Source organism: Protomyctophum bolini (genome assembly GCF_963924005.1).
Source record: "Protomyctophum bolini genome assembly, chromosome: 13".
Classification (NCBI taxonomy): domain Eukaryota; kingdom Metazoa; phylum Chordata; class Actinopteri; order Myctophiformes; family Myctophidae; genus Protomyctophum; species Protomyctophum bolini.
In genome coordinates this window covers 35,089,596-35,161,684 of record NC_137874.1, presented here as the reverse complement: position 1 = coordinate 35,161,684, position 72,089 = coordinate 35,089,596, and the positions used below count along the sequence as shown (strand labels likewise).

The window sequence follows — 72,089 nt, the reverse complement described above, 5'->3', positions numbered from 1 at the left end:
ACCGTGGGCTATAGCCCATATCGTACGGCATACTATAGCGCGCAGTTTTTCATCATTTTTGAGGATTTGAAAAAAATGAAAAATGAAAAAAACGGTGGGTTATAGCCCATGTTTTTTTAAATTTTGAAAAAAAAAGTTAGCCTCGTTTCTCATCATTTTGAACCGTGGGCTATAGCCCATATCGTACGGCATACTATAGCGCGCAGTTTTTCATCATTTTTGAGGATTTGAAAAAAATAAAAAATGAAAAAAACGGTGGGTTATAGCCCATGTTTTTTGAAAATTTGAAAAAAAAAGTTAGCCTCGTTTCTCATCATTTTGAACCGTGGGCTATAGCCCATATCGTTCGGCATACTATGGCACGCCGTTTTTCATCATTTTTGAGGATTTGAAAAAAGTGAAAAAAAGAAAAAAACGGTGGGTTATAGCCCATGTTTTTTGAAATTTTGAAAAAAAAAGTTAGCCTCGTTTCTCATCATTTTGGACCGTGGGCTATAGCCCATATCGTACGGCATACTATGACACGCCGTTTTTCATCATTTTTGAGGATTTGAAAAAAATGAAAAATGAAAAAAACGGTGGGTTATAGCCCATGTTTTTTGAAATTTTGAAAAAAAAAGTTAGCCTCGTTTCTCATCATTTTGGACCGTGGGCTATAGCCCATATCGTACAGCATACTATAGCGCGCAGTTTTTCATCATTTTTGAGGATTTGAAAAAAATGAAAAATGAAAAAAACGGTGGGTTATAGCCCATGTTTTTTGAAATTTTGAAAAAAAAAGTTAGCCTCGTTTCTCATCATTTTGAACCGTGGGCTATAGCCCATATCGTACGGCATACTATGGCACGCCGTTTTTCATCATTTTTGAGGATTTGAAAAAAATGAAAAATGAAAAAAACGGTGGGTTATAGCCCATGTTTTTTGAAATTTTGAAAAAAAAAGTTTGCCTCGTTTCTCATCATTTTGGACCGTGGGCTATAGCCCATATCGTACGGCATACTATAGCGCGCAGTTTTTCATCATTTTTGAGGATTTGAAAAAAATTAAAAATTAAAAAAACGGTGGGTTATAGCCCATGTTTTTTGAAATTTTGAAAAAAAAAGTTAGCCTCGTTTCTCATCATTTTGGACCGTGGGCTATAGCCCATATCGTACGGCATACTATAGCGCGCAGTTTTTCATCATTTTTGAGGATTTGAAAAAAATGAAAAATGAAAAAAACGGTGGGTTATAGCCCATGTTTTTTTAAATTTTGAAAAAAAAAGTTAGCCTCGTTTCTCATCATTTTGGACCGTGGGCTATAGCCCATATCGTACGGCATACTATAGCGCGCAGTTTTTCATCATTTTTGAAGATTTGAAAAAAATGAAAAATGAAAAAAACGGTGGGTTCTAGCCCATGTTTTTTGAAATTTTGAAAAAAAAAGTTAGCCTCGTTTCTCATCATTTTGGACCGTGGGCTATAGCCCATATCGTACAGCATACTATGGCACGCCGTTTTTCATCATTTTTGAGGATTTGAAAAAAATGAAAAATGAAAAAAACGGTGGGTTACAGCCCATGTTTTTTGAAATTTTGAAAAAAAAAGTTAGCCTCGTTTCTCATCATTTTGGACCGTGGGCTATAGCCCATATCGTACGGCATACTATAGCGCGCAGTTTTTCATCATTTTTGAGGATTTGAAAAAAATGAAAAAAACGGTGGGTTATAGCCCATGTTTTTTGAAATTTTGAAAAAAAAAGTTAGCCTCGTTTCTCATCATTTTGAACCGTGGGCTATAGCCCATATCGTACGGCATACTATGGCACGCCGTTTTTCATCATTTTTGAGGATTTGAAAAAAATGAAAAATGAAAAAAACGGTGGGTTATAGCCCATGTTTTTTGAAATTTTGAAAAAAAAAGTTAGCCTCGTTTCTCATCATTTTGGACCGTGGGCTATAGCCCATATCGTACGGCATACTATGGCACGCCGTTTTTCATCATTTTTGAGGATTTGAAAAAAATGAAAAATGAAAAAAACGGTGGGTTATAGCCCATGTTTTTTGAAATTTTGAAAAAAAAAGTTAGCCTCGTTTCTCATCATTTTGGACCGTGGGCTATAGCCCATATCGTACGGCATACTATAGCGCGCAGTTTTTCATCATTTTTGAGGATTTGAAAAAAATGAAAAATGAAAAAAACGGTGGGTTATAGCCCATGTTTTTTGAAATTTTGAAAAAAAAAGTTAGCCTCGTTTCTCATCATTTTGGACCGTGGGCTATAGCCCATATCGTACGGCATACTATAGCGCGCAGTTTTTCATCATTTTTGAGGATTTGAAAAAAATAAAAAATGAAAAAAACGGTGGGTTATAGCCCATGTTTTTTGAAAATTTGAAAAAAAAAGTTAGCCTCGTTTCTCATCATTTTGAACCGTGGGCTATAGCCCATATCGTACGGCATACTATGGCACGCCGTTTTTCATCATTTTTGAGGATTTGAAAAAAATGAAAAATGAAAAAAACGGTGGGTTATAGCCCATGTTTTTTGAAATTTTGAAAAAAAAAGTTTGCCTCGTTTCTCATCATTTTGGACCGTGGGCTATAGCCCATATCGTACGGCATACTATAGCGCGCAGTTTTTCATCATTTTTGAGGATTTGAAAAAAATTAAAAATTAAAAAAACGGTGGGTTATAGCCCATGTTTTTTGAAATTTTGAAAAAAAAAGTTATTCTCGTTTCTCATCATTTTGAACCGTGGGCTATAGCCCATATCGTACGGCATACTATGGCACGCCGTTTTTCATCATTTTTGAGGATTTAAAAAAAATGAAAAATGAAAAAAAAACGGTGGGTTATAGCCCATGTTTTTTGAAATTTTGAAAAAAAAAGTTAGCCTCGTTTCTCATCATTTTGGACCGTGGGCTATAGCCCATATCGTACGGCATACTATAGCGCGCCGTTTTTCATCATTTTTGAGGATTTGAAAAAAATGAAAAATGAAAAAAACGGTGGGTTATAGCCCATGTTTTTTGAAATTTTGAAAAAAAAAGTTAGCCTCGTTTCTCATCATTTTGAACCGTGGGCTATAGCCCATATCGTACGGCATACTATGGCACGCCGTTTTTCATCATTTTTGAGGATTTGAAAAAAGTGAAAAAAAGAAAAAAACGGTGGGTTATAGCCCATGTTTTTTGAAATTTTGAAAAAAAAAGTTAGCCTCGTTTCTCATCATTTTGAACCGTGGGCTATAGCCCATATCGTACGGCATACTATAGCGCGCAGTTTTTCATCATTTTTGAGGATTTGAAAAAAATAAAAAATGAAAAAAACGGTGGGTTATAGCCCATGTTTTTTGAAAATTTGAAAAAAAAAGTTAGCCTCGTTTCTCATCATTTTGAACCGTGGGCTATAGCCCATATCGTACGGCATACTATGGCACGCCGTTTTTCATCATTTTTGAGGATTTGAAAAAAGTGAAAAAAAGAAAAAAACGGTGGGTTATAGCCCATGTTTTTTGAAATTTTGAAAAAAAAAGTTAGCCTCGTTTCTCATCATTTTGGACCGTGGGCTATAGCCCATATCGTACGGCATACTATGACACGCCGTTTTTCATCATTTTTGAGGATTTGAAAAAAATGAAAAATGAAAAAAACGGTGGGTTATAGCCCATGTTTTTTGAAATTTTGAAAAAAAAAGTTAGCCTCGTTTCTCATCATTTTGGACCGTGGGCTATAGCCCATATCGTACAGCATACTATAGCGCGCAGTTTTTCATCATTTTTGAGGATTTGAAAAAAATGAAAAATGAAAAAAACGGTGGGTTATAGCCCATGTTTTTTGAAATTTTGAAAAAAAAAGTTAGCCTCGTTTCTCATCATTTTGAACCGTGGGCTATAGCCCATATCGTACGGCATACTATGGCACGCCGTTTTTCATCATTTTTGAGGATTTGAAAAAAATGAAAAATGAAAAAAACGGTGGGTTATAGCCCATGTTTTTTGAAATTTTGAAAAAAAAAGTTTGCCTCGTTTCTCATCATTTTGGACCGTGGGCTATAGCCCATATCGTACGGCATACTATAGCGCGCAGTTTTTCATCATTTTTGAGGATTTGAAAAAAATTAAAAATTAAAAAAACGGTGGGTTATAGCCCATGTTTTTTGAAATTTTGAAAAAAAAAGTTATTCTCGTTTCTCATCATTTTGAACCGTGGGCTATAGCCCATATCGTACGGCATACTATGGCACGCCGTTTTTCATCATTTTTGAGGATTTAAAAAAAATGAAAAATGAAAAAAAAACGGTGGGTTATAGCCCATGTTTTTTGAAATTTTGAAAAAAAAAGTTAGCCTCGTTTCTCATCATTTTGGACCGTGGGCTATAGCCCATATCGTACGGCATACTATAGCGCGCCGTTTTTCATCATTTTTGAGGATTTGAAAAAAATGAAAAATGAAAGAAACGGTGGGTTATAGCCCATGTTTTTTGAAATTTTGAAAAAAAAGGTTAGCCTCGTTTCTCATCATTTTGGACCGTGGGCTATAGCCCATATCGTACGGCATACTATGGCACGCCGTTTTTCATCATTTTTGAGGATTTGAAAAAAATGAAAAATGAAAAAAACGGTGGGTTATAGCCCATGTTTTTTGAAATTTTGAAAAAAAAAGTTAGCCTCGTTTCTCATCATTTTGGACCGTGGGCTATAGCCCATATCGTACGGCATACTATAGCGCGCAGTTTTTCATCATTTTTGAGGATTTGAAAAAAATGAAAAATGAAAAAAACGGTGGGTTATAGCCCATGTTTTTTGAAATTTTGAAAAAAAAAGTTAGCCTCGTTTCTCATCATTTTGGACCGTGGGCTATAGCCCATATCGTACGGCATACTATAGCGCGCAGTTTTTCATCATTTTTGAGGATTTGAAAAAAATGAAAAATGAAAAAAACGGTGGGTTATAGCCCATGTTTTTTGAAATTTTGAAAAAAAAAGTTAGCCTCGTTTCTCATCATTTTGGACCGTGGGCTATAGCCCATATCGTACGGCATACTATGGCACGCCGTTTTTCATCATTTTTGAGGATTTGAAAAAAATGAAAAATGAAAAAAACGGTGGGTTATAGCCCATGTTTTTTGAAATTTTGAAAAAAAAAGTTAGCCTCGTTTCTCATCATTTTGGACCGTGGGCTATAGCCCATATCGTACGGCATACTATAGCGCGCAGTTTTTCATCATTTTTGAGGATTTGAAAAAAATGAAAAATGAAAAAAACGGTGGGTTATAGCCCATGTTTTTTGAAATTTTGAAAAAAAAAGTTAGCCTCGTTTCTCATCATTTTGGACCGTGGGCTATAGCCCATATCGTACGGCATACTATAGCGCGCAGTTTTTCATCATTTTTGAGGATTTGAAAAAAATAAAAAATGAAAAAAACGGTGGGTTATAGCCCATGTTTTTTGAAAATTTGAAAAAAAAAGTTAGCCTCGTTTCTCATCATTTTGAACCGTGGGCTATAGCCCATATCGTACGGCATACTATGGCACGCCGTTTTTCATCATTTTTGAGGATTTGAAAAAAGTGAAAAAAAGAAAAAAACGGTGGGTTATAGCCCATGTTTTTTGAAATTTTGAAAAAAAAAGTTAGCCTCGTTTCTCATCATTTTGGACCGTGGGCTATAGCCCATATCGTACGGCATACTATGACACGCCGTTTTTCATCATTTTTGAGGATTTGAAAAAAATGAAAAATGAAAAGAACGGTGGGTTATAGCCCATGTTTTTTGAAATTTTGAAAAAAAAAGTTAGCCTCGTTTCTCATCATTTTGGACCGTGGGCTATAGCCCATATCGTACAGCATACTATAGCGCGCAGTTTTTCATCATTTTTGAGGATTTGAAAAAAATGAAAAATGAAAAAAACGGTGGGTTATAGCCCATGTTTTTTGAAATTTTGCAAAAAAAAGTTAGCCTCGTTTCTCATCATTTTGAACCGTGGGCTATAGCCCATATCGTACGGCATACTATAGCGCGCAGTTTTTCATCATTTTTGAGGATTTGAAAAAAATAAAAAATGAAAAAAACGGTGGGTTATAGCCCATGTTTTTTGAAAATTTGAAAAAAAAAGTTAGCCTCGTTTCTCATCATTTTGAACCGTGGGCTATAGCCCATATCGTACGGCATACTATGGCACGCCGTTTTTCATCATTTTTGAGGATTTGAAAAAAGTGAAAAAAAGAAAAAAACGGTGGGTTATAGCCCATGTTTTTTGAAATTTTGAAAAAAAAAGTTAGCCTCGTTTCTCATCATTTTGGACCGTGGGCTATAGCCCATATCGTACGGCATACTATGACACGCCGTTTTTCATCATTTTTGAGGATTTGAAAAAAATGAAAAATGAAAAAAACGGTGGGTTATAGCCCATGTTTTTTGAAATTTTGAAAAAAAAAGTTAGCCTCGTTTCTCATCATTTTGGACCGTGGGCTATAGCCCATATCGTACAGCATACTATAGCGCGCAGTTTTTCATCATTTTTGAGGATTTGAAAAAAATGAAAAATGAAAAAAACGGTGGGTTATAGCCCATGTTTTTTGAAATTTTGAAAAAAAAAGTTAGCCTCGTTTCTCATCATTTTGAACCGTGGGCTATAGCCCATATCGTACGGCATACTATGGCACGCCGTTTTTCATCATTTTTGAGGATTTGAAAAAAATGAAAAATGAAAAAAACGGTGGGTTATAGCCCATGTTTTTTGAAATTTTGAAAAAAAAAGTTTGCCTCGTTTCTCATCATTTTGGACCGTGGGCTATAGCCCATATCGTACGGCATACTATAGCGCGCAGTTTTTCATCATTTTTGAGGATTTAAAAAAAATGAAAAATGAAAAAAACGGTGGGTTATAGCCCATGTTTTTTGAAATTTTGAAAAAAAAAGTTAGCCTCGTTTCTCATCATTTTGGACCGTGGGCTATAGCCCATATCGTACGGCATACTATAGCGCGCAGTTTTTCATCATTTTTGAGGATTTGAAAAAAATGAAAAATGAAAAAAACGGTGGGTTATATCCCATGTTTTTTGAAATTTTGGAAAAAAAAGTTAGCCTCGTTTCTCATCATTTTGGACCGTGGGCTATAGCCCATATCGTACGGCATACTATAGCGCGCAGTTTTTCATCATTTTTGAGGATTTGAAAAAAATAAAAAATGAAAAAAACGGTGGGTTATAGCCCATGTTTTTTGAAATTTTGAAAAAAAAAGTTAGCCTCGTTTCTCATCATTTTGAACCGTGGGCTATAGCCCATATCGTACGGCATACTATGGCACGCCGTTTTTCATCATTTTTGAGGATTTGAAAAAAGTGAAAAAAAGAAAAAAACGGTGGGTTATAGCCCATGTTTTTTGAAATTTTGAAAAAAACAGTTAGCCTCGTTTCTCATCATTTTGGACCGTGGGCTATAGCCCATATCGTACGGCATACTATGACACGCCGTTTTTCATCATTTTTGAGGATTTGAAAAAAATGAAAAATGAAAAAAACGGTGGGTTATAGCCCATGTTTTTTGAAATTTTGAAAAAAAAAGTTAGCCTCGTTTCTCATCATTTTGGACCGTGGGCTATAGCCCATATCGTACAGCATACTATAGCGCGCAGTTTTTCATCATTTTTGAGGATTTGAAAAAAATGAAAAATGAAAAAAACGGTGGGTTATAGCCCATGTTTTTTGAAATTTTGAAAAAAAAAGTTAGCCTCGTTTCTCATCATTTTGAACCGTGGGCTATAGCCCATATCGTACGGCATACTATAGCGCGCAGTTTTTCATCATTTTTGAGGATTTGAAAAAAATAAAAAATGAAAAAAACGGTGGGTTATAGCCCATGTTTTTTGAAAATTTGAAAAAAAAAGTTAGCCTCGTTTCTCATCATTTTGAACCGTGGGCTATAGCCCATATCGTACGGCATACTATGGCACGCCGTTTTTCATCATTTTTGAGGATTTGAAAAAAGTGAAAAAAAGAAAAAAACGGTGGGTTATAGCCCATGTTTTTTGAAATTTTGAAAAAAAAAGTTAGCCTCGTTTCTCATCATTTTGGACCGTGGGCTATAGCCCATATCGTACGGCATACTATGACACGCCGTTTTTCATCATTTTTGAGGATTTGAAAAAAATGAAAAATGAAAAAAACGGTGGGTTATAGCCCATGTTTTTTGAAATTTTGAAAAAAAAAGTTAGCCTCGTTTCTCATCATTTTGGACCGTGGGCTATAGCCCATATCGTACAGCATACTATAGCGCGCAGTTTTTCATCATTTTTGAGGATTTGAAAAAAATGAAAAATGAAAAAAACGGTGGGTTATAGCCCATGTTTTTTGAAATTTTGAAAAAAAAAGTTTGCCTCGTTTCTCATCATTTTGGACCGTGGGCTATAGCCCATATCGTACGGCATACTATAGCGCGCAGTTTTTCATCATTTTTGAGGATTTGAAAAAAATTAAAAATTAAAAAAACGGTGGGTTATAGCCCATGTTTTTTGAAATTTTGAAAAAAAAAGTTAGCCTCGTTTCTCATCATTTTGGACCGTGGGCTATAGCCCATATCGTACGGCATACTATAGCGCGCAGTTTTTCATCATTTTTGAGGATTTGAAAAAAATGAAAAATGAAAAAAACGGTGGGTTATAGCCCATGTTTTTTTAAATTTTGAAAAAAAAAGTTAGCCTCGTTTCTCATCATTTTGGACCGTGGGCTATAGCCCATATCGTACGGCATACTATAGCGCGCAGTTTTTCATCATTTTTGAAGATTTGAAAAAAATGAAAAATGAAAAAAACGGTGGGTTCTAGCCCATGTTTTTTGAAATTTTGAAAAAAAAAGTTAGCCTCGTTTCTCATCATTTTGGACCGTGGGCTATAGCCCATATCGTACAGCATACTATGGCACGCCGTTTTTCATCATTTTTGAGGATTTGAAAAAAATGAAAAATGAAAAAAACGGTGGGTTACAGCCCATGTTTTTTGAAATTTTGAAAAAAAAAGTTAGCCTCGTTTCTCATCATTTTGGACCGTGGGCTATAGCCCATATCGTACGGCATACTATAGCGCGCAGTTTTTCATCATTTTTGAGGATTTGAAAAAAATGAAAAAAACGGTGGGTTATAGCCCATGTTTTTTGAAATTTTGAAAAAAAAAGTTAGCCTCGTTTCTCATCATTTTGAACCGTGGGCTATAGCCCATATCGTACGGCATACTATGGCACGCCGTTTTTCATCATTTTTGAGGATTTGAAAAAAATGAAAAAAACGGTGGGTTATAGCCCATGTTTTTTGAAATTTTGAAAAAAAAAGTTAGCCTCGTTTCTCATCATTTTGGACCGTGGGCTATAGCCCATATCGTACGGCATACTATAGCGCGCAGTTTTTCATCATTTTTGAGGATTTGAAAAAAATGAAAAAAACGGTGGGTTATAGCCCATGTTTTTTGAAATTTTGAAAAAAAAAGTTAGCCTCGTTTCTCATCATTTTGAACCGTGGGCTATAGCCCATATCGTACGGCATACTATGGCACGCCGTTTTTCATCATTTTTGAGGATTTGAAAAAAATGAAAAATGAAAAAAACGGTGGGTTATAGCCCATGTTTTTTGAAATTTTGAAAAAAAAAGTTAGCCTCGTTTCTCATCATTTTGGACCGTGGGCTATAGCCCATATCGTACGGCATACTATGGCACGCCGTTTTTCATCATTTTTGAGGATTTGAAAAAAATGAAAAATGAAAAAAACGGTGGGTTATAGCCCATGTTTTTTGAAATTTTGAAAAAAAAAGTTAGCCTCGTTTCTCATCATTTTGGACCGTGGGCTATAGCCCATATCGTACGGCATACTATAGCGCGCAGTTTTTCATCATTTTTGAGGATTTGAAAAAAATGAAAAATGAAAAAAACGGTGGGTTATAGCCCATGTTTTTTGAAATTTTGAAAAAAAAAGTTAGCCTCGTTTCTCATCATTTTGGACCGTGGGCTATAGCCCATATCGTACGGCATACTATAGCGCGCAGTTTTTCATCATTTTTGAGGATTTGAAAAAAATAAAAAATGAAAAAAACGGTGGGTTATAGCCCATGTTTTTTGAAAATTTGAAAAAAAAAGTTAGCCTCGTTTCTCATCATTTTGAACCGTGGGCTATAGCCCATATCGTACGGCATACTATGGCACGCCATTTTTCATCATTTTTGAGGATTTGAAAAAAGTGAAAAAAAGAAAAAAACGGTGGGTTATAGCCCATGTTTTTTGAAATTTTGAAAAAAAAAGTTAGCCTCGTTTCTCATCATTTTGGACCGTGGGCTATAGCCCATATCGTACGGCATACTATGACACGCCGTTTTTCATCATTTTTGAGGATTTGAAAAAAATGAAAAATGAAAAAAACGGTGGGTTATAGCCCATGTTTTTTGAAATTTTGAAAAAAAAAGTTAGCCTCGTTTCTCATCATTTTGGACCGTGGGCTATAGCCCATATCGTACAGCATACTATAGCGCGCAGTTTTTCATCATTTTTGAGGATTTGAAAAAAATGAAAAATGAAAAAAACGGTGGGTTATAGCCCATGTTTTTTGAAATTTTGAAAAAAAAAGTTAGCCTCGTTTCTCATCATTTTGAACCGTGGGCTATAGCCCATATCGTACGGCATACTATAGCGCGCAGTTTTTCATCATTTTTGAGGATTTGAAAAAAATAAAAAATGAAAAAAACGGTGGGTTATAGCCCATGTTTTTTGAAAATTTGAAAAAAAAAGTTAGCCTCGTTTCTCATCATTTTGAACCGTGGGCTATAGCCCATATCGTACGGCATACTATGGCACGCCGTTTTTCATCATTTTTGAGGATTTGAAAAAAGTGAAAAAAAGAAAAAAACGGTGGGTTATAGCCCATGTTTTTTGAAATTTTGAAAAAAAAAGTTAGCCTCGTTTCTCATCATTTTGGACCGTGGGCTATAGCCCATATCGTACGGCATACTATGACACGCCGTTTTTCATCATTTTTGAGGATTTGAAAAAAATGAAAAATGAAAAAAACGGTGGGTTATAGCCCATGTTTTTTGAAATTTTGAAAAAAAAAGTTAGCCTCGTTTCTCATCATTTTGGACCGTGGGCTATAGCCCATATCGTACAGCATACTATAGCGCGCAGTTTTTCATCATTTTTGAGGATTTGAAAAAAATGAAAAATGAAAAAAACGGTGGGTTATAGCCCATGTTTTTTGAAATTTTGAAAAAAAAAGTTAGCCTCGTTTCTCATCATTTTGAACCGTGGGCTATAGCCCATATCGTACGGCATACTATGGCACGCCGTTTTTCATCATTTTTGAGGATTTGAAAAAAATGAAAAATGAAAAAAACGGTGGGTTATAGCCCATGTTTTTTGAAATTTTGAAAAAAAAAGTTTGCCTCGTTTCTCATCATTTTGGACCGTGGGCTATAGCCCATATCGTACGGCATACTATAGCGCGCAGTTTTTCATCATTTTTGAGGATTTGAAAAAAATGAAAAATGAAAAAAACGGTGGGTTATAGCCCATGTTTTTTGAAATTTTGAAAAAAAAAGTTAGCCTCGTTTCTCATCATTTTGGACCGTGGGCTATAGCCCATATCGTACGGCATACTATAGCGCGCAGTTTTTCATCATTTTTGAGGATTTGAAAAAAATGAAAAATGAAAAAAACGGTGGGTTATAGCCCATGTTTTTTGAAATTTTGAAAAAAAAAGTTAGCCTCGTTTCTCATCATTTTGGACCGTGGGCTATAGCCCATATCGTACGGCATACTATAGCGCGCAGTTTTTCATCATTTTTGAGGATTTGAAAAAAATAAAAAATGAAAAAAACGGTGGGTTATAGCCCATGTTTTTTGAAAATTTGAAAAAAAAAGTTAGCCTCGTTTCTCATCATTTTGAACCGTGGGCTATAGCCCATATCGTACGGCATACTATGGCACGCCATTTTTCATCATTTTTGAGGATTTGAAAAAAGTGAAAAAAAGAAAAAAACGGTGGGTTATAGCCCATGTTTTTTGAAATTTTGAAAAAAAAAGTTAGCCTCGTTTCTCATCATTTTGGACCGTGGGCTATAGCCCATATCGTACGGCATACTATGACACGCCGTTTTTCATCATTTTTGAGGATTTGAAAAAAATGAAAAATGAAAAAAACGGTGGGTTATAGCCCATGTTTTTTGAAATTTTGAAAAAAAAAGTTAGCCTCGTTTCTCATCATTTTGGACCGTGGGCTATAGCCCATATCGTACAGCATACTATAGCGCGCAGTTTTTCATCATTTTTGAGGATTTGAAAAAAATGAAAAATGAAAAAAACGGTGGGTTATAGCCCATGTTTTTTGAAATTTTGAAAAAAAAAGTTAGCCTCGTTTCTCATCATTTTGAACCGTGGGCTATAGCCCATATCGTACGGCATACTATAGTTCGCAGTTTTTCATCATTTTTGAGGATTTGAAAAAAATAAAAAATGAAAAAAACGGTGGGTTATAGCCCATGTTTTTTGAAAATTTGAAAAAAAAAGTTAGCCTCGTTTCTCATCATTTTGAACCGTGGGCTATAGCCCATATCGTACGGCATACTATGGCACGCCGTTTTTCATCATTTTTGAGGATTTGAAAAAAGTGAAAAAAAGAAAAAAACGGTGGGTTATAGCCCATGTTTTTTGAAATTTTGAAAAAAAAAGTTAGCCTCGTTTCTCATCATTTTGGACCGTGGGCTATAGCCCATATCGTACGGCATACTATGACACGCCGTTTTTCATCATTTTTGAGGATTTGAAAAAAATGAAAAATGAAAAAAACGGTGGGTTATAGCCCATGTTTTTTGAAATTTTGAAAAAAAAAGTTAGCCTCGTTTCTCATCATTTTGGACCGTGGGCTATAGCCCATATCGTACAGCATACTATAGCGCGCAGTTTTTCATCATTTTTGAGGATTTGAAAAAAATGAAAAATGAAAAAAACGGTGGGTTATAGCCCATGTTTTTTGAAATTTTGAAAAAAAAAGTTAGCCTCGTTTCTCATCATTTTGAACCGTGGGCTATAGCCCATATCGTACGGCATACTATGGCACGCCGTTTTTCATCATTTTTGAGGATTTGAAAAAAATGAAAAATGAAAAAAACGGTGGGTTATAGCCCATGTTTTTTGAAATTTTGAAAAAAAAAGTTTGCCTCGTTTCTCATCATTTTGGACCGTGGGCTATAGCCCATATCGTACGGCATACTATAGCGCGCAGTTTTTCATCATTTTTGAGGATTTGAAAAAAATGAAAAATGAAAAAAACGGTGGGTTATAGCCCATGTTTTTTGAAATTTTGAAAAAAAAAGTTAGCCTCGTTTCTCATCATTTTGGACCGTGGGCTATAGCCCATATCGTACGGCATACTATAGCGCGCAGTTTTTCATCATTTTTGAGGATTTGAAAAAAATGAAAAATGAAAAAAACGGTGGGTTATAGCCCATGTTTTTTGAAATTTTGAAAAAAAAAGTTAGCCTCGTTTCTCATCATTTTGGACCGTGGGCTATAGCCCATATCGTACGGCATACTATAGCGCGCAGTTTTTCATCATTTTTGAGGATTTGAAAAAAATAAAAAATGAAAAAAACGGTGGGTTATAGCCCATGTTTTTTGAAAATTTGAAAAAAAAAGTTAGCCTCGTTTCTCATCATTTTGAACCGTGGGCTATAGCCCATATCGTACGGCATACTATGGCACGCCGTTTTTCATCATTTTTGAGGATTTGAAAAAAGTGAAAAAAAGAAAAAAACGGTGGGTTATAGCCCATGTTTTTTGAAATTTTGAAAAAAAAAGTTAGCCTCGTTTCTCATCATTTTGGACCGTGGGCTATAGCCCATATCGTACGGCATACTATGACACGCCGTTTTTCATCATTTTTGAGGATTTGAAAAAAATGAAAAATGAAAAAAACGGTGGGTTATAGCCCATGTTTTTTGAAATTTTGAAAAAAAAAGTTAGCCTCGTTTCTCATCATTTTGGACCGTGGGCTATAGCCCATATCGTACAGCATACTATAGCGCGCAGTTTTTCATCATTTTTGAGGATTTGAAAAAAATGAAAAATGAAAAAAACGGTGGGTTATAGCCCATGTTTTTTGAAATTTTGAAAAAAAAAGTTAGCCTCGTTTCTCATCATTTTGAACCGTGGGCTATAGCCCATATCGTACGGCATACTATAGCGCGCAGTTTTTCATCATTTTTGAGGATTTGAAAAAAATAAAAAATGAAAAAAACGGTGGGTTATAGCCCATGTTTTTTGAAAATTTGAAAAAAAAAGTTAGCCTCGTTTCTCATCATTTTGAACCGTGGGCTATAGCCCATATCGTACGGCATACTATGGCACGCCGTTTTTCATCATTTTTGAGGATTTGAAAAAAGTGAAAAAAAGAAAAAAACGGTGGGTTATAGCCCATGTTTTTTGAAATTTTGAAAAAAAAAGTTAGCCTCGTTTCTCATCATTTTGGACCGTGGGCTATAGCCCATATCGTACGGCATACTATGACACGCCGTTTTTCATCATTTTTGAGGATTTGAAAAAAATGAAAAATGAAAAAAACGGTGGGTTATAGCCCATGTTTTTTGAAATTTTGAAAAAAAAAGTTAGCCTCGTTTCTCATCATTTTGGACCGTGGGCTATAGCCCATATCGTACGGCATACTATAGCGCGCAGTTTTTCATCATTTTTGAGGATTTGAAAAAAATGAAAAATGAAAAAAACGGTGGGTTATAGCCCATGTTTTTTTAAATTTTGAAAAAAAAAGTTAGCCTCGTTTCTCATCATTTTGGACCGTGGGCTATAGCCCATATCGTACGGCATACTATAGCGCGCAGTTTTTCATCATTTTTGAAGATTTGAAAAAAATGAAAAATGAAAAAAACGGTGGGTTCTAGCCCATGTTTTTTGAAATTTTGAAAAAAAAAGTTAGCCTCGTTTCTCATCATTTTGGACCGTGGGCTATAGCCCATATCGTACAGCATACTATGGCACGCCGTTTTTCATCATTTTTGAGGATTTGAAAAAAATGAAAAATGAAAAAAACGGTGGGTTACAGCCCATGTTTTTTGAAATTTTGAAAAAAAAAGTTAGCCTCGTTTCTCATCATTTTGGACCGTGGGCTATAGCCCATATCGTACGGCATACTATAGCGCGCAGTTTTTCATCATTTTTGAGGATTTGAAAAAAATGAAAAAAACGGTGGGTTATAGCCCATGTTTTTTGAAATTTTGAAAAAAAAAGTTAGCCTCGTTTCTCATCATTTTGAACCGTGGGCTATAGCCCATATCGTACGGCATACTATGGCACGCCGTTTTTCATCATTTTTGAGGATTTGAAAAAAATGAAAAATGAAAAAAACGGTGGGTTACAGCCCATGTTTTTTGAAATTTTGAAAAAAAAAGTTAGCCTCGTTTCTCATCATTTTGGACCGTGGGCTATAGCCCATATCGTACGGCATACTATAGCGCGCAGTTTTTCATCATTTTTGAGGATTTGAAAAAAATGAAAAAAACGGTGGGTTATAGCCCATGTTTTTTGAAATTTTGAAAAAAAAAGTTAGCCTCGTTTCTCATCATTTTGAACCGTGGGCTATAGCCCATATCGTACGGCATACTATGGCACGCCGTTTTTCATCATTTTTGAGGATTTGAAAAAAATGAAAAATAAAAAAAACGGTGGGTTATAGCCCATGTTTTTTGAAATTTAAAAAAAAAAAGTTAGCCTCGTTTCTCATCATTTTGGACCGTGGGCTATAGCCCATATCGTACGGCATACTATGGCACGCCGTTTTTCATCATTTTTGAGGATTTGAAAAAAATGAAAAATGAAAAAAACGGTGGGTTATAGCCCATGTTTTTTGAAATTTTGAAAAAAAAAGTTAGCCTCGTTTCTCATCATTTTGGACCGTGGGCTATAGCCCATATCGTACGGCATACTATAGCGCGCAGTTTTTCATCATTTTTGAGGATTTGAAAAAAATGAAAAATGAAAAAAACGGTGGGTTATAGCCCATGTTTTTTGAAATTTTGAAAAAAAAAGTTAGCCTCGTTTCTCATCATTTTGGACCGTGGGCTATAGCCCATATCGTACGGCATACTATAGCGCGCAGTTTTTCATCATTTTTGAGGATTTGAAAAAAATAAAAAATGAAAAAAACGGTGGGTTATAGCCCATGTTTTTTGAAAATTTGAAAAAAAAAGTTAGCCTCGTTTCTCATCATTTTGAACCGTGGGCTATAGCCCATATCGTACGGCATACTATGGCACGCCATTTTTCATCATTTTTGAGGATTTGAAAAAAGTGAAAAAAAGAAAAAAACGGTGGGTTATAGCCCATGTTTTTTGAAATTTTGAAAAAAAAAGTTAGCCTCGTTTCTCATCATTTTGGACCGTGGGCTATAGCCCATATCGTACGGCATACTATGACACGCCGTTTTTCATCATTTTTGAGGATTTGAAAAAAATGAAAAAAACGGTGGGTTATAGCCCATGTTTTTTGAAATTTTGAAAAAAAAAGTTAGCCTCGTTTCTCATCATTTTGGACCGTGGGCTATAGCCCATATCGTACGGCATACTATAGCGCGCAGTTTTTCATCATTTTTGAGGATTTGAAAAAAATGAAAAAAACGGTGGGTTATAGCCCATGTTTTTTGAAATTTTGAAAAAAAAAGTTAGCCTCGTTTCTCATCATTTTGAACCGTGGGCTATAGCCCATATCGTACGGCATACTATGGCACGCCGTTTTTCATCATTTTTGAGGATTTGAAAAAAATAAAAAAAACGGTGGGTTATAGCCCATGTTTTTTGAAATTTTTTAAAAAAAAGTTAGCCTCGTTTCTCATCATTTTGGACCGTGGGCTATAGCCCATATCGTACGGCATACTATGGCACGCCGTTTTTCATCATTTTTGAGGATTTGAAAAAAATGAAAAATGAAAAAAACGGTGGGTTATAGCCCATGTTTTTTGAAATTTTGAAAAAAAAAGTTAGCCTCGTTTCTCATCATTTTGGACCGTGGGCTATAGCCCATATCGTACGGCATACTATAGCGCGCAGTTTTTCATCATTTTTGAGGATTTGAAAAAAATGAAAAATGAAAAAAACGGTGGGTTATAGCCCATGTTTTTTGAAATTTTGAAAAAAAAAGTTAGCCTCGTTTCTCATCATTTTGGACCGTGGGCTATAGCCCATATCGTACGGCATACTATAGCGCGCAGTTTTTCATCATTTTTGAGGATTTGAAAAAAATAAAAAATGAAAAAAACGGTGGGTTATAGCCCATGTTTTTTGAAAATTTGAAAAAAAAAGTTAGCCTCGTTTCTCATCATTTTGAACCGTGGGCTATAGCCCATATCGTACGGCATACTATGGCACGCCATTTTTCATCATTTTTGAGGATTTGAAAAAAGTGAAAAAAAGAAAAAAACGGTGGGTTATAGCCCATGTTTTTTGAAATTTTGAAAAAAAAAGTTAGCCTCGTTTCTCATCATTTTGGACCGTGGGCTATAGCCCATATCGTACGGCATACTATGACACGCCGTTTTTCATCATTTTTGAGGATTTGAAAAAAATGAAAAATGAAAAAAACGGTGGGTTATAGCCCATGTTTTTTGAAATTTTGAAAAAAAAAGTTAGCCTCGTTTCTCATCATTTTGGACCGTGGGCTATAGCCCATATCGTACAGCATACTATAGCGCGCAGTTTTTCATCATTTTTGAGGATTTGAAAAAAATGAAAAATGAAAAAAACGGTGGGTTATAGCCCATGTTTTTTTGAAATTTTGAAAAAAAAAGTTAGCCTCGTTTCTCATCATTTTGAACCGTGGGCTATAGCCCATATCGTACGGCATACTATAGCGCGCAGTTTTTCATCATTTTTGAGGATTTGAAAAAAATAAAAAATGAAAAAAACGGTGGGTTATAGCCCATGTTTTTTGAAAATTTGAAAAAAAAAGTTAGCCTCGTTTCTCATCATTTTGAACCGTGGGCTATAGCCCATATCGTACGGCATACTATGGCACGCCGTTTTTCATCATTTTTGAGGATTTGAAAAAAGTGAAAAAAAGAAAAAAACGGTGGGTTATAGCCCATGTTTTTTGAAATTTTGAAAAAAAAAGTTAGCCTCGTTTCTCATCATTTTGGACCGTGGGCTATAGCCCATATCGTACGGCATACTATGACACGCCGTTTTTCATCATTTTTGAGGATTTGAAAAAAATGAAAAATGAAAAAAACGGTGGGTTATAGCCCATGTTTTTTGAAATTTTGAAAAAAAAAGTTAGCCTCGTTTCTCATCATTTTGGACCGTGGGCTATAGCCCATATCGTACAGCATACTATAGCGCGCAGTTTTTCATCATTTTTGAGGATTTGAAAAAAATGAAAAATGAAAAAAACGGTGGGTTATAGCCCATGTTTTTTGAAATTTTGAAAAAAAAAGTTAGCCTCGTTTCTCATCATTTTGAACCGTGGGCTATAGCCCATATCGTACGGCATACTATGGCACGCCGTTTTTCATCATTTTTGAGGATTTGAAAAAAATGAAAAATGAAAAAAACGGTGGGTTATAGCCCATGTTTTTTGAAATTTTGAAAAAAAAAGTTTGCCTCGTTTCTCATCATTTTGGACCGTGGGCTATAGCCCATATCGTACGGCATACTATAGCGCGCAGTTTTTCATCATTTTTGAGGATTTGAAAAAAATGAAAAATGAAAAAAACGGTGGGTTATAGCCCATGTTTTTTGAAATTTTGAAAAAAAAAGTTAGCCTCGTTTCTCATCATTTTGGACCGTGGGCTATAGCCCATATCGTACGGCATACTATAGCGCGCAGTTTTTCATCATTTTTGAGGATTTGAAAAAAATGAAAAATGAAAAAAACGGTGGGTTATAGCCCATGTTTTTTGAAATTTTGAAAAAAAAAGTTAGCCTCGTTTCTCATCATTTTGGACCGTGGGCTATAGCCCATATCGTACGGCATACTATAGCGCGCAGTTTTTCATCATTTTTGAGGATTTGAAAAAAATAAAAAATGAAAAAAACGGTGGGTTATAGCCCATGTTTTTTGAAAATTTGAAAAAAAAAGTTAGCCTCGTTTCTCATCATTTTGAACCGTGGGCTATAGCCCATATCGTACGGCATACTATGGCACGCCATTTTTCATCATTTTTGAGGATTTGAAAAAAGTGAAAAAAAGAAAAAAACGGTGGGTTATAGCCCATGTTTTTTGAAATTTTGAAAAAAAAAGTTAGCCTCGTTTCTCATCATTTTGGACCGTGGGCTATAGCCCATATCGTACGGCATACTATGACACGCCGTTTTTCATCATTTTTGAGGATTTGAAAAAAATGAAAAATGAAAAAAACGGTGGGTTATAGCCCATGTTTTTTGAAATTTTGAAAAAAAAAGTTAGCCTCGTTTCTCATCATTTTGGACCGTGGGCTATAGCCCATATCGTACAGCATACTATAGCGCGCAGTTTTTCATCATTTTTGAGGATTTGAAAAAAATGAAAAATGAAAAAAACGGTGGGTTATAGCCCATGTTTTTTGAAATTTTGAAAAAAAAAGTTAGCCTCGTTTCTCATCATTTTGAACCGTGGGCTATAGCCCATATCGTACGGCATACTATAGCGCGCAGTTTTTCATCATTTTTGAGGATTTGAAAAAAATAAAAAATGAAAAAAACGGTGGGTTATAGCCCATGTTTTTTGAAAATTTGAAAAAAAAAGTTAGCCTCGTTTCTCATCATTTTGAACCGTGGGCTATAGCCCATATCGTACGGCATACTATGGCACGCCGTTTTTCATCATTTTTGAGGATTTGAAAAAAGTGAAAAAAAGAAAAAAACGGTGGGTTATAGCCCATGTTTTTTGAAATTTTGAAAAAAAAAGTTAGCCTCGTTTCTCATCATTTTGGACCGTGGGCTATAGCCCATATCGTACGGCATACTATGACACGCCGTTTTTCATCATTTTTGAGGATTTGAAAAAAATGAAAAATGAAAAAAACGGTGGGTTATAGCCCATGTTTTTTGAAATTTTGAAAAAAAAAGTTAGCCTCGTTTCTCATCATTTTGGACCGTGGGCTATAGCCCATATCGTACAGCATACTATAGCGCGCAGTTTTTCATCATTTTTGAGGATTTGAAAAAAATGAAAAATGAAAAAAACGGTGGGTTATAGCCCATGTTTTTTGAAATTTTGAAAAAAAAAGTTAGCCTCGTTTCTCATCATTTTGAACCGTGGGCTATAGCCCATATCGTACGGCATACTATGGCACGCCGTTTTTCATCATTTTTGAGGATTTGAAAAAAAAGAAAAATGAAAAAAACGGTGGGTTATAGCCCATGTTTTTTGAAATTTTGAAAAAAAAAGTTTGCCTCGTTTCTCATCATTTTGGACCGTGGGCTATAGCCCATATCGTACGGCATACTATAGCGCGCAGTTTTTCATCATTTTTGAGGATTTGAAAAAAATGAAAAATGAAAAAAACGGTGGGTTATAGCCCATGTTTTTTGAAATTTTGAAAAAAAAAGTTAGCCTCGTTTCTCATCATTTTGGACCGTGGGCTATAGCCCATATCGTACGGCATACTATAGCGCGCAGTTTTTCATCATTTTTGAGGATTTGAAAAAAATGAAAAATGAAAAAAACGGTGGGTTATAGCCCATGTTTTTTGAAATTTTGAAAAAAAAAGTTAGCCTCGTTTCTCATCATTTTGGACCGTGGGCTATAGCCCATATCGTACGGCATACTATAGCGCGCAGTTTTTCATCATTTTTGAGGATTTGAAAAAAATAAAAAATGAAAAAAACGGTGGGTTATAGCCCATGTTTTTTGAAAATTTGAAAAAAAAAGTTAGCCTCGTTTCTCATCATTTTGAACCGTGGGCTATAGCCCATATCGTACGGCATACTATGGCACGCCGTTTTTCATCATTTTTGAGGATTTGAAAAAAGTGAAAAAAAGAAAAAAACGGTGGGTTATAGCCCATGTTTTTTGAAATTTTGAAAAAAAAAGTTAGCCTCGTTTCTCATCATTTTGGACCGTGGGCTATAGCCCATATCGTACGGCATACTATGACACGCCGTTTTTCATCATTTTTGAGGATTTGAAAAAAATGAAAAATGAAAAAAACGGTGGGTTATAGCCCATGTTTTTTGAAATTTTGAAAAAAAAAGTTAGCCTCGTTTCTCATCATTTTGGACCGTGGGCTATAGCCCATATCGTACAGCATACTATAGCGCGCAGTTTTTCATCATTTTTGAGGATTTGAAAAAAATGAAAAATGAACAAAACGGTGGGTTATAGCCCATGTTTTTTGAAATTTTGAAAAAAAAAGTTAGCCTCGTTTCTCATCATTTTGAACCGTGGGCTATAGCCCATATCGTACGGCATACTATAGCGCGCAGTTTTTCATCATTTTTGAGGATTTGAAAAAAATAAAAAATGAAAAAAACGGTGGGTTATAGCCCATGTTTTTTGAAAATTTGAAAAAAAAAGTTAGCCTCGTTTCTCATCATTTTGAACCGTGGGCTATAGCCCATATCGTACGGCATACTATGGCACGCCGTTTTTCATCATTTTTGAGGATTTGAAAAAAGTGAAAAAAAGAAAAAAACGGTGGGTTATAGCCCATGTTTTTTGAAATTTTGAAAAAAAAAGTTAGCCTCGTTTCTCATCATTTTGGACCGTGGGCTATAGCCCATATCGTACGGCATACTATGACACGCCGTTTTTCATCATTTTTGAGGATTTGAAAAAAATGAAAAATGAAAAAAACGGTGGGTTATAGCCCATGTTTTTTGAAATTTTGAAAAAAAAAGTTAGCCTCGTTTCTCATCATTTTGGACCGTGGGCTATAGCCCATATCGTACAGCATACTATAGCGCGCAGTTTTTCATCATTTTTGAGGATTTGAAAAAAATGAAAAATGAAAAAAACGGTGGGTTATAGCCCATGTTTTTTGAAATTTTGAAAAAAAAAAGTTAGCCTCGTTTCTCATCATTTTGAACCGTGGGCTATAGCCCATATCGTACGGCATACTATGGCACGCTGTTTTTCATCATTTTTGAGGATTTGAAAAAAATGAAAAATGAAAAAAACGGTGGGTTATAGCCCATGTTTTTTGAAATTTTGAAAAAAAAAGTTTGCCTCGTTTCTCATCATTTTGGACCGTGGGCTATAGCCCATATCGTACGGCATACTATAGCGCGCAGTTTTTCATCATTTTTGAGGATTTGAAAAAAATTAAAAATTAAAAAAACGGTGGGTTATAGCCCATGTTTTTTGAAATTTTGAAAAAAAAAGTTAGCCTCGTTTCTCATCATTTTGGACCGTGGGCTATAGCCCATATCGTACGGCATACTATAGCGCGCAGTTTTTCATCATTTTTGAGGATTTGAAAAAAATGAAAAATGAAAAAAACGGTGGGTTATAGCCCATGTTTTTTTAAATTTTGAAAAAAAATGTTAGCCTCGTTTCTCATCATTTTGGACCGTGGGCTATAGCCCATATCGTACGGCATACTATAGCGCGCAGTTTTTCATCATTTTTGAGGATTTGAAAAAAATGAAAAATGAAAAAAACGGTGGGTTCTAGCCCATGTTTTTTGAAATTTTGAAAAAAAAAGTTAGCCTCGTTTCTCATCATTTTGGACCGTGGGCTATAGCCCATATCGTACAGCATACTATGGCACGCCGTTTTTCATCATTTTTGAGGATTTGAAAAAAATGAAAAATGAAAAAAACGGTGGGTTACAGCCCATGTTTTTTGAAATTTTGAAAAAAAAAGTTAGCCTCGTTTCTCATCATTTTGGACCGTGGGCTATAGCCCATATCGTACGGCATACTATAGCGCGCAGTTTTTCATCATTTTTGAGGATTTGAAAAAAATGAAAAAAACGGTGGGTTATAGCCCATGTTTTTTGAAATTTTGAAAAAAAAAGTTAGCCTCGTTTCTCATCATTTTGAACCGTGGGCTATAGCCCATATCGTACGGCATACTATGGCACGCCGTTTTTCATCATTTTTGAGGATTTGAAAAAAATGAAAAAAACGGTGGGTTATAGCCCATGTTTTTTGAAATTTTGAAAAAAAAAGTTAGCCTCGTTTCTCATCATTTTGGACCGTGGGCTATAGCCCATATCGTACGGCATACTATAGCGCGCAGTTTTTCATCATTTTTGAGGATTTGAAAAAAATGAAAAAAACGATGGGTTATAGCCCATGTTTTTTGAAATTTTGAAAAAAAAAGTTAGCCTCGTTTCTCATCATTTTGAACCGTGGGCTATAGCCCATATCGTACGGCATACTATGGCACGCCGTTTTTCATCATTTTTGAGGATTTGAAAAAAATGAAAAAATGAAAAAAACGGTGGGTTATAGCCCATGTTTTTTGAAATTTTGAAAAAAAAAGTTAGCCTCGTTTCTCATCATTTTGGACCGTGGGCTATAGCCCATATCGTACAGCATACTATGGCACGCCGTTTTTCATCATTTTTGAGGATTTGAAAAAAATGAAAAATGAAAAAAACGGTGGGTTATAGCCCATGTTTTTTGAAATTTTGAAAAAAAAAGTTAGCCTCGTTTCTCATCATTTTGGACCGTGGGCTATAGCCCATATCGTACGGCATACTATAGCGCGCAGTTTTTCATCATTTTTGAGGATTTGAAAAAAATGAAAAAAACGGTGGGTTATAGCCCATGTTTTTTGAAATTTTGAAAAAAAAAGTTAGCCTCGTTTCTCATCATTTTGGACCGTGGGCTATAGCCCATATCGTACGGCATACTATAGCGCGCAGTTTTTCATCATTTTTGAGGATTTGAAAAAAATGAAAAATGAAAACAACGGTGGGTTATAGCCCATGTTTTTTGAAATTTTGAAAAAAAAAGTTAGCCTCGTTTCTCATCATTTTGGACCGTGGGCTATAGCCCATATCGTACGGCATACTATAGCGCGCAGTTTTTCATCATTTTTGAGGATTTGAAAAAAATGAAAAATGAAAAAAACGGTGGGTTATAGCCCATGTTTTTTGAAATTTTGAAAAAAAAAGTTAGCCTCGTTTCTCATCATTTTGGACCGTGGGCTATAGCCCATATCGTATGGCATACTATAGCGCGCAGTTTTTCATCATTTTTGAGGATTTAAAAAAAATGAAAAATGAAAAAAACGGTGGGTTATAGCCCATGTTTTTTGAAATTTTGAAAAAAAAAGTTAGCCTCGTTTCTCATCATTTTGGACCGTGGGCTATAGCCCATATCGTACGGCATACTATAGCGCGCAGTTTTTCATCATTTTTGAGGATTTGAAAAAAATGAAAAATGAAAAAAAAGGTGGGTTATAGCCCATGTTTTTTGAAATTTTGAAAAAAAAGGTTAGCCTCGTTTCTCATCATTTTGGACCGTGGGCTATAGCCCATATCGTACGGCATACTATAGCGCGCAGTTTTTTATCATTTTTGAGGATTTGAAAAAAATGAAAAATACGGTGGGTTATAGCCCATGTTTTTTGAAATTTTGAAAAAAAAAGTTAGCCTTGTTTCTCATCATTTTGGACCGTGGGCTATAGCCCATATCGTACGGCATACTATAGCGCGCAGTTTTTCATCATTTTTGAGGATTTGAAAAAAATGAAAAATAAAAAAAACGGTGGGTTATAGCCCATGTTTTTTGAAATTTTGAAAAAAAAAGTTAGCCTCGTTTCTCATCATTTTGAACCGTGGGCTATAGCCCATATCGTACGGCATACTATGGCACGCCGTTTTTCATCATTTTTGAGGATTTGAAAAAAATGAAAAATGAAAAAGACGGTGGGTTATAGCCCATGTTTTATGGCACATAAATTTTGGAAAAAAAAGTTAGCCTCGTTTCTCATCATTTTGGACCGTGGGCTATAGCCCATATCGTACGGCATACTATAGCGCGCAGTTTTTCATCATTTTTGAGGATTTGAAAAAAATGAAAAATGAAAAAAACGGTGGGTTATAGCCCATGTTTTTTGAAATTTTGAAAAAAAAAGTTAGCCTCGTTTCTCATCATTTTGAACCGTGGGCTATAGCCCATATCGTACGGCATACTATGGCACGCCGTTTTTCATCATTTTTGAGGATTTGAAAAAAATGAAAAAATGAAAAAAACGGTGGGTTATAGCCCATGTTTTTTGAAATTTTGAAAAAAAAAAGTTAGCCTCGTTTCTCATCATTTTGGACCGTGGGCTATAGCCCATATCGTACGGCATACTATGGCACGCCGTTTTTCATCATTTTTGAGGATTTGAAAAAAATGAAAAATGAAAAAAACGGTGGGTTATAGCCCATGTTTTTTGAAATTTTGAAAAAAAAAGTTAGCCTCGTTTCTCATCATTTTGGACCGTGGGCTATAGCCCATATCGTACGGCATACTATAGCGCGCAGTTTTTCATCATTTTTGAGGATTTGAAAAAAATGAAAAATGAAAAAAACGGTGGGTTATAGCCCATGTTTTTTGAAATTTTGAAAAAAAAAGTTAGCCTCGTTTCTCATCATTTTGAACCGTGGGCTATAGCCCATATCGTACGGCATACTATGGCACGCCGTTTTTCATCATTTTTGAGGATTTGAAAAAAATGAAAAAATGAAAAAAACGGTGGGTTATAGCCCATGTTTTTTGAAATTTTGAAAAAAAAAAGTTAGCCTCGTTTCTCATCATTTTGGACCGTGGGCTATAGCCCATATCGTACGGCATACTATGGCACGCCGTTTTTCATCATTTTTGAGGATTTGAAAAAAATGAAAAATGAAAAAAACGGTGGGTTATAGCCCATGTTTTTTGAAATTTTGAAAAAAAAAGTTAGCCTCGTTTCTCATCATTTTGGACCGTGGGCTATAGCCCATATCGTACGGCATACTATGGCACGCCGTTTTTCATCATTTTTGAGGATTTGAAAAAAATGAAAAATGAAAAAAACGGTGGGTTATAGCCCATGTTTTTTGAAATTTTGAAAAAAAAAGTTAGCCTCGTTTCTCATCATTTTGGACCGTGGGCTATAGCCCATATCGTACGGCATACTATAGCGCGCAGTTTTTCATCATTTTTGAGGATTTGAAAAAAATGAAAAATGAAAAAAACGGTGGGTTATAGCCCATGTTTTTTGAAATTTTGAAAAAAAAAGTTAGCCTCGTTTCTCATCATTTTGGACCGTGGGCTATAGCCCATATCGTACGGCATACTATGGCACGCCGTTTTTCATCATTTTTGAGGATTTGAAAAAAATGAAAAATGAAAAAAACGGTGGGTTATAGCCCATGTTTTTTTTTAATTTTGAAAAAAAAAGTTAGCCTCGTTTCTCATCATTTTGGACCGTGGGCTATAGCCCATATCGTACGGCATACTATAGCGCGCCGTTTTTCATCATTTTTGAGGATTTGTAAAAAATGAAAAAATGAAAAAAACGGTGGGTTATAGCCCATGTTTTTTTAAATTTTGAAAAAAAAAGTTAGCCTCGTTTCTCATCATTTTGGACCGTGGGCTATAGCCCATATCGTACGGCATACTATGGCACGCCGTTTTTCATCATTTTTGAGGATTTGAAAAAAATGAAAAATGAAAAAAACGGTGGGTTATAGCCCATGTTTTTTTAAATTTTGAAAAAAAAAGTTAGCCTCGTTTCTCATCATTTTCGACCGTGGGCTATAGCCCATATCGTACGGCATACTATAGCGCGCAGTTTTTCATCATTTTTGATTTTTTTCTGAATGAACTATGTCCATTAGCCTACAGTATGTATTTACGAAGAAATGCCAGTATGCTTAACTAAATCTATTGATTGATTGATTTAAATATGTATTAACAGTTTGCAGAATTACAGTACATTTCAAGCACAAACTCAATACAAAGACTGTTAACTGTGAGTGGACGACCCAATTAAGCATTACACTTGTTTACAACAGGGTCCACATTGTTCAATTCATCAAAATATTTAGAGACGTACAAATAGACACATCTATGTAGTTAAAAACAGAACAGGAATTCATGATATAGGAAGCAAAAAGGGAAAAGATACTATACTACTATATAAACGTCGAAATTGTACATTAACAAACATAGGCCTAACTAGTAGGCTCTTCACCCTGGTAGCGCTCCCGTAGACTTCTCTCCTCTCGGCTGATCTCATTGTCTCTCTCTGCAAGGATTTTCTCCTGTGTTTCCCTAATCTTCCTCTCTTTCCGTGGGTACAGGCCATGGCCGTGTGGTACTGGTAATGGCCGCCTCCATTTAGAGCCACCATGGGTCTGGACTTTTGACAGTAGGACTTCCACCTGCCTTTGGGTCTTCTGCATTCTTGTTGTTGAAGACGTGAAACCCACCGCTGCACTTGCGTATGAAGTTGCGGAGGGCATTGAAGTGTTTATTAACAGCTTGCAGAACTATTTCAAGCACAACTCAATACAAACTGTGAGTGGACGACCAATAAAGCACTAGACTTGTTTACCTTGTTCACTTCATAACATTTAGAGACAAATATACACTTCTAGAGAGAGCGAGAGAGAGCAGGTGAAACTACATGTTTAAAGTAGTTTGTCATGGACAGACTGGGAAACCGACAGGGGGTACATGAGCACATGGCCGTTCATTCGTGCTCTATCTCCGACCAAACCACACTTCCACCACACATCTCTCTATGCAAAATAAAACCTGCACACTCCCACAAAACATATAGACTACATTGCATTCGCCAAAAATGTCTTATTTACTGTTTAAATATTACTTTTCTGACCTAATAGACAGGGGGTACATGAGCACATGGCCGTTCATTCGTGCTCTATCTCCGACCAAACCACACTTCCACCACACATCTCTCTATGCAAAATAAAACCTGCACACTCCCACAAAACATATAGACTACATTGCATTCGCCAAAAATGTCTTATTTACTGTTTAAATATTACTTTTCTGACCTAATAGACAGGGGGTACATGAGCACATGGCCGTTCATTCGTGCTCTATCTCCGACCAAACCACACTTCCACCACACATCTCTCTATGCAAAATAAAACCTGCACACTCCCACAAAACATATAGACTACATTGCATTCGCCAAAAATGTCTTATTTACTGTTTAAATATTACTTTTCTGACCTAATAGACAGGGGGTACATGAGCACATGGCCGTTCATTCGTGCTCTATCTCCGACCAAACCACACTTCCACCACACATCTCTCTATGCAAAATAAAACCTGCACACTCCCACAAAACATATAGACTACATTGCATTCGCCAAAAATGTCTTATTTACTGTTTAAATATTACTTTTCTGACCTAATAGACAGGGGGTACATGAGCACATGGCCGTTCATTCGTGCTCTATCTCCGACCAAACCACACTTCCACCACACATCTCTCTATGCAAAATAAAACCTGCACACTCCCACAAAACATATAGACTACATTGCATTCGCCAAAAATGTCTTATTTACTGTTTAAATATTACTTTTCTGACCTAATAGACAGGGGGTACATGAGCACATGGCCGTTCATTCGTGCTCTATCTCCGACCAAACCACACTTCCACCACACATCTCTCTATGCAAAATAAAACCTGCACACTCCCACAAAACATATAGACTACATTGCATTCGCCAAAAATGTCTTATTTACTGTTTAAATATTACTTTTCTGACCTAATAGACAGGGGGTACATGAGCACATGGCCGTTCATTCGTGCTCTATCTCCGACCAAACCACACTTCCACCACACATCTCTCTATGCAAAATAAAACCTGCACACTCCCACAAAACACAAACAATCCGTTGCCACTGGCAACGGAATCTAAGTTGTGACATCAGACTTGTGGCATCAGACTCATGACATCAGACCACAGCTCGGTATAAGAATCTGAAGGTCACAGTGAAAGAACACATTTTTAATCTGGTGAAGCCACGAGTAGACGTCTCTGCATCTTGGCAGCTATGAACAGCAACAGGAACAAGAATGCTTCGATTACAGCCGTCCAACGACTAAACCAGGATTACCTCAAAATAAAGAAGGACCCAGTGCCTTTCATCAGTGCAGAACCTCTCCCCTCCAACATTCTGGAATGGCACTATCTTGTTAGAGGTCCTGAGAAAACCCCCTACGAAGGCGGATACTACCACGGAAAGCTCATATTTCCACGGGAATTCCCCTTCAAACCACCCAGTATCTACATGATAACACCAAATGGGAGATTTGCGTGCAACTCACGGCTATGTCTGTCCATCTCAGACCACCACCCAGACACATGGAATCCGGTCTGGTCCGTATCCACCATCCTCACAGGCCTGCTCAGCTTCATGGTGGGGAAGGACTCTACCCTGGGCAGCATTAACACCTCAGATGATGCAAAAAGACAACTGTCGGCTCAGAGCCTGGCGTTCAACCTCCAGGACAAAGAGTTTTGTGAGCTGTTTCCGGATGTAGTTGATGAAATCAAACAGAAGCAGAAGGCCCAGGAGGAGCAGGGCATCCTCCCCCAGCCCCTCGCCGACACCGGCGAGCCTCATCGTGCCCCCCACTACGAACCCCCCGTTGTCAACGTGGACCGAGACCTCCGCCTGGCCATGGAGCTCTCGGCCCGAGCTCAAGAGGAAGACGAGCAGAGGAGGAGGAAGCAAGAGGAAGAGGAGCTGGAGAGGGTGCTGCAGATGTCCCTCGTCGAGAACCCCTTCAAGTTCTCAGCCCGAGCTCGCGTCCAGCAGGAAGAAGAGGAGCTGGAGAGGACACTGCAGCTGTCGCAGAGGGACGACTCCAGCCTGGACCCGGACCTCCGCATGGCCATGGAGCTCTCGGCCCGCGCCCAGGAGGACGACGAGCACCGGAGGATGCAACAGGAGAATGAGGAGCTAGAGAGGATATTGCAGCTGTCGCTCACTGAGCATTGAAAGGAATTAGGAGGAACTTTTTTCCCAGTTGAAAAAGGAGAAAATTAAGAAGATCTAGATTAGAGGAGTTAAAAGGCCATGTTGTTGACCTGAGTCCCTCAGGGACTCGGACACGATAATTGACACTGGGTGGAAAAAAATGGGTTGCCCCCCTTAGCTGTTGTTTGTATGAAATGCCTAAGCAGTGACCATAAAGGGAAACTGGAATAAGGGTTTTGATATAAGCTGTGCTGCTACAAAGATCCGTTACAGCACAGATTACAGGGCGCATGGGTAACTGTAGTGGTTGAAACTAGGGCAGATGGTTAACTATTGTAGTGGTTGGGAAAGTTGACTTGTGGCGGTTTCTTGTGCACACTTCCACATTATTTCAATCACAATAGGGCGGAAGGAAGGGAATTATGGACAGATTGACCTAAACTTCCTAAAGGGTGGTTTTAGGAAGGTGATTATTACTTGTGCAAGCAGAGTGCGCAAGTACGGCTGGGTGTAGGGTTAGGGTATGTCATGGTATGTCATGTCGGTGTCCACCGGCCAATAAGGGATGTATGTATGTCGGTGTTGTCCACCATTCTTAATGACGTAAGGATTTAGAACAGCAGTTGTAATAGACATTAGTTCGTAGCAGTACTCAGGCAGTACGCCTTGCACACAAGTGGCCTACTTGTGTGCAAGACGCAAGTTAGCACCTCGACAGAGTGCATTTCTAGTTTTAAATGCTTTATATCTTCAAAATAATCTCTTATTGAGAATTTGAGATTGAGTGGTGATGAAGAAATATAGTATATGAACCACTTCAGTTGATCCTCTTAAACTCCAGGGGGGTCCAGGAGGGAAAATCAAAAATATCGGAGTTGGAACCTGAGACCTTGACCAGGCCCATTTACCCATTGAGAGCTGTTCATGAGGTGGACAGCCACTGCCCCCGCCGGCGGGGGATTGGGGCTTAATATATTCACAGTATGTCTGCATTGTCATGAAGCCCCTTTGGTAGCTGTAAATAGTTTTTCTTTTTTTAGGGGCGCCAGCCCCTCCTTTGTCCAGCTTTTAGTGTGATTGTGAACACAAACTTTGTCCTAACACAAACATCAAATGCCATTGAAAATGAATGGTCAGCTTTGAGTGTTTGTGTATGTTTGTATGTACTGAAGTGGATTCAAACGCACCCCCGATTGCACATGGTGGACATAAAGTGTATTCTGTCAAAAACGTGATTCATAACTCATCGACTGTCCTTGACATATATTACGTAATTTATCTACGAGGACAAATGGAAAAGACCTGATCAAAACAAATCCAAGCCGGTTTAGTCTAATAATATTAGAAGGCTTCTTTGGTGAAAACAAGCTATATTCAACTGCCAATAACTAAAGAATGGAACATTGCGGTGGCCATCATTGTGACATCAGTCACCTACAGGTATAAGGTTGCGTGAGTTGAGGGTCTGAAGAGGTAACAGGATGGCGTATCAGGAGTGGAGTATCGTAGTTTCAATCATCGCAGCAGTAACACTTCTGGCTTCGGTCCACAGGATCGAGGAGGGACACACCGGAGTTTATTACCGGGGAGGGGCTCTCCTGAAAGCCACCAGTGGTCCTGGCTATCACTTGATGCTTCCCTTCATCACCAGTTATAGATCCGTTCAGACAACGCTGCAGACTGATGAGGTGAAGAATGTACCGTGCGGCACAAGTGGGGGAGTGATGATTTACTTTGACCGCATAGAAGTCGTGAACTATCTTAGTCCCTCGGCGGTGTGGGACATAGTGAGGAACTTCACAGCCGACTATGACAAAGTCTTGATATTTAACAAAGTGCATCACGAGCTCAATCAGTTCTGCAGCGTACACTCGCTGCAGGAGGTCTACATTGGCTTATTCGATCGGATCGATGAGAACCTGAAGAAAACACTACAGGAGGATCTAACATCCATGGCCCCTGGTCTTTTCATACAGGCGGTCCGGGTCACAAAGCCCAAAATCCCAGAGAGCATCCGCAGGAATTACGAGATCATGGAGAGTGAGAAGACCAGGTTGCTGATCACACATCAGACCCAGAAGGTTGTGGAGAAGGAGGCCGAGATGGAGAAGATAAAAGCCATGATTGAGGCCGAGAAGGTGGCCCAAGTGTCTGAGATCACGTATAGACAGAACGTAATGGAAAAGGAGACGTTGAAAAAGATCTCTCAAATTGAAGACGATGCTTTCCTTGCCAGGCAGAGGGCCAAGGCTGATGCAGAGCTCTACACAGCACAGAGAGCAGCTGAGGCCAATAAGATGAAACTTACACCAGAGTATCTGCAGCTGATGAAGTTCAAGGCAATCGCAGCCAACAGTAAAATCTACTTTGGTAAGGACATACCCCAAATGTTTGTGGACTCCGGATCCCCTGGCTCAGCCATCAAGGCATCTGCAGCCATGGACATCCTGGACATGGAATAAAGGGAAAGGGTGAAGGGTGTGGCCTGACCCACAGGACAAACTGTTCTCTGACCATACAGCACATAATCCTACGCCTATTCAGATCAAATGGGATTATCTTCAACCGTGAGCATTTCTTTACAATGTTTACCTCAGTTCTGGTACAGATCAGTTTCTTCAGTTCTTTGTGAACTTCTGTCCTGAATGTAATCAAACATTGTAAAATAAATGACCCGTAATTGAGTCTGGATGTACTGGATGTTGAAAGCAGGTGTTGTATCTTGTTTGTTCTGTAAAATGTCTTTATTGCACAATATATATTTGGACATTGGAGTGATAGTGTATTGTATACTGAACTGGTTTAAAGGTGTGATGCCATAAAAATGTTTTTGTTCAGTATGCACAAATATTTTGGAGAGAACAGATCAAATCAACCTTTATTTCTATACCACATTAAACACAACCGAAATTGACCAAAGTGCTTCACAGCAACAAAAAAAAAGAAAAAAAAAAGAAAACAAGTAGCTACTGTATAGATCCGTCATAAGGCCAGATATCTTTTTTTCTCCTCTAATTACAACAATTAGAGGATCAGCTATATACTAAAGTTAGCCATTGATTTATGCAAAAAACTAAACGTAAAAAAAATACATAATTTAAAATCCTTAAATATTTACATAATATTATGTATACATATTATGTAAATATGGACATGGACTTTTGATTGACAGTTGACAGATATAACTGATGACAGTTATATCTGTGCAATGTAATGGATATTATATGAATGCTATTACATTCTCCATGGAAAATAATATTAGTTCCCAGCCCTGGTTAATAATTCAGAATCACAAAAAAGACACATCTATATTGACATGAAGGGGTTAGAGGAGAAAATGGTTAAATCTGAAACAGAGCAGTGTGGGTGGGGCATCATGTAATGTTATGAAAACTTATGAGGGGCATAAAGCCAAAGTGAGGGGCAAGGGTGACTTTCTGACCTTTTAAGGCTTAAATAATAAAGGCTTAGATAATTGATATATCTATCAATTATTCCTAAAAGTCAATAATTTGAGGTCAGTAGAAAATATATATTTTTATTTTTTGTATGTTTTTCTTTATAAAACTCTGGTACTGTGGAATGACAGTCCTAGTGTTGCTATTGTGTTGCACATTAATTTAGTCTGCAAAGAAAATGACAGAATACATTATGCTATGATGCATTATTGCACTACATACATTTCTATTCAGCATTACATTAATTTTATAGAATGAATCTAGATTATTTCCATCAATTGAACATTAAACTAATAGTATTAGTGGCATTAGTTTACTTAGCATAATACTATCAAATATGTTCTTGTCATGGACCCCCATATATGTATTTGTTCCTAAACCCTATCTGAAAATGTTTTATTCTATCGTCGAATAGCTGATGTATACAGACTCAGAGTACACGACATTAGGTTTAAAGTGCTCACGTGGCCTATAGTCACTTCGTTTGGGCTCGTTTTCCCCAGACCTGGTTTCTTATTTCTTCAAAAGCTGCCAACACTGCTCCAGACTGCAGGTCTGGAAATACACACACAGGCTTATGACAACAGCCTGTTGTCATTGGCATAGCAGTACCCGTTGTCAATACCTACAGTATACTGCTATGCCAATATCAGGACAAGCCTGCAAATAAAATATGTCCACTGTACGCACACGCAGGAACCACAGTATTGCTATCGTTCTGCTCTTCTGCTACATTTGTTAGACACATGCGATACGTAACCTGTATAGACGCAGTAACCACAGTAAACCAGTAACGCCTGAGGGCGCGCATCCGCCTGGGTGACAGCAGACTGCTGGGCGAGCGCTGGCGCTTTGCAATGGGGGGTCAGATCAACATTATGGAATGAATTCTGTACTGGCCGCATATATGGAGCGTGTCTTGAGTAGGGTTTTTTGATGAGGTCAGATCAACATATGGAATGTCAGAACAGGTCAGCTCCATATGTGGAGGCCTGTTGAGAACTAGTTTTAGCCGGGCACGGCTGCACTAATAACTTTGGGGCAGGCCCGTCTAGAGTTCAAACGCACAGGTATCAGTCAAAAAGGAGACATCAAAGAGGATGGATGGGGAAGGACCAATTATGGAATGGATTATGTCAGAACAGGTCAGCTCCATATATGGTTTGAGGTCAGATGTAGAGTTGTTGGCCAATATTGATGACATCAGTGATCTCCATATATGGGCTTAATATTAATGACATCAGTGATCTCCATATATGGGCTTAATATTGATGACATCATACAGTGTGTCACTTGATGTCCCAGGCATGACCAGGTCATGCCTGGGGTGACCAACCAACCACACTGACGGACAATAGACATCTCGCAAGTCACATGTTGGAGCGGTTAGCACTTCTCAAAAACAACATTAGTGTCGGTCAACGGTTTTGTTTTGTGTTAATTGTGTCGTCATCCCAGGGGTTCAGTAAAGGCTATATATACTATAGCATGTAGTTAGTGTGAGTATCTCCGGTAAGGGCAAGTCATTTTTCATTGTTAACTCCATTTTGAGACAGCCCACGTTAAATCTGGTCAAGCTACGAACAGGAAATAATATGAGTGACAAGAAAAAGATGGTTACGGCCACCAAGCGACTAAACCAGGATTACCTCAAAATAAAGAAAGACCCGGTCCCTTACATCAATGCAGAACCTCTCCCCTCCAACATTCTGGAATGGCACTATGTTGTTAAAGGACCCGAGGAAACTCCCTACGCAGGGGGATACTACCACGGTAAGCTCATATTTCCAAAGGAATACCCCTATAAGCCACCCAGTATCTACATGATAACGCCAAACGGGCGATTCAAGAGCAACACGCGGTTATGTCTGTCCATCTCAGACTTCCATCCAAACATGTGGAATCCGGTCTGGTCCGTATCCACCATCCTCACAGGCCTGCTCAGCTTCATGGTGGGGGAGGACTCCACCTTTGGCAGCATTAAGACCTCAGATGCCACAAAAATACAACTGTCGGCTCAGAGCCTAGCGTTCGACCTCAAGGACAAGGTGTTCTGTGAGCTGTTTCCCGATCTAGCTGAGGAACTTAAACAGAAGCTGAAGGACCAGGAGCTAAGTGGCCGCACCAGGTTCCAAACTACCAGGAGTTGGTGCACGCTGTGCTGACGTGGTCTACACGGAAGGAATGTACGTAGTAAAAAAAAAAGTATGTATTTGGGTATTTGAGAGGGTCCTCATGGAATGGCATTGTTTTCTTGGTTAACAAACGGTGAGGAAGCATTCGGTTCCTTTTTCTCAGGGTGTTTGAAAACATGGATATATATTTTATGGCCTCACCTTTAGAGCATAACTAATTCACATATAAATGTATTGCATTACAAAACTTTGCAGTGTGATATCAATTGTCTTTTTTTGGTATAGTTTAGCAAAATGTAAGTCACTCTGCTTTGTGTTTTTTGTTTGTTTTCATAGGCCTATACCGTTCGTATGCCTATTTAGATGTTGAATGCTTACATGGACCAGAATGGATACCTATGGCTTCTTTCTGATTAGTCCATTTGGCTTTGGTATCTTACTGCTGTACTTTTAACTTGTCAATAAAATATTCAGAGTTTTTCACATGTATGCGCTACTTTGAAATTATATTTACAGTCCAAATAAATTGTCTTTTGTTTGCCAAATGTAACGATGTTTGAAGTTCTCTACACAAACAAAAATGATAAAAAATAAATAAATAGCCGTCTTTCACAAACACCACAAGGCACAAGCAATTATGAATCCTTACTAATTCTACTGAGAAATAATCTATCTGCCCTGGTTAATTTCAATTTCAAATACATTTTAGGAAGGAAGCCACGGGCCATACAATACTGGTGCCACTATTGGACTCTGAGCCAGGCTATACAGAACTGAACTACACAGCAGACATATTGGAATGAAATTGGGCACCTATACAGTAAGTTATATTGGAAAGATATTGGGCCCCTTCCTCTTACTACCTTGCACCTTGCAGGTGTTACCAATGATTCTAATGAATGCTCTGTTCCATTTAGTTTAGCACAGTGGTTCTGAAACAATTTACTTTTTACGTGTTCTGTTTTTGAGGAGCTTGGTGTGTCTGTGTACCACGGAATGCGATGAATTGATTGGCTGAGCATGAAATGTGATGACGTATGATGATAAGAGCTCCCGGCCTCACTTCACACAAGTGTGATTTTTTGTGGTCTTCAACATATTTATTTTTGTTGGCCGGCTATTTCTGGCGAATGTTCCCCCAGAATGGGGGGGGGGGGGTGGCATAGACCTAAACGGCCATAGCCGTCATCACAAATGTGATGAGGTCAGCGCATTTTAGTCCAAGGAGTGTTTTTCATGCAAAACTAATGCTTGGAATGGATTCAGAATCTTGAAAAAACCCTAGTTTGACATGTCACATGCTACTTAAAGCATAATGAAATTTAGAAAATATTGCCTTATAATAGGATGTCAATGGTGGCATATTGGATTAAGGCAAATTTAGGGTATTAGCAGTGAGCAGATTATGGTAGATTTTTTTATCCTGGCTAGTAGACTTAATGTCCTGTCAGAATCAGGTGAGAAACAAAATAATCCAATTTTGTCCAACCTGAGAGGATTTCTTTACTTTATTTACTGGACTAATATGCTGCAGGAGACAAAGTAATCAACCCCAGTAGTGTCAAAGTACAGATACATATTACTTAACTACAACTGAAAGTTGCTGAGTCAAATATGTGCTAGAGTACCTCCTTTAAAAAAATACTTGGCAATTACAAAGTCCACATTTGAGTCCAACCAACACCACTCACTTCCCTGCAGCCGTGCGTCCATGGCTTATACTGAAGACATTAAACTATGTTGAAATATACCTTACTTACTTACTTACGCCTATAGCCCAACTTTGGGCATAGGCCACGAACAAGAGCTCTCCAGACATCACGGTCCTGGGCCATCTTCTCCAGCTGTCCCCATGTGTGGCCAGATCTCTTCACATCTGCATCCAGGTCACGCCTCCAGGTGTTTCGTGGTCTGCCTCTCTTCCTTTTCCCTTGCGGGTTCCAGAACAGGGCATATCTGGTGATGCTAGAGGCAGGCTTGCGAAGAGTGTGGCCGATCCATCGCCATCGAAATATACCTGGTGTCACATATTCTCTCTCTGACTGGAGAAACCTGGGGATCTGCTCACATCCAACAAAACTAAACCAGCAGAGAATATGTATTAGTTTACGTAAACATTGCAGAAATAATTTTGATGAGAATCTTCTGGAATATTGGAGTCAGAGCAGTCTAGCTCACTGGTGATGAATGGGGAGAATGACAATTTGTTTCAGCCTTGCTTGCTATATTCTCGGTTATAGAATTTATCCAACTTGGCACGGTCAATTTTCTAAACTTGAGGTTGCAAAACATGGAAGACTAAACTTGAGAAAAAGAAGACCATGGAATTGTGACAGGGTCGTTTTTTTAACAATAGGGGGCAGGGTTCTTGAAGACTCATACAATGAGTTGGTGGTGCCCGGATTTGAACCCATGACTTTGTGGCAAGAGCTAACCTACCGAGCTAACTGGACACAATCAGTTATTTTATTGTTAACAGCAAAATCATCCAATGTTTTTGTAGCAAGTTGCGCAAGGATAACAAATGATAAAGGTGGGTATAAAGATAAATTAATTTACTGCGTATAAACCAGAAAATGTTGAGGAGCTCAATGAGTGAGTGAAAACCTATTAAATGAGAGTCGAAAATATATTATTAAACTTCACAGACAAACAGCTTTGACATTCATGAAAAATATCAAACAAATGGGGGGCCCTTTAAGTTGGTAACTTGAAAAGTCCCAGTTCAGTTCTAAAGGGGAATCAGTCAGTAGTGGGGGGGACGGGGGGGTTCAGAGTTCCGGGTCTGCTCACCAGAACCATCCATGGAAGGGAATCCTTTCAGGACACAAAAAGTCTGACCTGAAACTTGAAAGGCCAGGTGTCCAAATCAGTGTTTGTTTCAAAATCACTAGAAAGGCCAGGTGTCCAAATCAGTGTTTGTTTCAAAATCACTGCTGTACAACATCAAATAAACTATCAATGAATGAGTAAAGAACTTGATTTGATCAGGATCAAGTTCTTTATACATGGGTTCTTTATACACGTTTCCCACTAAACAAATCAGTTTCTAGCATTGTTACGGCCCTTTAAACTTGGCTCAACCATGAGGGCTCATAACATAATAAAAGGACACAAAGTCAGATCAAAAGTTTACAAAAATATAACAAATGTATTTAAAACCCGGCATTGCAAAACAGGGCCTGATGGACACCCAAGACCACAGAATGAATGAATGACGAAATGACTGAATGACTAAAGGAATGGACGACTGAATGACTAAAGGAATGGACGACTGAATGACTAAAGGAATGGACGACTGAATGACGAAATGACTGAATGACTAAAGGAATGGACGACTGAATGACTAAAGGAATGAAGGAATGAAGTGCTAGAATGAATGACTGAATGTACACCACAACAAGAATACTGAATCACTGAAAGGCTAACTTAATTAACAAATGCCAAAATCAATAATGAAGATAAACCTAAACCCCTAACTTAGCATCCTAAACAAACAAACAAAAATATGGGCTGGTAAACTAGGGGAGCTATATGCACTATGAGCAAGAAGAATTTTCACAAAACGGCAATTTTATACGTTCCCATGTCCGTATAGGTCCAAAGTTCACGTGTAGAACTTTTCGTGCATTTTGAACAAAGATCCTAGGAGATGCATTTTAATTGATTTTCATATCATTCAAAATGGTGGGTGATCTAGAGGTCAGAGGTCAAAAGTAAGAGCACGAAACATGTTCGGCCTGAAGAGACACGCATATGTGTATCGAAGATTCATTGCTGGCGACGGTCAAACGTTTCATGAGCTATGCATTTTCAATTGAGTGCTATTGCGCCACCCTTTGGCCAATGGTTGTGGGCTTCGCATCCTCACCGTTTGGCATGGTCCTCTACCATATTTACACGAAAACCGACTGCACGGTTCAGCCAGAACTGCTATTTTTGGCGGAAGGAGGAGAAGGACAAGAAAAAACTAACAATAACAATAAAGGACCAATTATTTTCAGGACTGTTTGGTCCTTCAATAATACATAAAACATTTAAAGGTTTGATATCATTCTGCGCAAAATGTAGTCACACAATTTACCAAACTACCGTTTCCAATTTGTTTAAAAACAAGCCCAATTACAAAGTGAATGTAATTATATGAAAAGCGAACACAGTTACAGCGAGGCCTGGTCTCACTCCTTGGGCTTAATCTATGCTTTGTCGCTCTACAAAGACACATTTTCAACTTTTTCCAACACTTTTCTTCTCCCCGCTAAGCATAAATTAGCCATTATTCTCTCTTGTTCCTTTTACTTCTCAGTGAGCGACAGCTGCAATATCTTCTCCAGCTCCTCTTCCTCTTGCTTCCTCCTCTTCTCCTCTTCCTCCTGAGCTCGGGCCGAGAGCTCCATGGCCAGGTGGACGTCTGGCTTGGCGTCAGTGGTTGGAACTGAGCTCACAAGGCTGGATGCGCCTCCGAGACTCCCGTCACTCTGGCCACCGAGCGTGGCGTCGCCAAAGTCACCTTTAGCATCGCACCAGGTTACGTCCTGTCCTGGAGCTTTCTTGCAGGACTCCAAAAGACTCTGATGGATGGCGTATTGCAAAAGGTGCTCATCATCGCGGTTGTACGTGTTGGGGCTCTTCTCCTCCTGCTGGCGGTAATGCACGGGCACAGCGAACACAGAAGGACACACCTGGAAAGCTTCTCCAGTAACGGTTGCCTCCTCGAGCAGGGGCTTTGTACCTGTAGCCGCATTCGTGTCGACATGCTTTTCCGTGCGGCATTTGTTGACATTCCCGAAAGTGATCTTGGCATTGAGCACATGATGGAACAGGGGAATCTCAATCTTCACAGGAAATCCCGGAGGGAACTTCAAGGTGACGAATTCTCGCAGCTGCGCAAAATGGGCGCTGGTCCGGGCCATGAGGTCAATGATGGGAGTGACCTGCTCCACCAGGGAGAGTGGGTGGTCCTCACTCATCCACAATGTGCCCTTAAACTTCTGTGTTCGAGTGTTGAGCTCAATAGGCCGGCCAATGTCTCTATTCTTCAGGTCGAATTCCAGGTCAAAATATTCCTCTGGAGTGATGGCAGACGGATTGGTGGCAGGTGCGTACTCCATAGTAAGGGCCCCCTGTGTGCTTGCCGGTACGTGCTCATGCACCTCAGTCCCCAGAAGCGATTCGAGGGATTTACTTAAGCGTTTTATCCTGGCCTTCTCCGTATCTGTAAGGTGTTCCGTCCTCGTCCGGAACACCACATTGACATTGTTAACACTAAACACCTTTGCTTCAAACCCATTGACCACCTCAGTTCTGTCCGTCCTCCACCCCCACATCCCAGACTTATTCCTCTCGAAGGCAATGTTTTTGGTGTCCAGATAAGTGTTAACGATGGGAGTGGCCAACCTTTCGGCGACTTGCTGTTCAGCAGGCTGCATTGAATCTAACGTGACCTCCTGCACCTCGGATAGTATGTTGAAGCGATGGATCTCCACCACCCTCTCATCATGGTTCACCTCCATCATCTCTGCGCTCTTATCGTCGCTTCTGAAGACCCACGACTTGTTCTCAATGCCAAGAGTCGTGTCCACTCGCAAGCTGGAACCACTCTTCCAGATTCGGCACACGTCACTTGGACAAAATAGGGAGATAAGAGGAATCCAACTGGTACACTCCCATTTCATTTCCACATAGAAATCTGGAGACTCTCGGATCTTGGACAGGAGTTCAGGCACTCCTCCCAGTACTGTGGAGGCTTTGAAGTAGTCCCTGCGTTGAAGCACCAGCTGAACCATTTCCGGGTCTCCAGTACTGACTGCTTCGTGCAGAACCGTCCAACTCTTGGCATTCTCTTTAGTTACTTCAGCGCCATGTCTCAGAAGGACTCTCACCGATTCCACGTGTCCAAGTGACACGGCTAAGTGGAGAGCTGTCCTCCCCCTGGGATCCACAGCGTCAATGTCACTCTGGGGTAAGTGCTTCTCCAGTTTAATGTAATCATTCTCCCAGACGAAGGAATGCAGTGGAAACTTCACTCTGATCGCTTTGCTGACGATCCCTGAGGACATCTTACTGCTGCAGGGGCTCAATGTAACGTCTAGCGGTTTACGGTATATTATAGTCAAGCTGCAGCAGAGACCTGACATTTTCAACCTCCTACGTCACCTTATATCTGACTGAGCTGTGGTGTCACACCCAACACAAACAGTCTACTCTTACGCCATGGTCTTGCAGCTTGATGAAAGGAGACAACCACTGAACCACCTGGGATCGGCTATATGTGAACTCTGTGTGGGGTGGAAACTCAAACCCAATTATGACCACGCCGATATCCCATCCCTCCATCCTTTCCCCCAAAGCTAGTGGAAGTTCTTTATGTCCGACTTCCCAGTAACTGACAACATTGATGCGTCGTCATCATCATACGTCACCAGGTGCTGCACTGTTTCTCAACTAGTGGTCGATAAAATAAAATACAAATCTTCTCAATCTTCACTTTCCTACATTACAAAATGCATGGTCAGGGACCACATGCAATACCTTCCCGGACCACCAGTGTTCCAATTAAGCGGCACAAAAACAAATAGATGAAAATGCACCTTCTTGTTGGAGGTACTAAATGAATGGAAGTAGACTGAAAAGGAGAGATACGTATCGTATCACTGTTAAAATGTATCGTTACACCCCTAGAAAAAGTGCATTATATACAGCAGTGGTTCCCAAAGTGGGGTCCGGGGACCCCCAGGGGTACCTGAGGGAGTTCCAGGGGGGACCCATCTATTTTGTTCATGTTCATAAAGTGCTAGTGTTTAAAGCAGTGGTTCCCAAACTTTGCCTCCCCAGTGTCCCCCTGAGTGCCTCCCCAATGCCTCACCAGTGTGCCCCCCGAGTGCCTTCCCAGTGCCTCCCTAGTGTGCCCCTGAGTCTCCCCAGTGCCTCCTCAGTGCCTGCCCAGTGTCCCCCCAGTGTCTCCAATAGCAATACAAGAGCAATAATACAAATTAATCTTAATGTATTAATCTTATTAATTAATGAATCAAATTAATTAATTAATCAAAATTGCGGCCTGTGCCCAGCACCATGCCAAAGCTTTTTCCTGCAGGAAACACTGCTTGTGGTTGTAAATATATTGTTATCCGTGTTGCGAGGATGGGCTCCGAGGATTTTGGGGTAGATATTTTTCCAGGTACCCCCTGTACCTGGAAAAATATCTACCCCAAAAGGGGTACCTGGTCCAAAAAAGTTTGGGAACACCTGATATACAGTACATTGAGAGCATGCAGCCAGGGACAGTGGGGGAAAGGACTTATTTATAAATGGTCAGCAACATGTGTTATGATTTTCCATCTACCTCACTCTGAACAGTCAAGGTAGTGATGTTTGGCACCCCCGTTGATCCCCCCTCAGACTCCAGGTTGGGACATGCTGACCTGGAGTAATAGTTGGCAATAAAAAGTAACCAAATGTTAAAGAAAATATTGTTTAATTGAAAATCTTACATGGCTTAGACATGGCAAAACAAATGTTTATAAAAACAAAAACAAAAAAAACAATAAATAAAATAAAATCTTATCTACACATGCAATAACAAGGCAATGAAAAAAGCTTATTAGTAGGCATGTTTTTTTTTTTTTTTAGAAGGCTAGGTTAACAATGATTTATTACACATTTGATTTCACCAGGATCTTGTTAAACAATGTACCGAATGCACTACAGTTTACCAGTACATAATGCACTTCTGCAGTGCCCACACACAGGTTAACTGTAATCATGTGTGAAAGTCGCCCTCCTGTGGCCACTCAACACATGGCATCCCAGGACTGGTAAACTTTTAACTAGATCTGTATTAGCAGTTTCAAGTCTATTCTCGCATGGAGTGGCACTTTAATGGTCAAAGTATTACAGTCAATATACAACGTTTTAAACAGTACCATTGAGATCAACCAGAGGACTTCAGGATATTCGGTCCGCGGAATACAAATAAATATTTAATCCAGTGGTTCTCAAAGTGCGGCCCAGGGACCCTCAGAGTTCCTTGAGGGGGTTCCAAATGGACCCTTACGGGTCTATAATGCAGAGTGTACAGATGTGTACAGTGTACACTTTACAAAAAAAGACAAACTGCACAATCGTTGCACAATTTTAGAATAGATGTTTTAATAAAACGCGTTCAGCGTTTCATTAAAACATGTTTTAAGATAATATAGATCAATTAAAATCCGTTGTCCACATGGCTACTTTCTTTGTGTGTGTGTGTGTGTGTGTGTGTGTGTGTGTGTTTGCGTGAGAGAAAGAAACTTGCATATAATTAAGGTATTGATTATTGTAGTACGAGGGGCAGTATTCTCAGATCTCACTTTTGAGATAGATGTGCTTCATGAAATGTATGTTTTTTCTTACATAATGTTGATTGATATACATATTTGTGTTTGCTTCTACACTTACAGTACAGTACATATAACCACTACTTGGTGCATTACCCTCTTTATGGTCAACATTATGGTTGTAGTTGATGCGAAACTCAGGATGTATTTAAATGTAATTTAAATGTTTTTGAGATTGTAGAGAAATAATATGTTCTCAGTAATGTTGTGTGAAATAATGACCACTGAAGCCGTCTCTCACACTAGTGAGGAAACGACGGTTTGTCCATTTTCTTTTCTTTGTGCATTATTCAGTGTTCAATTCATGTTCATTTAGAAAAAAGGAATTTGAAGCCTAAAGTTAACCCATTCTGACCGGGAACCCATTTTGGTGTTGGCATCATGTTATGCTTTAGCTATTGAAAAATAGCAGATCTACAAGCTCATAGCGCGCCACCGAGTGGCACGCTACGAGCTTGTAGGTCTGCTATTTTTGAAAAATCGATCTTGTAGGTCTGCTATTTTTTTAAATCTGATCTCGGGTCAGAATGGGGTTAATCAGACCAGTGTGTGTCCAGTGGAAACCTCGTATGAATCTGATCTCAGGTCAGAATGGGTTAAAGCAGCTCCTTCCTGGTTAAGGCAACCCATACGGGTCCATTTGGTACCATTTTGTACACTCTCAGAGTTATGGGGGTCCATGAAATAAAACAAAGGTTTGAGAACCACTGATCTAGTCAACCAACCAAACCTCGTCTAAATGCTTTTGACACGGCCGCTCTACATTTAGTAGAGTCGCCCATCGACTCATAATCAGCCGGCTTATCACTGCACACTCCTCAGTCTTTAGACGTTTTTCAGTACCTGAGTCCCTGGGGTTTAGAACCTCAGTCGGTTTGGGTTTTGGGTTCAAACAAAGCGCAATCCCGTTTAAAATGACTCAATAATAACCTGAAGAAGCTGCATTCTAGGGTCGAACGTAACGCCATCTGAAAGCGAATGACATAAACATGGATACCCAGAGAGAAGATTTCCAACGGGCATAAAGTCCTCTTATTCTTTAGTAACAAACTAGAACATAATATAATAATATATAAGCTATTCACAGAATAAAACAGGCTTAACCATGAAACCACTATGAACGGTGGTATTAAAATCATAATAACAAATAATTCATGAGGAAAAAACAATAACCAGACAATTGTTAGCGCTACGATGAACACATTCTCAGAGTACTTACACATTACGGTTCTGTTTACGAGAGAGAGAACGTCACCATCATTGAACCAGTTAACAAGCGAATGTTGGAGGCTGTGTTCAACTTGTCAACACACCCCCACTTCATGTGGACTGAGCAAGCTACGGTGAGACGTACATACGACACGGAGCCCTGTAATACTGCAATGCCACTTCACTATTCACAGTCATCAGCGTTAGCGCGGCCCACACAATCAACTGCTAACCGTAACTTAACTTGTGAAGCTACATTATTTGTACACCACGATTCATCAAAAGCCTGTTTACACACAAAAAACAGTGGTTCTAAAAGTGGTGGTCCAGGGACCCTAAGGGTTTTCTCGAGGGGGTTTTCAACTGAACCCTTACAGGTCTGTAACTCAGAGAGCATGCGAATGGAACCAAATGGAGCCTTCTGGATCCATTTGGTTCCATTTGTATGCTCTCAGAGTTATGGGGGTCCTTGAAACTAACAAATGTTTGGGAACCACTTGCACATAACTAAAACAGCTGCCAGGATGATCAAATCAGCTATCCAGTCAACAGCGTTTTATAAGTCCCTGCTTCTACTGATTTAAGTCACCAAAGCTTCAAGACAAGCTTCATAAAGACACTGCTCTCAGACGAGGGGGAAACGGTTTGCCACTGTACCAGCAGACCTGCAGTAAAGCACATAGGAACAACTGCGTGGGGGTCAAAGCTTGGCTAACACAGAGGTCACATTAAAAAGCTTTCCTTCTCCCTTAAGACACGCCATTTCCTCGCCAATAAAAAAAGTCAAGCTCTCTTGGCGAGTACTCGTGGACCTTCGAGGAAAGTGCTTAGATAAATGCTATCCATTATAATGGCACAGTGTGTAGAGCTGGGAGAGAGAGAGAGAGAGAGAGAGGAGAGGATGACAGCAGATAGGTGGGAAGGCAGCGCAGGGGCTGCTATGTGAGGATGTGTGCCGTGGAGGGGATGGAGACAAACTCGCGCAGGATGTTCTTGGCCGTCTCCAGGTTGTTCTGGGCGATCATCAGGGCTTTCTGGATGTCCTGGAAGGAGTAGCCCTGGGACATCAGACATTCTATCTCCCCGCTGATGGCCAGGCCTCCTGGGATGGGGCCCGAGGACGCAGAGGAGGAGGGTCCGGAAGAAGAGGAGGAGCGAGTGAAGAGGCCAGCGGCGGGCGAGGGGCCGCGGGACTCGGGGGGGCTGAACGGCCGGGGTCGCCGGTCAGAGTTTACGCGCCGCGGGAGAGGCTTGGGAGGGCGATCAGGGTCTGGTCCTGTTGCGAACATGGCTGGGGACGGAGAGAAAGAGAGAGGCCCGTCATATTTTCAGAGTAGTATCAAAGTTGGAATTCTAAAATAGCTACATTTCTGAGTGAGGTTTCACGTTTTTTTTATGGTTAGTGAAAAATTATGTTCAATTATGTCCATTGTATAAAATGTGTAGATCACAAAGCTAAGCTAAATCCACAGACTTGGGGCGCTATTTTCGCCGGTGCTAAACCCCTTATCCCTAAACTCATTTATTTTACTATTTTCACGGTCTACAAGCTACGTGTTGATATAGTTCGGCTATTTGAATATTTTATGTTTTTTTATTGTAAAAAAGACAAAGAAGTTTAGGGATAAGGGGTGAAAATAGGGCGTTTAGGGCTCCAGTGATGTGTTGACCGCAAGGCAGCAACACGTCACTCTTCCATAAGGCTATGAAGCAATATAGAACTAGGCAGAACAGGCAACGGATAAGGGATCTCTTAAAGGCAATGGCATGTGGCACGGTGATGGGTTTAATTATTGTAACCATGCATAATGTAACGGGTAACGGAGGTGTTTTAGGGATTTAGACAGGTAACCAAAATACCAACTTTAGTGGGGGAACACCCCTTCCCCACTGCTAAATCGCCAAATTATGTATTTAGAATGCTCGAACGAAAATGGAGCCCTTAGTTCGCAAGCTGTTTTCTGCTGTGTTGTGTTGTGTTTGTTTGCTTCTGGACAAACTCCTCAGCCGTCAATTCTACCAAACTACCTGCAGCAACTGTGTTTTGATGGCTGATTAATAAATAAATACAAATTGAAACTGAAGACGAGCCTAGACCAAATAGGCCCAACAAGATCCACTGAGAAACGTACAGGCCTCTATTGTGGAGGGAGCGTCCATGCAGAGACCACCGAAGGCTGCAGAGGTGCCGGTGGCATCCGACATGGTGCGTCTAGCGGGGGCTGGGGGCCTGGCATAGTCGGCTGCTGGGCAGGCGGCTGGGGGTCCCTGGGGCCTGGCATAGTCGGCTGATGGGCAGGCGGTTGGGGGTCCCTGGGGCCTGGCATAGTCGGCTGCTGGGCAGGCGGTTGGGGGTCCCTGGGGCCTGGCATAGTCGGCTGATGGGCAGGCGGTTGGGGGTCCCTGGGGCCTGGCATAGTCGGCTGCTGGGCAGGCGGCTGGGGGTCCCTGGGGCCTGGCATAGTCGGCTGATGGGCAGGCGGTTGGGTGTCCCTGGGGCCTGGCATAGTCAGCTGCTGGGCAGGCGGTTGGGGGTCCCTGGGGCCTGGCATAGTCGGCTGCTGGGCAGGCGGTTGGGGGTCCCTGGGGCCTGGCATAGTCGGCTGCTGGGCAGGCGGTTGGGGGTCCCTGGGGCCTGGCATAGTCGGCTGATGGGCAGGCGGTTGGGTGTCCCTGGGGCCTGGCATAGTCGGCTGCTGGGCAGGCGGCTGGGGGTCCCTGGGGCCTGGCATAGTCGGCTGCTGGGGATCCCTGGGGCCTGGCATAGTCGGCTGCTGGGAGTCCCTGGGGCCTGGGGTAGTCATACTCGTACACATCCTCAAAGTCCTTCTGCTCCACACTGTCCTGGGTCACCACCACGTGATGCTCTGAGAGAAACACAAAACATGACATAAAAATCTGTGTCTAAACTCTAAACTGGTCCTTTCACCTTTGTGGAATTTGTATTTACTTTAAAACAACTGAAAATGATTCATTATTACTGAAAAAAACCTGGATACTTGTATTTATAATTGTTTATATTGATCACTACTTCCATTTGGCTGAATGAGGCATAGACCGTTGCCACACTACAACATGAACACAAGCAGTCAGTCTGTATAGTGCTGCTTCACTTAAGCAAGACTCTGAGCCCCTAATTGCTCCTGATGTGCAGGTTGGTGTCTTGCATGGTTTCCTCCGCAACCGGTGTATGAATGGGTGAATGTAATGCACAGTCTATGTAAAGCCCTTTGGATAGAAGCGCTATATAAATGCACCATTTAGCACCGTCGTGTGAACGAATATGGCTATCAGAGACGCTGCTGAGTGACATTCTTGCTGTATCATGATTCCAAACATGTGTCATAGGCTTGCGATTGTAACATAACTGCACCCATAATGTTTGTGTCCTTTTGTGTGGACATAAATAAATTCTTAAAGTGTGTGTGTGTGTGTGTGTTACCTGGGTCAGAAGGCTGCAGCGCTGGGACACAGTCTGCTCCTCCAGCCTGGGCCTGGATGTTACACATGGACTCATACACCTGGGGGTCCTCAAAGTCATCATCGTCACACGCCACACTGCTGGGAGGAGGGATGCGCGCGCACACACACACACACACACACACACACACACACACACACTTGAGTATCAACCTTTTTTTGAATTTCAAGGACCCCTCAGAGTCCCCTGGAATCCCAACCTCTGCTGTACAAATCTTCATTACTCAGGGTTTTATTTTTTACTCTCTCAGAGTAAAATGGTAAATGGTGCATTTATATAGCGCCTTTATCCAAGGTGCTCATAGCGCGCGCTATGAGCTTGTAGGTCTGCTATTTTTGAAAAATCGAAGAACGACATAGAATGGGTCAGAATGGGTTCAAAAAAAGAACAGAAAAGGAAGCTAAAATAGCTAGTAGAAGAATGAATCCAGCCTATTGAAAAAAACACAAGCCGGCAGCACCCTCTGCTGGTCAGGATCCAAATACCCAATGACATTATTTAATGGTAAAAGGAGACGCTGGATTCCCAAAATGTATGTTTCCGTTTGAAAACGCAGGCCTCCGTGGTCTAATGTAACACATGCTGTATATAAGGAACACATGATAGTATATGATTGCACGTGCATGCTGTACTTTCCAGTTTCCACAGTACAGTATTAGGAGTACATAATAGAATGGTTGCATTGTTCTGCAACACTGATTCTTACTAATCTGACTTCAAGAGTGTGGGCAGAAATGTCAACTATGCCATGAGTCTAGGAGGGGTGCAACCATTTATCGAACCAAATGATTGAATAAAAAATGTTATGATAATTTGAAATTATCAAATAATTATCTAATAATAATATAATTTATTAGTAATCATTATTTTGGGCATGTTATTATAGATGGAAAGAAAATAGTAGATTATATGAATGTGGAGGTCCTTGACATAAGGCGATACTTCAAAAACAAGAAGAAATAAAAGTAAAACAATGATTGTCGTTTTATTTTTCCATGCCTCAGGAAAGGCGAGACAATTCAGCTATCCAGCCTTCATCAGTAATAGCTGAAACGTCGGTCACACAACAAAACACATCAAATTGTCTTTCATTTCTGAGTGCAACCGTCCTCGTTTTTTGATTGAGCGAACAGTTCATGCTGTAGGCAGGCACCAGAGTGCTCATAGTGATTTAGACATAAGGATAGCCAAGGTGTACACAGGTCTTACCCTATGTCATTGTGGTGGTTGGCCTGGGCTGGCGGTGGGGGAACCAGGGCCCCCGCTAGCACCCAGGGAGCCCCATTCGCCGGCAGAGAGGTGGGGCTCATGTACTCGTTCTCCTCGGACTCCAGGACAGCCTTGTCGGCGCCGGACGACGTCCCTGGAGCAGCCAGGGACCTGCACGTGAACACACACACACACACACACACACACACACACCGTCATTACACCCATCAAGACCTGGAACGCATCGGTGTCACCTTATAGCTTTTTAACCACATTAACCATTATTTGAAACTTTAGCTGTTGAAAAATAGCAGATCTACAAGCTCGTAGCGTGGCTTTTTGTTTTTTTTATCGTGAGAATGTGTGTAAATCTTTGAATATATTATTCTTTACACAGCAAGTGTTTTTAACTAAAATCTTTTCTTCTGGGGGGGTCCCTGAAACAACATGTTTTCAGATGGGGGTCCGGCAGCCAAATACATAATATTTGGGGTCCTTGACATGAAGTAGTGTGAGAACCACCGACATAGAAACATAGGTTTGTCGGACAACTGTCATGATTTAGAAGACACTAGAATCTGGTCATCATTGGGTTAAGCAACCATGTTGGGCGGGAACCCCTTTTGGTGTTTTAAACTATTATGTTATAATTTAGCTATTGAACAATAGCAGATCTACAAGCTCATAGCGCGCCACCGAGTGGCGCGCTACGAGCTTGTAGGTCTGCTATTTTTGAAAAAAATCGTGAAAATATTTATTTCAGAAAACTGGAGGATTTAGAAGATTTTCAAGATTTGTTCAAGTAAACCCAGCTGGGGCAGGCAGGGACCTGCACATGAACACACAAGCTGTCAGTAAACCCAGCTGGAGCAGGCAGGGACCTGCACATGAACACACAAGCTGTCAGTAAACCCAGCTGGAGCAGGCCCGGGGGCCTGCACATGAAATTAAACCCAACGCTGACCTGTCCTGCTGACTCAGCATGCATATCATTGCTGTCGGGCACGAACCTTGTATCTACAGGTTTTATTTTTGTTTTTCATAACGTTGCTGTGTCTGCAGAAACCTCTTATCTCCACATTCCCTTTTTTTTTTTTTTTACCCCCCTACATTTTTATCCCACAATGTTTGTAATCCCTTTTTTCACCCGGTGCCAAATTGCCTAAGCTGTAATGCTGGGTGCTTGCTGTCCCTCTGCCAACCTGGGGAGAGCCACGGTTAAGCTCATGCTTCCTTCAATGCATGAGGAGTGAGCAGGCCGCTTCATACTGTATCGACCTGACAAGGGTTCGATTCCCGCCAGGGGAATTGAACCCGTGACCTTAGTAGCTGTGAGGCAACAGCGCTTCCAACTGCGCCACCATTCCATGTTCTTTTTCTTTAAATGAACACCCCAATTGATCATACTAGTCATACAAAAGCATCAAACGTAGCAGTTCCACAAGCTCGAAACGTGGCGCGAATCCTCGGTCTGTCGTTCAGACAGAACGATAGACTCTTACATTTACAGTAGGATTTACAGTACTACGGCCTACCTCGCGGTCAGGCAGTAGACGGCGTTGGTGGCCACTGGGAGCTTGCCCGCTTCGCTGCAAGCTCCGTTGCTCTGAGGGCCGGGGCCCATGGCGGCCCCCACGGCCTTGGTCGCCGGCCGGGGGACCATGTAGTTGGAGGCCCAGCTGGGCTGGTCTGGGGTGGAGGGGAGGGGTCTCCTCTGGAGCCTGCCGTCCTGACCGGGCAGCGGCGACGGGCGCTCCGGGGGGGGCGGAGGGGGCAGTTCTCTCAGGGCGGGGGGCAGAGGTAGTGGTTTGTCCCTGTGAGGCGCTGGGATCTGTGGGGGAGTTACTGTAGTTAAATAAAACTAATGAAAAAACTACAATAAAAAAAAAGTAAAGTTAGCTGGAAGTTAGCTGGAATCACAAAATAAGAACCAAACCACCAAACCTAAACTACACTAAACTGAAAACAAAGTCAAAAATGAAATCACAACAGAAACTCAAACTCAAAACTATAATAACCTTATACTAAGGGGGAAAAAATAAAGACACAAACACAATGTAACCTCTGACCTTGGGTGTGGCTCCCTGGGCCAAGGCAGCAGAGTTGCTGGGCGGTCTCGGCTGCAGCAGGTCCAAGCGAGGGGGTACCGGAGGAAGCGGTGACACTGGAGAGGGTGGGCGCTCCACCTGCACACACGCGCACACACACACACACACACACACACACACGATTGATTACCATTTGAAGAAGGGACTTGCATGAAAGCCATGTAGACTGATTTATGATCATATTGTCCGTCCCCCCTCTAGACAAAATATCTTTACCAAAAAGCTGACAACACAAAGCGCCACATTGGCTCCGTGTTGTGAGCTTATACCGTAAATCGGTCATTTCCAGCGCACAACACTGTCGTACGAGGGAGCATAAAAGATGCTTTGGTATTCATGTCCTCTGTATGGTATACTGTACCTGTGGTATTCATGTCCTCTGTATGGTACTGTACCTTTGGTATTCATGTCCTCTGTATGGTACTGTACGGTACTGTACCTTGACGCCGGCCAAGTGGCTCATCATCAGGCTCTGGTCGTCGTCCTCCTCGTCCTCGTTGCCCGGGGACACGTTGCCGCCGGTGGCCTCTGGGACCCTGCAAGGCCCCTGGAAGCCGGCGAAGGAGACCCCGCTGACCTTGGGGTGGAAGGGGTCCACCACGATGGGCTCCGTGCCTTTGATCTCGCAGCGGCAGAACGGACAGCCCTGGCCCTCAGACTCCTGAGAACCACAAAGCTTGTTAACCACAGAATAAGCCAAAAGGCAAAAGTGGATGAACATTAGGCAAAACAGCGATGAGCACTCTGCAAAGAATGGATGATCTACGAGCTCACAACGCATCTCGAAGCATTGTGAGATTGGCCAATTGGCATGAGGACATTGCTTCCGTTATGGGTTCCAACAACAGATTTCTTTATGTTCAACACTCATTTCTTTAGCCACACATAATTAATATATGTAGAACGTCAACGCTATAGGCTGAGACAAATAACAACAATCACAATCACTCAATTTTCACTCTAGTCCACCCGTAATTACATGCAGTTATTTAAATTCACGGTTGAGATATAAAAGACGCTGTGATATTCTTATATATTATATACTATATTGCCATAGTAATCATTGGTATAGACTAGACTAGAGTTTTTCAGTAACAGGGGTCTCCTCATCCCTTTAGTCAACAGAAAATACATTTCCGGGTCGGGATACTGATTTCATCCATCATGAATGATACAACAGGATAAACATGTGAAATCGGAAGTGGTTAAACAAGAAATGAGCAGACAAAATTGTAACTGGGAAATTGAAGATGATAAATGTGTTATTCAGATTGGATGAAATTGGTAACCCGCCTGAAAATGAATTTCCTTTATCCTTTATTCCCTATTTCCTTTATTTAAGAGCTGAAGAGACAGTAACTGAACAATAACTCAATAGCAATGATTACTATCAGAATTACAGAGCTTTAACCTTTTAAACAAACGTTTTGTTTTAACCAAAAAAAATCGCACCTGTGCGGAGGTGGAACTATACAGGACAGCATATATAGGACGTGTGTCTGACCTGCCAGGCGGTTAGACAGGATGTGGAACTATACAGGACAGGATATATAGGAGGACGTGTGTCTGACCTGCCAGGCGGTTAGACAGGAGGTGGAACTATACAGGACAGGATATATACAGTAGGACGTGTGTCTGACCTGCCAGGCGGTTAGACAGGAGGTGGAACTATACAGGACAGGATCTATAGGACGTGTGTCTGACCTGCCAGGCGGTTAGACAGGAGGTACACATGAGGTGACTGCAGGGCTCGATCTTGACGTCCTTGTCGTTCTCGGCGCAGATCTTGCACAGCTGGAATGTGGAGCCCATCTCGCAGTACAACTCGTACTGCTCCTGTGCACGGGAAAGACAACCATGCGTCAACGTTTTCCACGCTGCCGGCCGCACGGAACACATTTTCACTTCCGCTGATTAACCTGCCACATCAAATGGTTTGAGCGCAACTAAAGCCCAAACCGCACCAGTTGAGACTCCTTGCTACTAGTCGCAACTCCTTGAAACAAAACAGTTTTAAGGCATGTCACACCAATGCAACTCCTTGCAACTGCCATTGGGGATCATGGTTTGCGAGAAGTTCCATGTAGTTGTATGTACAGTAGTCGCTTTGGTGTGGTTTGGGCTTATTCCTACAGTGACAGGAGTTTTGTGTTTCAAATGTCCTTCGAGGCCATTCATTTATAAAGTATAACAGCACTCCCTCTCATGTGATATAGTTTAAAAGCTTTAAAAGCTAGCTTTAAGCTAGCCACTAATCTTGCGTTTATTTCATTGTGTTTCTGTGCATCATGAGACGATTGCTACTCTACCGTTTTGCCATCGTCTTCTAGGATCAACAAATCTACTTGGTGGGAACAGAAATAAAATCGTGACAGAGGAACCAAACTTCTGGAGTGGAAATGGATGGAGATAACTAGAATTCTGTGCGTACCTGAGTAACTTTGATGTGGTCTTGGGGCGAGGGCTCACACAGGCCCGTCAGGTCTGGATTCTGAGCACGTCCATCTGGGAACAAGTAACTGAGGAAAACACAAACACCTCTCACCAATATGTCAACACCAGTCCAATGTACAGTAATGGAAAACAATACAATGCTACAGTATGTGACTTCTGCACAGGGAAGTCAATGCATACTTATCCTTAAAAAAGGGAAAATACATAAATAAATATATAGAGATACTTACAATCCCTCCCGGTAGCCATCGATGAGGGCTTGGAACAGGGGCTTGTTATGAGGGATGGTCTGCAGGATGTTCCCGTCTGCAGTCACGTAGCCGATGGCCCACTGGCCGAGCCGCGTACAGCTCAGCCTGAAGATATAGCTGGGAAAGACACGAGAGCACAAACCATGCTTACTGCTCACACACAGCGGACCAGAGTTTGACCCCCAGCTTGGTATTCATTAGGCCACAGACCCCCATAGCTCCAGGCCATAGCATTAGTGAGTTCTCTACAATGCTCCACCAGGGACTATGTACACCGGTATTTCGCCATATGCCGGGTTTTTGATGTCTACTGATTTATAAACATGTAATAAAATAATATAGTTTTGCTGCCGTTGAATCAAAGTTTCTCTGTCTGGTCAAAATATTGAAGTTTCTGGCCAAACAGTGTATTTTACAGAAAAGGTGGGTTTCTGAGAGGCTTCCCACAGAAGACAAAAGGCTTTCAACAGCTGAATTATATTATTTTTTCAGGCCGATGCCATGCATGCTATGACCCCTATAATTCTGAGTGTACTAAAGCACTGGTTCCAAACCGTTTTATACTAAAGTACCACCTAAGCAAATATATGGCTCTCCATGTACCACCATAATAAATAACCCCCTTTTTCCCCCCCTAAGCCAATAATGCTGCTGCTCTAACAAAACTCAGTCTAATCACTAATCAGCACAACTGATGATATATCTAAATTCTAACGTGATTAATCCATTCTCAAATCTTCTATTAGCAGCTAGGTGTGCTTGTCATGCCCATTTCAGCATGGCTGGATAGCCTATTTCAACCAATCGCTTGGTCAGAAGAACTAATTAATTCCGTTGTACATGTTACAATGACAATAGAGATCCATCTATCTACCTGTAATAATATAAATATTTCATTCCACTTTTGTCTTTTTTCCTCCTTTTTCGTGTGACTCCTCTGTGTGCCACCAGAGGGGTACCAGTACAAGTGGTACCAGTGGTTGGGAACCTCTGTACTAAAGGAACCAAATGGTTCCTAACTATCATTTAGCTGAGGACCTCCTGGAGACTCTCAAGGACACTTTGGAGAACCACTGCCTTAAATGGCCCTCCATGTTAGCATAGTGTTTTAGAACTTGGAATAGCCTAATTAGTAATTACCATATTTAGCTGTTGTATTTCATTAAGAAAATATATAAAGATGATAACTGCACCAACGTTGTACTAGGTGCGGTCTGGGCACCTAGTACAACGTTAGCCTGGGTGACAATAATTATCAAAAAGGCAAAAAGTAATTTGAATTGTGTTAGTCGAACTATCTTTACTCCAAGGAGTACTGTATTTTTTTTGCAAGACTTGAATCAGGGCTTTCAACTGCATTAAAAGAAACCATCAATGATGGCATAACTTTGACAAAAAATGAATAAAGTGAGTTTCTGAGAAACTACATATGCATTGGAAAGCAGTCAGTATATTGTGAGTCATAGTAGTCAATGTGCTAAACATGCCAGACCACCAGTATGATCCTTTAACCAGTGTGTAATTCAAGGCCACTCGCCACAAGATGACTTTTGAGAATACATTTTTAGCACCAAAGACATGCAATTTTGTAGCGAGTTTGTAGTAACACAATGTAACAATTAGGCCTAAAGCCGACAACAACACGGACTGCGTTCGTATAACCAGAAATCAAGCCTCAGTAGTCGTGATCATATATATGGTCAGGAGGAAGAACGGTTTGGGGGGGAAAGGATGACCGTAATGCCGTTGTAGAGGGATACATTAATTTAGTCCCAAGCAGGGGTGTAATAGTGATACCACGACGCGTCGCACGTAAACAGTTAATCCTGTTGTTATGCAAAGTAGTAGCCATTTGATTTGGGCACGTTACTCGTGTGAAAGTAGAGGGGGGGAATGGCGGCACGCCCACCGCCAGTAAACCTAAACCCTTACATCTCCATATATGGAGCCGACCTGTTCTGACATGTTGATCCTTTCCCATCCATCCTTCCTCTTCGATGTCTCCCTTTTGACTGATACCTGTCCATTCAAACTCTAGACGGGCCTACCTCAAAGTTATTATTAGTGCAGCTATGCCCGGCAGCCGGCCAAAACTAGTTCTCAACAGGCCCGAAAATTAAGGCCCAGCCCTACTTCGGCCCTCATCAAACCCTGTACACTCAAGACACTGCCCCAGGTGCCACCCTTAGATCTTCATATATGGAGCTGACCAGTTCTGATATTCCATATGCTGATCTAACCTCATCAAACCCTGTACACTGAAGACACGCTCCATATATGGCCTATACAGAATTCATTCCATATGTTGACATTCCACCCCCATGACAAAGTGCCAGCCATGCAGTCTGCCGTCACCCAGGCAGATGCGGTCGAGGTCGCTTCTCGCCCTCAGGCATCTTACTGGTTATACTGTGTGCCCATGTTTACTGTAGGTGTGTGTGTGTGTGTGTGTGTGTGTGTGTGTGTGTGTGTGTGTGTGTGTGTCTGTCTCACCTGCCAGGCTTATGAATGAACCTTTGCAGTCGGGCCTTGACCTCGTCGTAGGTGAGGAAAGCCATGTAGCCTGAGTGTGTCACTGCCAGGCTGTTCCAGTTCCTTAATAGAGATGACCATGGCTGCACCCCACACACACACACACACACACAGCAAGTCAGCAACGATACATTTTTAGATTTCAATTAATCTCGATTAATTGAAAGATTTATCGATAGCATAATCGCTGAGAAAGTAATCGCTAGTTGCAGCCCTACTGATGAATGGATAATAAACCTGAGATATGGACACTGCCATCTCTCTGACTCATCACGGGGTGTTCTTGCTTAGCCATCAGAGCTAAACCATGTCTCGACTCTGTTGAGTTAAACTATGCTTAAAAACAATATTCCTTCAACTAAATCCATATGTTTCCTGCTTATTTCCCTCCTACGGCTAACCCAAGGACGTTATTTCGGTTTTACATCCCACTAAGGGAACCCTCTGGAAGAGTTCCAGCCACCACACCCTCAATAATGACCGAGCCATGTCCCTGTGGAATAAAGGAAAAGAAACGGTAGCCATGACTGAAATTAACTACCCACGCAGTGGTATGACTAGACCCTTTTTTAGCTAAGAATATATGGGTGGCAGAGAGAGTAAATGTCATGTTGGGAAATACACCAAAAGGACACAGCATGTATATTCGTTTAGACACAATCGAAGTGAACCGGCTGCTTAAAATGACCAGTAGCATACTTGATAGTGATTTTATATATAATATATATATAAATATATATATATATATATAAATAAAACGTTGGCCTTACCTGGAAGAGCCTGGTGAAGATGTCAAACTCAAACACAGAGATGTAATCGTTGCAGGTGAGGTCGATGGTGGACTTGAGGGCCATGGCCTCCAGTCCAGAGCTGATGGGGTGGAACTCATGGAGAGCCTGCCTGAAGGACCTCCACGGTACTATGGTCCTGCAGGGGACATGAGACATTAGACCCAAACTAGTGAAAACGGAAGATCTACAAGCTCACAACGCGAGCTCGTAGATCGGCTATTTTCACTACTTTTTAAACATTTTGTTTCTAATTTATGGAATGTCTTAGAATTTCTTTGATTTCTTCATGAAATTACTGGGTGGGGAAAAGTCATTGAATTTGTTTTTCCATTCATAAAATATTTTCTTTTTTGGGAATGTTATTTTGAAAAGGTTTTGAAACAAAAAAAAACAGATAAAACGGCAAAGTCCCGCTGCGTTCTCATTTTCAATTCGCCTTTTACACATAGACGCACACTTAGTGAACACGCTGTAGTGTGCATGCCAGGTCGCTAAGTGGCGGTGATGCACTGACACCAGATAGAAGACCAGGCAAGCATCGTACTTGAAGGCTTGTGTTTACATCATGTTCCATGGTTTACATTCACCAATGCAGAGGCTCTCTAGTCGCTACATTTGTATTCGTAGGATAAGCGGGCGAGGGAGCGCTTGCTCATTATAGGAACTCCAAATATGGCCTACGGCTCTGCCTCAATGTAATAAACATAATGCGTTGTGAGCCCACGTGAGCCATGATGTCAAAAGTTTTGCGGATTCATCGTTTTGCCCCGTTTACATGGTGGAGAAATCAGCGTTTTCAAATATTTCCACTCCGGAAGGCGTTTTCACTTTGTCGAGTGAAGACACCGTTCTCGTCTAAACGGATCCCCGCAAACAATACTTTATTGTACCGTTTTCTATGGACAGTGTTCTCGTGTAAAGAGAATGAGACTTTATGAGACTGCAATTCTGATAGTGTGCAAAATTGTGGATCCATTTGAACATGAATATGAAGAGTTAAACTAACACATGGATGAAGAACTTCTCTCTGTGTTTCACATGCCTTAGTAAACAATGCATTGTTTCGCCGTTTCAAGGAGAGACCTTGATCATGAAAGACTAGCTCTCGTTTAAAAAGTGAGTATGACTGTCTTGACTCCAGACAAAATCTCCCTTTTAAACTTTTTAATTAACTAAATGAAATGTAATTTGATTCCACACGCATTTCTATCAGTTATACCAAACACATCTTTATTTAATACCTTTGGAGCTAACCAGTGTGACAGCTGAAAGAACTTATTGTATTACCTGGTATTAACCTGGCTGGTAATAACCTGGTATTAACCCTCCCAACCAGCAATCAGCGCTGGGGAATCAAGCTGATTCAGCAGCGACAGTGTGATGGTAGAAGGCCATTCATTTTCACCTCCAACTGTTTAGTGCAGGTTCATTCTGTCTCAGTGTAAACCATTGGTTCGCAAGGTTTATCCAAAGCGCTTTGCAATGTGGCCGTGTGTACTGGAGAGGAGTCGAGTGTGAAGAAACTCACTTGTCCCCGAATGACCTTCTCCAGAACTCCGCTGCATCGGCTTTGGTGATCCGGAAGTTGTCTCCTTGGAACAGGCCGTTGGGGAAGATGGCTTTCAGCTCGGCCAGCATGTGGCTGAAGATCAGAGACAGCTTGGTCAGATTCCGCCTGTAAAGGGGCAGGAAGGGGGGGAGGGGGGGGTGGGAGAGAGAGAAAGAGAGAAAGAGAGAGAGAGAGAGAGAGATATGTTTTTAAAAAACAAGACAGGGCTCAGATCTCAGATCTCTCACTGGCCACAGTCTAGATCTCAGATGTTGCCAGGCACTGGCAGTCTATGATGTCGGTCGTCAATGACATAACTATGAGCTATTATTACTCCAAATTTGGGCAGGTTTTCAGCCCGATCTGACCGACATTGACTACCCATTTTCTTTTCTCTTTTTTTTCGGCCCAGTGGTCTGCGTGCATACTGTAATAGAGCCTAATCCTTGACATGAAAATGTTTGAGAACCACTGATTCATACTTGCGCATTGATCACTACACAGATAGGAGGGCTACATGTTTTATTCATCACCTGACATAAATGAGTGATTGGAATGTTTAAACCTGCAAATATGGTGTATAAAAGCATGTCTTTGCACACCGGAAATAGGAGCAATGCACAAGCTCACCACGCACATTCTAAGCTTGTATTTTCAGTGCGTGACCAAATATAAATCAGGCATATACTTGTCGAAGGAGACTGAAGCTTTGCCTACACAAGGTGGGCGGGCTCAACCGACAACATGTCAATGTAAATTCAAATGTGTTAGAGGTAAAACAGGAAGAGCCATTCAACAACACAGGACAATAGTGCAGGGCAATGCTATGGAACACACAGCCAACACTGCAGTCAATGACACCAAGGAACAGAGAAACACAAACTTGTGCGGGTAACAGCCCGACCCGTTCTTGTGTGGCGGGGGCCTAAATTAACTCCAGCTGTGTTCAAGGCAAGGCTGGCAAGCACTGTGAAGCACATTCAAGGAACTGTAGGTTCTAGAGTTCTTTGTCACCTGGTTACAAAATAACGTGTTTTTTTAGAGGGGGTGTTTTTTTGTGTTTTCTTTAGAGGGGGGCTACTATTGTGATATATTCATGTACAAGTAAGTGACCTGGACAGTAAAAAACATAACTGCCAGGTGCAACATTAGCTTCTCTGTTGCCACTCGTGTTCCACTTCTCACTTGCGTTCTCATACAAACCCCTTACACAGCAGCCAATGCAGCTTTACGTTGCAGTGTTCAGAGTATTTTATTTATTTTATGCCATTCAGAGTTTCAGACTATGGGTTTTACATGTAAGTGGCTTAGAGGGAGCCAATAATCATGATGAAAACATGTCCAGTACGGTCGTCCCCACGACTACGGCCGTCAGCACGGTCGTTAGTAAATGTAGTCCAGGCGCTTTTGAAGCACCTGGCAAAAAGGTTGCTTGACTTGACATGGAGTTGTACATTGAACCATCATTGGTTGATGTCTGCAGCCATCACCACACAGACACAAAGTGGAACGATGTACAATATATATTCATCATATCATTATGTACAAGTTGGAAATCACAGGCAGCATGGTAATGGGAACAAGGGAGGGTTCATTACAGTTTATGACACATGCCTTGGACTTGGTATATAGTAATAGAACAATAACACTTTTGTACATCAGAGTGTTTACTTAGTGATAGTTCCACAGGAGAAGACCAGACGGTCACCGACGTTTTTACGACTAAAACACAATCTCTTCATTGTAAGTATTATTTATGTTTAACAAAACACTGACTTCTATTCGCAGTGGCCCTGAACCATTGGATGTTTAATTTGTTTATTCAAAATGTGTTAGTAGTGACTGTGTGCACCAGTCTTTTAATTTATATATTTTTTAACAAAGTGTGGTATATAGTGCCTTAATTCCCATCCTTCCCACAGAAAGCAGTTGTATGATGAACAGTACACCTCATTTCCATCTAATGCAGAGCGACAGTGTAGTGTTAGTGCCTCAGTAAACTAGGATCACAGCTTTGGGTCCCAGTTCACAGGCACACTGATTTAAAGGGGCTATATGAAGACTCTTGGCATACGGAAGTGGCTAATATAGCCTAACTATCTGAATCAGCAATCAGGAAGGATGTGCTTCAGCTTAGTAATCACATTCTGAGACAAGAAAGGGGAAATGACACCTGTTTTTGTCACCTGTTTTTTGCTGTACACTCACTCAACATCGGAAATCTAGTCACTTCTAAGGCAATTTCTTAGAAGCCTCATCTTCAGAATGTAACAGAAACCACAAAATAAAGTAAACAAGTCAAATTAAATTATATAATAAAATAAATAGCATCTCTAAAAGTTAACTTGGGTATGTGTGCAATATGTTAAGACTATTTTCACAGCCAGTTAGGAGCAAACTCCTCCCATGCTCAAACTTATTAAAACATAATGCACAAGAAATCCCTTAAACAGGAGTCTTCAATGTTTTTCTAAGGACACCTTAGCTGTGAGACCAAAACATATTTTTGACACAATTGAGTTATACATATTAAACCCTTTTTAGAAAGCATTCCGTGCAATTTGATAATCAACTTACAATATGGTCTGTTGACGGCTGAGAGATTTGAGACTAGATTGGAAGTGATAGATTAGTTTGAGAGCATACTTTGTGTAAATTAATAGATTTTTGTTTGTTTACTAATTAATTCCCATTTCTAATATTATATTGGATTCAGCATGGTATGTATTTCATACGCTACATTTCTTGGAAGAAGAATTAAACTAAAAACCTCTTTGCCAAAAAGAGCCAATCAACACTACTATACTGTAGATCTGCAATTTTCACTGAATATTTGCCTATTATGACCTCAAATGAACCGCGTATATCTATTCTGCGACCTCTGAACCTCGGATGGATGATCAACACCACGGACAGCACCGTAGTTTTCAGAGAAAACGGTGAGAGAAGACCGTTATTAAAACAGGACTCTATGGATGCACGCGCATGTTTGGTGTGGGTGGTGGTGGTGAGCATGTCGTTGCCAAGCAACAGGGCCAGGGCTAAAAGTTGCCAAACCGTTGCCATAATTCATATTGATATAAAGAAACGAGATATCTCGTAGTTGGCAAATAACTAAAGTTAGAATATGTAGTATATGTTTTGACCGACAGCGACAAAATAGGGAACACTGGGCTGCTGGCCCTATAGTATATACTGTATGTGTACTGGAGCTCTAACTGGGTGGATGAGTAAATGTGTACATCCATCAAAAAATAGGAGTGAATAATCATCATAATTATACATGATCTAGCGCTGATGAATGAGTGAATGTGTAGTCTACTGCGTCTGAATCTGGTTTCTGTGCAAAAACTTCAGACCAGGTGTTTCTCAACACCTGCAACGGCCATTCATTGCAAAACATTACCGGTAATTGTGTTCTTGGACTCATTTCTGTGCTTCCTGTTTTTGGGGTCATTGTGTGGTTGAAAAGTGAAAAGAGTGGTGATAGACTCCATTATAATAATACTACTGCTGTTGATCTAGACAAGAACACCTGTACTGGGGACTGGGGCAATAACTTAATACTTCATTTCTAGTCCATGTCTACAAAACAGTACATTGCCACCAAATGGTGATATTATCTCCATTGCAGACAGTGAAAAGCTCATACACTGCACCACTGTAATACACTTTATCTGGCCTGCCCAAAACATCCATTGTGAACCTGCAACAAGTTCAGAATGGTGCTACTAGAAGATCACGATATAGCAGCACCCTAAAATGAGGGATCATATCACATCTGCTCTCAATCTATCTATTTTTAAACAAATCACTTACACTGCCATTCATTTTTAAATGGGTTTCCTTTCCTCTCCTCCCACTTTACTTCAGTGTTATTAGTGTAAACCAAATTCCTTCTAGGTCGCTTAGAAGTCATCCTACATGAATTAGTTTTACTTTAGTCTTCTGGTTCACTGCTGGAACATGCATGGCTTGGCTACCCTGCCCGAAACAATGTGTTTATTTGTGAGCATGTGTCTGACACCTGTTACATGTTATAGTGATACTAGGGGACGGCCGTAGCTATTAGTGGTAGAGCGAGGCCCTCTATCGAACCACTAATAATCAGAAGCCCAATATACAAAACATATCAAAGGCTTTCTTCTGACTGACGGCAAAGGTGATTTGTTTTTCAAATCTGATCTTTTCGGACTGACAGTGCACACCGTTATGCAAATTATCCGATTAGTGTGTTCAGACATCGCCAATTTGCTTCTTTTTTTTCTCAGCGAGTGACATCAAATCAGGCTTCAGTGTGTCCAGACTACCGTACATACATCTCTCTATCTAGATACATGTTTAGAAATCAACTAAGAATGTGGTTCAAATCTGATTCACAAGAATCTACATCCATGTGTGGTTGTTAACATAGACAAAGTGCCCCCCCCCCCCTGTGCAACAGACACACACATGCATACACACACGTCTGCCTAAGTATACAAAGCAAATAATGGTGAATGCTTTTGTCTTGTAGCGCAACCAACCTGGGCTGGGAGTTCTCCTCATACATGCGCTCTTTGGCCTCCTTGAAGAGGCTCATGGTCTGCTTGATCTTGTTGGTGAGGTTTTCCATCACAACACGAAAGTACTCATTCTCCCCAAGAATCTCCATCTTGCCCTCGTAGCGTGACAGAATGGTGCGCAGGTGCTGGTAGGTGTCGGGCAGCAGGTCCAGGATATAGGGCGGACTGTTCTTCAGCGCCACCTTGGGGTTCTGGCAAAGGCGCACCACCTGAATGGGTCAAGAGGGTCCACAATGATTTAAGGCAGGGGTCTTCAACGGGACACCTTGTGGTTCTCAGAGTTACTACAGGGGATCCGCCAAATCTTTGTGTGATAGGAAGGTTTTTTTTTTCATTTTATATTTACCCCTTGAGCACTAGCATCGCTATTCTGGGGGAACATTTGCTGAAAATAGCACGTCTACAAGCTCACAAGCTCAGCGTTGCGAGCTTGTAGATCTGCTATTTTCGGCAAAGAGACTTTGGTGTGCAGGGGTCAGGTTTATCGATATCTGGCATTTTGAGACAATCAGCAGATTTTTTTTAGCTATACCATAATTTCGTGCAAATATCCACAACAGCTGTTGTTTTCACATATGCTCACCCTTGTGTAACCCAGACCATGCGTGTTCATGCTGTGGATTAGTGTTGCTATGCCTATTACCATTGCTTCGTCTTTGTCTGAATGACTGAGTAGCCTTAGCCTATATTTTGGTTATCAAAATCGGACAATTCTTTGTAAGCAGTCTCTTTTAAAAGAGTGTATAGAAGTATAAACGTGCTGGACATTTTGTAATGTCGTAGAGAAGGGTATTAAGTATTAACCCATGAGGCCTGTTCACAAGTGTGAATGTTTATTTCTTTCTTTTCTATGACTTTTTGATTTACAATTACAATGATATTTACGCTAAGATGTAAAAGCTGTATAGAATAATTCCACTGTGAATTTCTGCCCCATATTTTAACTCTAAAAGCAGTGGTTCCAGGGGAACTTGAGGTAGTTCTAGGCTTCTAGGGCATCCCCAGCTAAATGATTGTTTGGAACCAATTAACCAAATGGAACCTCATGAGTCTGTAACGCTGAGAGTGTACAAATGGAACCTTATGGGTCTGTAACTCTGAGAGTGTACAAATGGAACCACATGGACCCTTATGGGTCTGTAACGCTGAGAGTGTACAAATGGAACCAAATGGACCCTTATGGGTCTGTAACTCTGAGAGTGTACAAATGGAACCAAATGGACCCGTACACTCGGAGTTAAATTAACATCGAGTTACAATATAAATTGGGGGTCCCACCCACCGTCCCAGAGATAGAAATGCCATGGAATGGGGGGGGGGGGGTCCGTAGACTAATGCATGTCAAACAGGGGGTCCTTGAAATTAAAACGGGTTGAGAATCACTGCTAAAGCCGTAAAATGTTCTCTTATGGGGGTCCGCGGGCTAATAAGTGTCAATGTCGGGGTCCTTGACATGAAAAAGTGTGGGAACCACTGCTCTAAAGGTCAGTCAGTCACCATTGACTTCAGCTGTAACGGTGAAAGATGCTATCAAATTGGTAAATGGTCTGGTAGCAGGTCATCTCGCCCCTTTGCCATCTCGCCCCAGCGACCTCACGCCGACAGCTCGGTGCGGCTGTTCTTGTATTCTTTATTTTGTTTTACTGAGATTAAGGTTAGAAATAAGTTTAGGGTTAGGCATAGTTTTACTGGGGTTAAGTTTAGGAATAGGGTTAGGTTTAGGCATCGTTTTACTGAGGTTAAGGTTAGGAATAAGGTTGGGTTTAACCGTTTAAGCAACAGCCGAGGCGAAGTGGGAAAAGGAGGAATGTCTGTACCGAAAACTACAACAAGAGCCGACTTATAATGTGAAGCCAGAGTATATTGCCAAGTCCAGTGCCGACCTGGAAGAGGCAGTGATGAAGATTAAGGTAGAAGTTGAGCTGTTGTCTCCGGATGAAGACGAGCCACTTGCCTTCACCGGGATCATCCGAGTCCTTAACGTCACTTTCAACAAAGCGGTTTACATTAGATCAACCATGGATAATTGGGCTTCTTATTTTGATTACCCAGCTGATTATGTCCAGGGTTCTCACAAAGCTAACACTGATACGTTTTCTACCAAACCAACTCGCCCCGGGCGTCTGCCTTTTCTTTTTCTATAATAGCACTTTATACAAGCAATTTATATTCTTGTGCATCATTTACATTCAGAGGCAACCACAGGCACCAAACTGCTGATCGGGAGCAGTTGGGGGTTTTGCTCAAGGACACTTCGACACGATGCCAGCAGGAACCAAACCAGGAAACCTTCCGGTTCCCAGATGGCTGATCCACCTCTCAAGCCACTAACTGTCCTTGTGTCATGTGAACAGCTGACATAGGGTGAATAGATGCAACAGTTAAACTAGTCGATTTAATCAAAATGTAATAATCGCTTAGTAATCAATCCGTATTTTACTCATTATAGGCGAAGATTTTCACAACATTTCGAAAATGTAAAAAAATAGTGGAAACAGCAGATCTACAAGCTCTGTTCACGTATGGCATCAACACATTGTGAGTTTGGTTTGGTAGTACATCTGTTTTGTGTTTCCCTATTTTTGAACTATGTTGTGTGACAAAGTGCTTAAATGGTTACTGGTTAACCAATTTGTTTATAGATAGATAGATGATATATTCCCAGCATTGATGATGTCATCGGTAGACAGGTTTCTGAAAGGTCCACAGCTGGGCTGTTTGTAACAGCCCACGTGAGATGCACTGATGCAGAGTGAGTAGACAGACATTGTGCCATCTTTAATATGAGCATTAAGTGAGGACCAATTATATGAAGACAACGTTGAAAATGGGTGAAGAAGCTTTCCCACAGCTTGGACTATGCAAGAATCAGGAGGACCCCTCTGTCTCTGTACTCAAGAGTCCAGACTCAGTCACGTAATATTACAGACTAGAGCTATAGTTATAATGAATATGATGATCAGCATCCCCCTACCACCTACAACAATTGAATGTCCATTGTCCAATAGCCTATTCTTATTCAACAACCTATGACCACATGTTTGTGTATTATGAATGTTATTCCTCTTGGCGACAGACAGGTAGATATTAGACAGACATCGCGTCGGTGTAAAAACGACTCATCATCACACATATGTCGCTGTTTCTAGACGTGGAATCAACAGCTGCAGACAGATGCGTACTGTAGCTGCATCATGCAGCGCGCGCGCGCACGCACACACACACACACACACACACACACAGGTGGACGTGGTGTCTGTCTGGTGGTGTGTTTACCAATTACCTTGTCCATGAGCTTCCAGCATTTCTCCACCATCTTCTTGTCGACGGCGGCAGGTTGATGCGGCTGGAGGGGCTGCTGGTGGGGCTGAAAGGCGTCCTTCATCAGCCCGATGAGACCGGTGCCCCTCCTCGGATTTCCTGCCATGCTTCTGTCGCTGACCCCCGGCTCCAGTAGTGGGTGGTGATGATGATGGTGGTGGTGGTGTGGAGACAGACCGACAGACTCCGGGGCTCTTGGGAGGACGTCAATGGAAATGGTAATTCCGGACACGTATTTTGGGAACTTGAGGGGTCGTGGCTGTTATTTAGCCCCCCCGCTTCCGTAGCCGAGAAAGACGCACCGCCGAGCGGAAGAGAGGAGAGCGGTGCCCCCCCTATACGGTTAAAGAGCCCTGCTATACTATAACGTTAGCTGCACGGCTAACAAGCTAATTTTAAAAAGCCTCTCTTCTCGCCTTTTCCCGTTAGCCACAAAAAGAGCTGCTGTTTCTGCCATAATAATCCCGTTCAACTTTTAAAAATCCCTTGAGGTTCTCTCCAGCCGGCGGGCCGATGGGCGAACCAACCGGGTTCCCGACACAAATTATGTCGGGTTTTTTCCCCGTAATAATATTGAACTGTACTCTTTTTTTCCTCTCCTCCTCCTCCAGTTGTTCTGCCGTTCCGCTTCGTCCGACTCCGTAGCGACTCGCCGACCAGCTTTTTTACACCGTGACGCACTAGTGGCTACACGTCATAAACCCCGATTATATATACATCCCCTTGCGGCGGTGTCGCGCGTCGCAAACCAGCTGATCTACAAACTCACCGCGCGTTGCTTCGGCGACGATCCGTGAGCTTGTAGATCGGAGTGGCGTGGACGACACCAGGACGGCACCCGTCTACGATCCCATAGGCCCGGAGGGACGGCTCGCGCTTTGATTGGCTAGATTGGTGAGGAAACGTCCGTCTCCATGGAGACGTATGAGGTACCAGGAGTCTGTTTAGTGAATTAGTTATCTCGTTCTTCTCAGGGAAATGATCTCTGAAGACTCGGTAACTATTAACTCAGATATGTCATGTAACTAAATATATGATTCTAAAACTGGAGTGGCTACTCCAGTGGCATTTTACATGCACTATGCACTTGCATTGCATTAAAGTGTGTAAACTTAAGTAAGTCACACGCACGCACGCACGCACGCACACACACACACACACACACACACACACACACACACACACACACACACACACACACACACAATATATATATATATATATGCTCCCCCAGAGTTAGTGTCGAAGTGTCCTTGAGCAAGACACTGAACCCCTAATTGCTCCCGATGTGCTGGTTGGTGCCTTGCATGGTTTCCGCCGCCATCGGTGTATGAATGTGTGTGTGAATGGGTGAATGTAATGCACAATCTATGTAAAGCGCCTTGGATAAAGGCGCACTATATAAATGCACCATTTACCATTTTATACTTTTTTAGTATCTGTACTATACTTTTATTTTGATACTTTCACTCCACTGTATTTCAAACACAAATATTGTACTTTTTACTCCACTACATTTACATTCCTTAGCTGGTGCTGGTTTCGCCTCGGTGATGGCTGCGCCCGGGGCGCCCCTCCGCTGATTCGTCTATAGTTGGAGGCCTGGAGGAGAGGGGCAGTGACTTGGCCAATCACTGCCGACCCACCAACTGGAGAGTGTAGTGGTTGAGGGTTGAAACACTCTAAGAAGGTTGGAGACCACCTGATGACCTCTCTTCCAGGCCAAGGCTTCATCCATTAGAAATGGATTATAATCGCATCTTTGATACAAACTAAAACTAGGAAGGGAAAGAAAATCACACCTGTGTGAACTGAGTGGTGCAATCCCCCCCCCCCCCCCCCCTCTCTCTCTCTTTCTCTCAGGCAACAGTGCAGCACTCTCTCTCTCTCTGTTACTGGTACTAATAGTCATACTCGTGCTCATTAACGTCACACGGACACATAGGTGAAGGCATGAACACGGACATTGCTGTTCCTTGGAGTGGTTGCACCACTCAAAAACTGTGAAAACAGCAGTACTTTTATCCAACTTTAGTACATACTGTACTGACTGACTTCCAGCTGTGGAAAGCATTAAAAACAAGGGGAAGGTGGGAGTGACTTATCAATGTATAATCTGTCACAGAATCATCACCAACATGTATATGAAATGAAAAGCCCTTAAATGTTTATTTGACATCAGAGATGTTAAATATCAAATACCTAAGGATGGACCTTTGTTTTTATTTGCCACTGCCCCTGCTCAGATTTGAGATTTATACAATGCAATAACTATATATTCAAATAGTATTGCATTATCATTTAAGCCCTATTTTGTGATGTATGATCTTGTTATGCAGCAAAAATAGCCAATCTACATGCTCATGCATCATGTCACGTCACATGCTTTTTGGGCTATTACATGCCCAAAATAGTTATGGCAGGTTCCAAATGGTGTTCTGTGGCCCGATACATACAGTATCAATTTGGGGGTCCTTGACATGAAAATGTTTGAGAAACAACACTACATCAGTTGACCACAAATGTCAGTAATTTCTTAGTAAAATGAACATCATTGTGGCTTGTCTGTGCAGCCAGGCCATTGTGTCAGACATTTCCTGTGATGTTGCCATGCCATGAGTAGATAAGGAAGAGAGAGACGACAGAAGTCGTGAGTCATGGAAACATTTTTACTTCTGTAATTCTGCAATGTTGCATTTGTCTGAGCATATAAAAGGTGAAATACTTGAAACAGAAAACAACAACAATGTAACCGTTTGGAATTTGGCGTGCATAGCCTATAAACCTGACGCTCAAATACCATAACCTGTGCCCAGCACACTAGGTTCATGGGTGTTTGCCACGGGAACTCACCGGGAGATTGGAGATAGGAAACCATCAGTGTTCATTTTGTTGAAGTAAGACAAAGACTAAAGACTAAGTCGACATGGTGAATTATTCAAAAGACTTTGCCTAAATCTAAATACTGTGAAAAGATTAAGGTCTAACCATGCCACCACACACACACACCAGCCATATTATACTGATGAATATGGACCCTTCAACTGCAAGAATCAGTTACATGACATGATGTTCCTGCTGTCTTTCTTTTATAATAATCCTTCACTTCCTTTCTGCTGGAAAAACAGAGTAAACTCTCCCCTTTCTTAATGTAGGCCTATATTTTCTATGCATTAAATAATAGGCTTTTAGTTTCCGTAGTTTTCCTGGCGATTTACCAAAAACGCCAGGAAAACAAAAGTTTTCAATTCAATAATAAGCACTGCTTATTGTGTCGCAGGTTATTAGTTGTTCATTGTTAATCTTAACATATTAAGAAAGTTAAGTATCATTCAAGTAGCAGTTCAGTATCATTCCTTTCATGTGAAAAAATCTAACTTCACGGTCTTGTTTTCTCTCGGTCAGTGCACTAGTTGTATTTTCCAATCTTATTATTTTTCATTCAAGTACAAGGGCTTCTATTAGCATGCAAACCTTCCAGGAAGAGAAAGGTTGTACTTTCTATTATCTTGAAATTCCCATCGATTATGTGATTGGCAGGCAGGTTTCTGAATTCTCCATAGCCCACCAATGTGAGTAGACAGAAATGGACAGAATCTGATAATGATGATTAGTTCGAGGACCAATTCATATTTTAAGATAAGGACAACATAAGCTTTTGCATCGCTCTGCCCGTTCTTGAACAAAAATGGTTGTGGTAAAGTGTGCTGATTAAGTATGGAGTTTTCTAACTATACAATGTTGTATTATTTGTTTAAGCTAAGTAGCCTAAAGATCAAATCATAATGTGAAAATGGGTTAAGTGCTCCTTGAACTCTTTTCATAAGACACATAAAGGGACTCATTTCACTGATTCAATGCTTTTAGATTATAATTATTTTTAGTATCAACTGTACATCAAGGCTGTTATATAAACAAAACATAATTTAAGATACTCAACATACTGTAGTTATCACTTATCAGATCATTCACAATACATAAATCCGAGGGAAAAAAAACTATCCTGAATCCGACCCACACCCGTGTCACCATAGAGATCCACCAGGATCCATATAAGCTTGTATTTTGCACTGCATTCTTCTTGTTGTTGTTATTAGATCAGTTGAATCTTTGTCATTTCGACTTGGCAGCAAAACGGACATCTACAAGTGCATCTGTTTGTACACAAAGAGAATTCAAAGTGTTTTAAATACATTTCAAGAGAAATACAGAATAATGAATACATTACAAATATAACCTATCACACTAGTAGGCTACACTATAGAATCAGAGCACTTAAAAAAGACTTGAGCCCCAGCAAAACTAATAAACAAACTGAAAATACTGAACCGCCAGAATGAAAATGTTGTCCAGCAGGGGAAGTGGTTCACCAGGCTAAGACATACAGGAGCAAACACAATTCTACACTTTAAGGTCCACTTCCTTTTTCCATGTTCAACCTTATCTTAACCTTATCATTGGTCCTGCACTATTTATGCTCATTATAAGACCGAAGGCACCATTACGGCGGACAGTTCATAAACCTATAAAATAGTCATTAGAGCAGTACCAGCAATCATGGCACCTGTCCAACCACTGCATCATCATCGGTGGCAAGAGGTCCTCCACATGCAACCACAGCAACAGCATCGATGACACCATGATGACCATGTCCACGATGTCCTCCTCCAAAACCTCCATGTCCAACTGGATATCCTTTTTGGGGAGGCGGAGCTGCGTTTCACACAGAACATAATGGAAGGTTTGTTACATTGAGGTTGGTTGT

General features: G+C 40.6%; 5 protein-coding genes across 6 annotated transcripts; 3 read left to right on the top strand and 2 right to left on the bottom strand.

Moving 5' to 3' along the window:
* Positions 1-28,956: 28,956 nt before the first annotated feature.
* Positions 28,957-29,907, top strand: LOC308327642 (ubiquitin-conjugating enzyme E2 J2-like; the record flags this gene model as incomplete). The annotated part of the gene is made up of 1 exon (XM_080781164.1): positions 28,957-29,907. One exon carries the CDS (start codon positions 28,957-28,959, stop codon positions 29,905-29,907), a length of 951 nt encoding a protein of 316 aa, XP_080637290.1.
* Positions 29,908-31,367: 1,460 nt separating this feature from the next.
* LOC308327641 (erlin-2-like) lies at positions 31,368-32,348 on the top strand (the record flags this gene model as incomplete). The annotated part of the gene is made up of 1 exon (XM_080781163.1): positions 31,368-32,348. One exon carries the CDS (start codon positions 31,368-31,370, stop codon positions 32,346-32,348), a length of 981 nt encoding a protein of 326 aa, XP_080637289.1.
* A 2,609-nt stretch (positions 32,349-34,957) lies between these two features.
* On the top strand, positions 34,958-35,509 carry LOC308327639 (ubiquitin-conjugating enzyme E2 J2-like; the record flags this gene model as incomplete). Its single annotated transcript, XM_080781160.1, has 1 exon — positions 34,958-35,509. The coding sequence occupies one exon, from the start codon at positions 34,958-34,960 to the stop codon at positions 35,507-35,509; it is 552 nt and encodes a 183-aa protein (XP_080637286.1).
* A 4,265-nt stretch (positions 35,510-39,774) lies between these two features.
* Positions 39,775-41,538, bottom strand: LOC308327638 (ankyrin repeat domain-containing protein 13A-like; the record flags this gene model as incomplete). The annotated part of the gene is made up of 1 exon (XM_080781159.1): positions 39,775-41,538. The coding sequence occupies one exon, from the start codon at positions 41,536-41,538 to the stop codon at positions 39,775-39,777; it is 1,764 nt and encodes a 587-aa protein (XP_080637285.1).
* A 2,810-nt stretch (positions 41,539-44,348) lies between these two features.
* On the bottom strand, positions 44,349-67,946 carry LOC308326626 (E3 ubiquitin-protein ligase CBL-like). 2 transcript variants are annotated; one of them, XM_080779591.1, is made up of 15 exons: positions 67,287-67,946; positions 63,965-64,212; positions 59,418-59,564; positions 57,869-58,025; positions 57,060-57,181; positions 54,546-54,683; positions 54,293-54,380; positions 53,566-53,697; positions 52,301-52,522; positions 51,823-51,939; positions 51,289-51,584; positions 49,754-49,924; positions 48,506-48,624; positions 47,196-47,930; positions 44,349-46,354 (listed from the first exon to the last, which is right to left on the bottom strand). In XM_080779591.1, exons 1-15 carry the CDS (start codon positions 67,428-67,430, stop codon positions 46,002-46,004), a joined length of 3,189 nt encoding a protein of 1,062 aa, XP_080635717.1. In that variant the 5' UTR covers positions 67,431-67,946; the 3' UTR covers positions 44,349-46,001. The 2 variants fall into 2 exon arrangements, with proteins under 2 accessions (XP_080635717.1, XP_080635718.1); XM_080779592.1 differs by having other exon boundaries at positions 48,506-48,621.
* Positions 67,947-72,089: the final 4,143 nt, after the last annotated feature.

Coding starts and splice junctions, on each gene's coding strand:
- LOC308326626 (XM_080779591.1), bottom strand. CDS start 67,430: ATGGCAGGAAATCCGAGGAGGGGCACCGGTCTCATCGGGCTGATGAAG. Junction 51,940..52,300: donor GCCACTTGGCCGGCGTCAAG/GTACAGTACCGT, acceptor GCGTGTGTGCAG/GTGGAGCGCCCACCCTCTCC. Junction 49,925..51,288: donor GTCTACTGCCTGACCGCGAG/GTAGGCCGTAGT, acceptor GTTCACGTGCAG/GTCCCTGGCTGCTCCAGGGA.